Raw genomic sequence first — 72089 nt, 5'->3', positions numbered from 1 at the left:
CCTTAAACTTGTCCAAATGACTTTGAGTCAAGGTCATGACACACCATCAGGTCATGAACATTCTTTGTGTGAAGTAGGAGATACTAATGTTCCTCCGTAAGAAAGACATGGACCGGACACATTTGCAAAGACAGACAGACAGACGGGCGGACAAGGTGATTCCTATATGCTTTCCCAAACTTCGTTTGCGGGGGGTATAAAAAGCAGCCTCACAGATTCCAGGATCAGAAGGTGCTATTAAAATCACACTCTTTGAAGATTCTCTCGCTGGTAAAAACGCAGTTAGAAGGCAATTTCCTCTGAAGCTTGGTTGGGCAGCAATACACAAAGTACAGGGAATGACATGCAATCGTCTAGTTGTTTCGCTTTATAGAGTATTTCAACCAGGAATGGCAATTATCGCACTCAGCAGAGCAACTGCTTTTGAAGGATTGCGTATATAAACCTTGATATGAATAGCATTTTTACCTCTGAAGAAAAAAATGGCATTAGAAAATAGAAAACAGACTTTCTGTCCTAAGACGCCCAAATAAGTGGAAGTGGCTTGTTAAAGATAGCTTTACATAATACAAAAGGCGTTCTCATACACAAAAAGGACGTTGATAACGCACGAAGTCTTAAATATGCACATGTAGTATGTTTAACAGAAACCTGGTTGAAGAACGATGATTACATTCCAATGTCAATATTCCCAAACTCGAAGGTATATTCAGGGCCTCGAAAAGTAGCCTATACATCTGCTGACCAAACATTTAGCGACAATGGAAAGAGGAGGGGTTGCAATAGTTACAAGAGACAAGGAAAGTATTATAAACAATGCTCAGATTGAAAATTTAGAATGCACAGCGATAATGATAAGGAAACCAATCGGTGTAGCAGTGTTTTTTATTTGCCGTCCTCCAATACACCCTTTGGTCAAATTCAAAGAAAGCCTAGAGAGTCTTCTTTCCCGGATTGCCGCAGAGATATCTTCACCAGTTATTATTCTTGGGGATTTTAATGATAATGCATTCAACACAACACCATCTCTGCAGCCTATATTTACAAGATGTGGTTTCCAAAAGCTTGTAAATGAACCGACAACAGTCGGGAACATGTCTCGACCTGGCATTAGTCAAAGGTTCGATCAGCTTCCAAGAGTGACTGTGAAACCAATTTATTACAGTTTTCACGTAATAATCCTTGTTGAATGTGAAATGTAACTGTTTTAACTTTTCTGATACCCTTAATATGCATGCAAGTAAACGTGATAAACTTGTGTTCATTGCAAACCAGAAACGTATAAAACTGTCCGTCCATTGCAATGCTGTAAATACGTATCTACAATATAATAAACAAAACCAATCTATCATTGTAATAGTTAATTTACATATGCACGTTATGTATACTGTAAAAAAATACTAAATCTTGTGTCCATTTAACCAAATATTATAATCGATCATGTATATTTTGATGTAATTGTATATATTTTCAGTAAATAAAAAAAAAAAAAACACTGTAGTGGTCTGTCAGGCGCCCCGATGAGCCCTTACAGGGCGAAACAGTGTTCATTGCATCTTTAGTATATTAATTCTCTCCATTTCTTACTATCCTGTCTTCAGTAAGAAAGACTACATGATTGATTGATTATATATTGTTTTATTTATTTTTATTATCACTAGAAGTGAAAGTCACGGGTCTTCCGGATGAGACCTTAAAAACCGAGGTCCCGTGTCACAGTAGGCGTTGGCACGATAAAGAACCCTAACTGCTCAATGATCCTGAGTGAAGAGTATAGGTCTAAAGTTGAAGCCCTTCACCGGCATATGTTGACGTCTCTTTATGAGTGAAAAATCTCGAATGAGACAAGCAAAGAATAGAAGAGACGATGCGACTATGGTACATGCCTATAATTGTACGAAACATGAATCAACGGAGCAGTCACCTTATTTCTTCATGTTCGGGAAGAGCAAGTGGACATAGCATTTGGTCTAGCAAAAGAAGACAAGAAAGAACCTCAGACCAAGTGCATTCAGGATTTAAGAGAAGGACTATTGGAAGCCAAAAGAATGATGGGTATAACTATATAGCCAAAGTACACCAGTGTTTAGAGTTACTATACTTCAGTTTTTGACAGGTTCTGACTGTTCACATTATCTGAACTTATGTTGTTTCAATACAACTGATACTAATTCTATGTTCTTGTTCTGTTGAATTACATTTGTTTATTTTCATGCCAACACCGTTTTTTTTTAATTTATACTTATTATACTTATTTATACTTGTATTATAAAAATGCAAAATAATGCAGAATATTTGTGCACGAATAATGAGAACATTTATATATATATATGCTATAAAAATGCAAAATTATGCAAAAGATTTGTGCACGAATAATGAGAACATTTTTCTCAAATTTTTTATCTTGGTCATGCTTATTTTTTTAAATAAACCTTCTTATTAAATAAGCATCACCATGTGTATAAGATGTAAAAGCTAGATCACCCTAATGTAAAGTACACTTTTTGCATCACATATCAATTTCTAGTATGTAGAAACTGTAGCATTATATTACCACTTTTTTTAAAATATGTCTTAAAACAGCTCAATAAGAAGCTAGCTATGTCTCCAGGAATGTATACCATAAAACGCGCATTGCTTCTTGCAAAAAAACAAGATGTGTTTGTGAAACACTGATGCCCCCGTATGGCAGCTTATGGCGAAGGTTAAAGTTTCTCAAATGCAATTCAAAATCCAGGCCAAAAGATAAAAAAAATGTTGGTACCCAAAGAAAGGTCTTGTCTCAAGGAATATACCTGTGAAATTTGAAAGCCCTAGCTGCAACTTTAAAAAGTTATGGCGATGGTTAAATTTTTTAAAAGTAAGTAAAACGTCAAGGTTGTTGGATCCAAAGGAAGGTCTTGTCACAAGGATTACATGTGAAGTATGAAAGCCCTAGCACCAACCATTCAGAAGTTATGGCGAAGGTTAAAGTTTTTCGAAATTAGGTCAAACTCTTATGTCAAGGTCAAAGTGGTTGGTATCCAAAGGAAGGTGATGTCACAAGAATTACATATGTGAAGTATGAAAGCCCTAGCTCCAACTGTTTAAAGCTATGGCCAAGGTTAAAGTTTTACAAAAGTAGGTCAAACTCCTAGAACAAGGTCAAAGATGTTGAAATCCAGAGGAAGGTCTTGTCACAAGGAATACACATGTGAAGTTTGAAACCCCGATCACCAACTGTTCAAAAGTTATGGCCAAGGTTAAAGTCTCATAAAATTTTGCAAAAGTGGGTCAAACTCCAAGGTCAAGGTCAAATTTAATGGTACTCAAAGAAAGGTCTTGTCACAAGGCTGTCAACATAACCAGAAAGCTTTTCCCAGAATTTTGTGGTGAAGGCCAGCTCAGATTCGAGTGTAACTGGTACAGTGGAGGAAAGCACACAAAGAGTTGGACCCGGTAAGGAACCAAATAATCAGACGCTGTGTTTCTTTTTCCCGAGTTTAAATCAGAGGATGCTTGGAGAGAAAGAATCGTCACATACATCAACGAGTGCCTTAGAGGAAACGACAAACGTGTGAAAAAGAATTGTCACAGTACTTCCGCATCCATCATTCTTCCAGAAATCAACCAACACTGTCCAAGTGATGTGTTCAACTTTGTAGATAAAAAGTGTTCCCAAGACCTTCGGTGTTTGATTCATGTCTTACCCATGGCCATTCAATATATATACCATGAAATAGTGCCCATCATTTACCAGCTGTTTACATGTGTTATTTAAACATTTTGATAAGAATTACAATACGCCGCATATTTAATATATGCATAGTCATTTCATGCTTTAATTAAAGTTGTTCACGCTTCATGCTTTAATTAAAGTTGTTCACGCTTCACATCTTTTGTAATCATGTTAATTTTCTTTTGTAATCATGTTAATTTTCTTTTATGATCATGGCAATATTTCTGTCTTTATGATATCGGGGGAAAAACTTTAATATAGCCTATAAATATGTAATTTATTATAAAGTTCATCACGTAAAATAGTTTAGTATATTTTTGTTTAAAATCAAAAGATTAAAAAAAAAATGGGGTTTAAACTTATTCTTCCCTCCAGGTGCATGGGTTTGACTTTGAATGTTTTCCCCGCCACCCCAAGATCTGCACTGTAGAAAGCGAAGATGTGGCGACTGATAGCGATTTTGAGTGTATTGTCAAGCGTTAAATGTGAGCTAGATCAATTTTGCCAAGTGCAAGTGCATCAAACTAACAGAAAAAATGACAGGCGAGGATGTTGCGATGAAGCTGAGGTTGGCGGAGAGACTAATTTTGCAAGCCCCTAAAAGCCGTTTGATCAGATCACTCCTAAATGTCTGCCAAAGTTAAGGACAGTTGATGTGCGAGGTACTGACCTGTAAACCTGTGAGGATTTCCCCTAATTATCGTTAACAGGAGGATCTGTGGAGAATCGGTAAGTAGTTTATGATGTTCCACTTTTTTTTTTTTACAGACTACGTTGTCATCCACCACCCAGACCACAAGGAAACCTCCTCGAATTCCGGTGAAAACCAAACTTCCTCCCAGCACCACGAGAGGTACGTTATACATATATATATATATGAAAGGAAATAGATATACATTGTGTGTGTGAATTTTATTTTTATTTTTATATTTTTTCAGTCGCGAAGTCAACGACCAATACATCAAGCACCACAGAGTCACTTAAATCAACAATGAATGCCTCCAGCACCGTGGAGTTCTTGAAAACGACGCTGAAACCAGACTTTGATGCAGTCAAGGAGAAGGGTAAATATATTTTTAGAAATCTATCTTTATTTATTTCGAGGGGGAAAGGTATCTCTAAATATTATAATAAAACTTTTTAAAATTTTTATTTAGAGCACGTCTTAATGATAGCTGTCATCTTTCTCTCCTGCCTGACGTTCTTGATGACGATCCTGATTTGTCTATTCCTAAACAAAGAGAACTAAGGCGGCTAAAACGTAATAGAAAACGTCCGATGGCAGATCTAGGCAGTTCGGGTGTGATTTTCATAAACACGCGTAGGACGGGACGTTATTCAGAGACGAAATTTGAGTGAACTTGTTTTGTTTTATATGTTTCGACAAACGCTTTTCTGATTTAGATGCTACTAGTTGTACATATTTTCGCTCGACAACCTACATTTTTTTTGGTTGCTTTTAGAACACGAAGGTATTGACCTAAATGTGTTGTATATAATTTGTAGCGCGTTTTTTTCTTTTGTATATAATTCTTAATGCTTTGTATTGTATTTGTATTGATCTCATTTGAATATGCTACGTTTGGTAAGAAACTGCTTTTGTATATAACGCTATACTGATCTCATTTGAATATGTTACGTTTTGTACTTCCTCACGCCATGATTCAAATTTCTCCCTTTCCAATTGTCTTCCTCAAAATATTCGTCTTAAGCCTTCTTTGTTGTAGAAAAAAAATTGTTAACACACTGTTTATACAATTTTTTGTAAACTTCCCTAGAATGTGTTGCATTAAAACTTTCTTTTTTTTTTTAATACTTGTACAACTTGTCAGATCAATGATTTCAATTATCTCTGGGTCATCTTCGTCGATCTCGTTTTGTACAATCTTTTATCTTAAAAAAAAAATCTATTTGTAATTATTTAAAAAAAAATCTTATGTTGCATTTATTATTAATAACATTTCCTTTTTTGTGCATAAAGTAAAAAAAAAAATTTATACATTTATAACAACGCCTGGAAAAAAAAAACTTGTATCGCAATGGAAAATAAAGTGCTCGCCACAGCATGATACGCCCGTCAAATATTGTTCAATTATCATAAATTAAACAGTTTAGGGTGCAAGAAAATCATGTCAACCTTAATTCAAAGATTTCAATGATTTTTCCATTCCTTATAGTATTTGATGTTTAAACATTTCCTGTAGTGCAGGCACTAATTATAATAAATTTCTCAACTGGTTGTGTTAGACCTTAACAAATACCTATCTGTAGCCCCCTCCTTCCCCCCATCTTTCAGATTTATTTGATATTTTCAAAAAATTAAATAAAAATGTCATATTAAACAATATCAAAATAGTGTTAACAATTTAATCTATACCAAATTAATTTTAAAAATAAAAGGCTGGCCATCAAATGACATATGCTATAAACAGACAACCAGTTTTTCTAATTCCCAAAGGATACAGATCAGAGCTGCTTGATCAGAGATGCTGTAACAGAAATAATTAAAACAGCTAGCCTTCCTATACATTGAAATCATTAATTATAATCTTTAACTGGATGCATGTCCATTCATTACTCCCAAGGGATGAATGGATCTGCACTATCTGCTTTAATAGTCTGTATTGTAATAAAATGCATATTTATGTCACTCCGTTGAAAACAGAGATTTTTTAAAATTTGTTACAAAGATTTATAAAAAGAAACAAAAACTTGTGTAATCTTGATGCAATATTTTTAATAAGGTTACTGCATGACTCATGGATTTGTAGAATATATCTACCATCAAACATTTAAAAAAAAATACTTGATGATTTTTTAGATTTAATGTCAGACTGGTTTTAAGCTGCAGTTCATATTGACAGAGAAACCGACATGCTGATTTCAATATCCCCTCCCCCCGGGTATAATTAGTTTTAATTATAGTATACAATATCAAATTAGTTTATTATACAATATCAAGATAGTTTTAATTACTTTTCACCAAATTCATTTTAAAAGTTAAAAGGCTAGCCAAATAGATTCATTTATTCCTTTAATCCAACGCTGATTCCTTTCCCCAATTCCCAGGAGATATAGATAACACCTGCTTGATCAGAGATGCTCTACCAGTTAGTTCCTCACACTAAACTCATTATTTTCTCTCTAATTTGACATGTAATTTTCTGTTATCAAAATTCACCTTGACCAGTGCTTGATGATTACACCCATGGGAGAGGTGGAATTTCTCTTATAACATTACATTTGTTATAGATTGCTGTAAAGTACATAATGAAAAAAATATAAGTATTTTCTTGATTTAACATTTTTTTTTAATAAGGATACTGCAACATTCTTGCATTTTGGGGGATTGTGTAATTTAATAGTATAGATACACAGTTTTTCAGAAAAAATTTCACTAAATTAAAGGTCACAGTGACCTTGAAATAGGTCGCAACATACCTTCTACTTAAGATGCATAAATTGGCCAAGTTTGATGATTCTATGTCTAATAGTTTTCTAGTTAAGAGCCGGACAGGATTTTTCCATATTTGGCCATAGCATCTTAATTAAAGGTCATAGTGACCTCCTTTTAATGCGCCACACACCTTCTTCCCAAGACGTATCGGCTGACAAAGTTTGATAATTCTAGGCCTAATAGTATTAAAGTTATGAGCCGGACACGAAAAAGCTAACAGACGGACGGACGGACATGAAGGCTATAACATAATACGTCCCCTCTTAAGACGAGCGTATAAAAATTAAATGACTTAAAAAACTTGATTCTGTTGTTGGTGTTACATTCATATAGAAATCTAGGTTAAAGGAATTTTGACTGGGGGGAGGGGGGGGGGAGGGCTGAAGAATCTCCACTTTTCCCGACAACACCTATTCTCTTATCAGTTTTGATATCTTTGGTCACAACAGCTGATGGTTTAGATTCCTTTAATCGTAGATACTCCTCTTTTGGTACGAGAAAGTATTCAGTGTACATGTTAAGACAATTCCGGAAGTAGTGGTTTTAACAAGACCGGAAGAAATCCGTGTCGTCTCCGTAACAATGATTTCTTATGTTTACCCTTCTTCTTAGCCAGTTGACGAAGAACGTGTCGATATTTGTACAAACTTTTAATCAATGTATCCGAGGGAATGACTGCCCGATTATGAATCACGTTATAAATGACTTCCAGTAACGCTTTCAGTTGCTGCATAGTAATGGTTTCTAGCAGCACTCGTCGCTGTCTGACAGACGCAGTAGCTAATAAGTTTAAGAAAGCCCAGTTTCGTTTATGTCTTGTGCTCATCGTTTCATGTACACTGTCAACAGATCCCCTGAAAATATTCCCGTCCGTAATGCGTAGTCTCTGTTGCAACTGACTGTCGGGTCTCTTAATAAGTAGGGATAAGGTTTTTGCGTCACTTTTTCGTATAATTCGTGGCACTTTGATTCGAGACATGGGGAAACTATGCTGGTTTGCATGTTGACCATCTTGCCCTTTGTCTGATACACATCAAGTATTTAGGGCAAAATGAGCAAATGGGGTAATGAAGACAATGTTTTTCTGCAATTAAATCAGCTGGACCCCGATATTACAACAACAATCTATTTGTCAGTCTTAAGATTTTTCTAGATTACTTCTCATAAAACATTCAAAACAATAACTTGAATAATAAGAAATCAACATGTAAATGTTAGATTAAAAAAAAGTTCTATTGATTTCATTAATTAAATCTTCATCAAAATGAAGCAAAAGTGAAGTACATAACATTAGGGCCATATGCTAACAGTTGCAACTTGTAAGTAAAAATGTTAAATTCAGGAAATTACAAAACATGCAAAGAGATTGGGGGAAATTCAAATTGTCATGAGAAGAATGTTGTTTTCTTTCATTGTTCCTGTGGTGGACACAATTTCTTGCTTAACTTGATCTATATATCTACAACTTCACACCATAAAGCAACTTAGAGGGAGGCCCTCATTAGATTCCGGGTATCTCCAACCTCTTTTGCTGTTAGTTTGAAATGCTGGCTGTCGGCCACATCTTACGCAATGGACTGAAGGATCTTGGAAACTTCTGGAACAGCTACGTTTAAAACAAGAGGCCTAAGGGCCTTAACGGTCACCTGAGTATGATACAATAATTTAAAGGATGCATAGAGTATAAAATGAACTGAAAGGTGAAACTTTGTTGCCCAAAAGAAAAAAAAATAGGGTGATCATGATCAACAAAATATTAGGTTCTAATCTGTTCCCCATTTATCACTATCACCATACAGTATATTAACAAATTATCAATGCTTCTGTACTATTTTAATCCCTTGTGGAAATCTCTTACATTGGCCTCTCTTGGTCTTTGATGAACATTTAATAAGACAAGTTATTTTTGTCTCATTTTTATTTATCTGCTACTTACAAGTCTATCTGATCATTAAAACAATGAAAGTACGTTTTGTATTATACAATAAAAGTTTTTGCATAATTCTCTTATTCTGTTTACCTTTCAAGTACATTATTTACAGTGATAAATTATCAAAAGTAAATGGCAAAGGGATATAACTCCTCTCAGTAGAATACAAACTAATAGAGCCCTGGCCAGGACCAGAACACTTGACCAAATGGTCCAGATGTTAAAAAATCTGGTAAAAATTCCCTTCCTTATAAATTTTTTTACTCTATTTGCCTCAGATATGCCCAGGTGCGGAGAAGATTTTTAAAGAAATAATGCATTTTTACTACAGATTCACTATATTATCAATAGAGCCCCCCCCCCCCCCCCCCACACACACACACACCAGAGCTTCTGACCCTGGGACCATAAGCTTGCTCATCATAACTAATCACTTTGTTTATCTGCTTAACACTTAGGAGCAAACAGGATTATTTAATAGAATTAATGCATTTTCACTATATTATCAAGAGCCCCACCCTCACACCAGCACATCTGACCCAGGGGTCATGAAATTCACTACTCTGAAAGAAGCACTCTTGCTCAACATAACTATACACTTAGCTTCTTTGCTTTTTTAACCAGAAGCAGAAAAGAATATTTTCAAAGAAATTTTGCTTTTCCACTTTATAATCAATAGAAGTCCCCCCCCCCCCCTCTCGTCAGAACCCTAAAACCTGGGGTCATAAAATCACAATTTTGGAAGAGGCATCCTTGCATATCATAACAATGTACTAAGTCTGTCAAAACAATACCCAGGGGCAGAGAAGATTTTCAAAGAAATAATTCACCTTCACTATAGGATCTATATAGCCCCGCCCTAGCACCAGAACTCCTGTCCCTGGGGCCATGAATTTCACAATTTTGGAAGAGGCATCCTTGCTTATCATAACAATGTACTTAGTTTGTTTAAATAATACCCAGGTGCAGAGAAAAAGATTTTTAAAGAATTAAAACATTTTCACTATATAATAAATAGAACCCCACCCTAACACCAGAACACCTGACCCACGGGCCATGAAATTCACAATTTTGAAAGAGGTACTCTTGCTCATCATAACTATGTACTTAAGTTACTGAATTTAATACCCAGGAGCAGAGAAGTAGATTTTCAAAGAATTAATGCATTTTCACTATATAATCAATAGAGCCCCACCCTAACACCAGAACCCCTGCCCCTGGGGCCATGAAATTCACAATATTGGAAGAGGCACTCTTACTCATCAAACCTATATACTTAATTTACTACCCAGGAGCAGAGAAGAAGATTTTCAAAGAATTAGTGCATTTTCACTATATAATCAATAGAGGCCCCACCCTAACACCAGAACCCCTGCCCCTGGGGCCATGAATTTCACAATTTCGGAAGAGGCACTCTTACTCATCATAACTATATACTTAGTTTATTTAATACCCAGGAGCAGAGAAGAAGATTTTCAAAGAATTAATGCATTTTCACTATATAATCAATAAAGGCCCACCCAACACCAGAATCCCAGACCCTGGGCCATGAATTTCACAATTTTGGAAGAGGCACTCTTACTCATTATAACTGTATACTTAGTTCATTTAATACCCAGGAGCAGAGAAGAAGATTTTCAAAGAAATAATGCAGTTTCACTATATGATCCATATAGCCCCGCCCTAGCACCAGAACCCCTGACCCTGGGGCCATGAATTTCACAACTTTGGTAGAGGACTCAATGCTTATTACAATGATGCCAACAGTTTTACTGCATGATGTCCAGGAGTAAAGAAGAAGATTTTTAAAGATTGCATTAATTTTGGTGGTTTTAGCCCCACCCCTCAGGCTCCAGGGGGGCAGGGACCATGATATTCACAATTTTTGTTCCCCTTCACCCATAGATGCTATATGCCAAATTTGGCTGAAATTGGTTGAGTGGTTTCAGAGAAGAAGCTAAAAATGTTCAAATGTTAACGCACGACGCACGCCGACGGACAAAAACGGATAGCAATAGGTCACCTTAGTGACTCAGGTGACCTAAAAATATAAATAAATTACATTACTCAATACTGTCATAAACAGTTAAGATAGAAATTAAGCGTCTCCTGTTTAATCAAGGATGCTTAGACTTCCAGAGGATTTTACTCCTGTTTGTGGTCACTATTAATTTAATGCATTCATTTTTCATGAATACATTTAGCAACATGACTATTGTTCCAACTTTCACTAGGTTCAGTTTGTTGATGTCGTAAAGAACCCCTTTGACAGCCATTGCAGTATCTGCAAAGCCGATCACTGCTGATTAGCGTTGTTCGCCGCTTGCGTTTCTGTAGGCAACTACATGGCCAACTCCACAAATTTTTACTTCCAATGCCCAAGGGTTCCTCTATCTACATCTAAAAATGGAAGCAAAATTTGACTTCAATAATACAGCCTTATTTTCTATCTTTTTACTTGCTGCCTAGATACATACACTAATACATATCCTTAAGTTCAAGGTCACTTAGAATGTGATGTTTTTGATGAATAGTCTGAAAGAATACGTGACTGTGAACTTTTTAAGTCGGGAAAATACAGATGGGGTTTGCTCTTAACCAGCTACAGAGTGTTTAATTGCTTGACGCAAGGCCATTTGGACAAGTTCAAGGTCACTGACAGGGGAGTTTTACATTCCTTTTTTTTTTCATTCACTCCCGCTTTCAATATCCATCAAACTGTTAACTCAATTTTTCAAGTTCAAAATGAATTCAAATAAGGATAAATATCAAAATCATTGAGAAAGTCTCTCTACAAATCTGTAGACGATGTTTAAATGCAAATCTGATACTTAAACTAATATATCTGATACTTAAACTAATATACGCTTTATGGATCTTCATCTTTTTGACTGCCAAGGAAAAAAATAAATGTCCACACACTGTTCATTTTATCTTCACGTTTTTGACTAGATTGGAGGATTCTATTACATAAATGTTGATTCCATTATCAATAAGATAAGTTGAAATCTCGCGTAATGGTACTCGGGGTATTTCCAAGTGAATCAAAACCTCCACAGGATCCGCGAAATTGAATAGAAAAAAAAAAACCAACCCAATGTCATCTTCTCCGCCACGCGAAGAACCCTTAAGACCTAGCTCTCAGTAATGTTCCTGTAAGTGTGGATGACTGTGTCAGCAAATATAATCTTTCATTAAGTGAAATGCTTTTCAAACGTTTTTCATACGGATTGTTATGCCATTAATTATACACTGTATTGTACACGAATTTTAACGTTGACGACAAGGAGCACACGGCGGGTTTGACCGGTCTGCTATCTATATCGGGGGTGCTATCTACACCACAATTTTGAAAGAGGCATTTTTGCTCACCATAACTTTGCATTTAGTATGTTTGCTAAAAACCTAGAAGCAAAGACAAAATTTTTAATGATTTAATGCATTTGCACTATATAATCATTAGACCCCCCAACACCTGGTCTTAGGGCCACATCTTTCACAATTTTGGATGAGGCACGTTTTCCTCATCATAACTATGCATTTAGTTCGTTTGTTTCATACTCAGGAACAGAGAAGGAGATTTATAAAGAATGAATGCATTTTCACTATATAATCTTTAGACCCCCCTTCAAGAGCCCCTAATCCTAGGGTCACATCTTTCACAGTTTTGGAAGAGGCCTCTTTGCTAATCATATAGATTGTATACCTAATAACAAGGAGCAGAGGAGAAGATTTTCAAAGCAACAATTTATTTTCAGTATGTATTAAATAAACCCCCCCCGACACACAAACACAGAACTCCTGACCCTGGGGCCATGAAATTTACTATTTTGCGGAGGAAGAAGGGGGGGGTTAATATTTTTCTAATGTAAAATCGGGTACAGTGCTGCTATCCTACAAGTTGACATTGGTTTTGTTTGGATAGGATGTAGGATTCACGATAGATAGAGGGGGGGGGGGGTTACAAGTATTCTGTCACGTGATTCAATGTGTCCTAAAACAGTAAGATGTATTATGTTTTTATTTTGTTATATTATCATTTACTTACGATGATTTTAAAATATTTTTCACGTTTTTATTTGAGTGCAATTATAATAATTCAAAATAATTTCTTATGCTACTGTTTAAATGGTATAAAAAGCCCACCATGTACATGTTTATCCTATGCTCTTAATTTGTATATGTTTAAATTTGCATGACAAATTCTGAGTATTGGAGTAATAACTTATCATTTATTAAACTTCATTGCAGAGAAATGGTTCCTGATTTTGTCTGCCCATATCACAATAAACAAGATTCTACATTAAAAAAAAAGAAGGTATGTTTAGATTATTTATGCATGTCATTGGGTATCCATACAAGAGGCCTAAGGGCCTTAACGGTCACCTGAGTATAATACAACAATTTAAAAGTTAAATACACTGATAGTTGAAGCTTTGTTGCCCTAAAGCAAGAGAAGTAGGAAGATCAGGATCAACAAAATAATTAGTCTAGTATTCAGTATCAACTCATAAATTAAGTTCTAATCTGTCCCCCACTTAACACTATGCAGACTATTAACAACTATTAGTGCTTCTGTACTATTTTTAAACCCATATTAAGACCTCTAGCATTGACCTCTCTTATGGTCTTTGAAGAACTTTTAATAAGATAAGTTGTTTTTGTCTCATTTTTATTTATCTATTACTTACAGGTCTACCTGTTCATTAAAACTAAGAAAGTACTTTTTTAATTATACGATAAACATTCTTGCATAATTATCTTATTCTATTAACCTTTCAAATACATTATTTACAGTGATTAATTATCAAAGGTGAATGGAAAAGGGGAATAACTTCTCTCAGTAGAATACAAATTAATAGAGCCCTGCCCAGGACCAGAATGCTTAGACCAATGGTCCAGATGTTTAAAAATCTGGTAGAAATACGCTTACTCATATCATTTAAACTTTTACTCAGTTTGCTTCCAATATGCCCAGAAGCAGAGAAGAATTTCACAGGTACAATGCATTTTCACTACAGATTCAACAAAGCCTTACCCTAACACCGGAACCCAAGACCTAGGGTCAAGAAATTCACAAATCTGGAAGAGTTACCCTCATCATCATAACTATGGACTTCAAAGAATTAACACTTTTCCACTATATTATCAAAAGCCCCCCCCCCTCGTTATGCCAGAACCCCTGACCCTAGGACCACAAGATTTAAAAATTCTGTTCGAAGCTCCCATTTTCATCATAGCTAAGCAATTTATTTATCAGCTCAACACTAAGGAGCAGACAGGATTAATTAATGATTAAAAGAATTAATGCTTTTTCACTATATAATTAATAGAGCCCCCCCCCCCTTCCTCAAGAACCCCCAAAACTGAGGCCATATATTTAAAAATTTTGGAAGAGGCATCCTTGTCTATCATAATCATGCACTTAGTTTGTTTATATAATCTCCAGTAGCAGAGAAGAAGATTTTCAAAGAATCAATGCATTTTCACTATATAATCTATAGAGTCCCGCCCTAACACCAGAACCCCTGACCCTGGGGCCATGAAATTCACAATTTTTGAAAAGGCATCCTTATGCATCATAACCATGCACTTAGTTTGTTTAAATAATCTCCAGTAGCAGAGAAGAAGATTCTCGAAGAATCAATGCATTTTCACTATATAATCAATAGAGCCCCGCCCTAACACCAGAACCCCTGACCCTGGGGCCAAGAAATTCACAATTTTTGAAAAGGCATCCTTATGCATCGAAACCATGTACTTAGTTTGTTTAAATAATACCCAGGAGCAGAGAAGAAGATTTTTCACAGAATTAAAGCATTTTCACTATATAATCAATAGAGCCCTGCCCTAACACCAGAACCCCTGTCCCAGGGGCCATGGCTTTCACAATTCTGGAAGAGGCCCACCTCCTCATCTTAACTATGTACTTAGTTTATCACCTTAATGCCCAGGAGCAGAGGAGAAGATTTTCAAAGAATTAATGCTTTTTCACCATATACTTGATAGAGCCCCGCCCTAACATCAGAACCCCTGACCCTGGGGCCATGAAATTCACAATTTTTGAAAAGGCACTTTTGCTCATCATAACTATGTACTTAGTTCCTTTATTTAATACCCAGGAGCAGAGAAGAAGATTTTCAAAGAAATAATGCATTTTCACTATATAATCTATAGGGCCCCGCCCTAACACCAGAACCCCTGACCCTGGGGCCATGAATTTCACAATTTTGGAAGAGGCACTCTTGCTCATCATAACTATGTACTTAGTAACTTTATTTAATACCCAGGAGCAGAGAAGATTTTCAAAGAAATAATGCACTTTCACTATATGATCCATATAGCCCCACCCTGGGGCCAGAACCCCTGACCCAGGGGCCATGAATTTCACAATTTTGGTAGAGGGGCTCCATGCTTATTACAATGATGCCAACAGTTTGACTGCTTGATGTCCAGGAGTAAAGAAGATTTTTAAAGATTGCATTAATTTTGGTGGTTTTAGCCCCACCCCTCAGGCCCCAGGGGGGCAGGGATCATGAAATTCACAATTTATGTTCCCCTTCACCCATAGATGCTATATACCAAATTTCGTTGAAATTGGTTGAGCGGTTTTAGAGAAGAAGTTAAAAATGTTCAAAAGTTAACGCACGACGGACGACGACGGACGAAAACAGATAGCAATAGGTCACCTGAGTGACTCATGTGACCTAAAAATACATACAAAGCATTATCTGAATTAAGATGAAGTTTTTCGCCGATTTTCCAAATAATTGAATTGAGAGTAAAACTGAAAACAATGTGTAATTATTCATGTCATGTTACATGTAAATTCATATTTTTGATATTCAAATTCTATGTGAAAAAGAAAATTAAAAAAAATGTCATTGAATAAAAACAGAAAATAAAGAAGAAAACACACACACACACACACAATACTAATTAACAAGCTGTCGAGGTGAAAGGAATACAATCTACAAGCAAATTATGATTATTTAATTAAGATAAGACTATAAAGTTGCAGTGAAAGTTTTGATTTTGCTTGATTTCTTCGAATGCATTATTTTTGGAGAGGCAATCCTGCATATTTGTAGTTTTACACAATGCAGTACATCTTATCTGCTGCTGGAATAAATAATAAAATCTCTTTTTACCACTTTCCAAGAGCCCCCTTGAGTCTGAAATCCTGGTGTTTATTATTAAGGATATCAGTGTGTGAAGTATTTGTTTTTTGTGCAATGTTGACATTTGTGAAACTGTTCAGTTACTTAATGACCATCTCTTTGACACCCCAGAAGTAAACAATAATTTGAAATCGACGTTGATCGACAGACAAGCATGCAAAATGCCATGTAGTTAAAACGTTATGTAAATGATAAACTTGAATTTAAACCAACTACATGTACATGTATCTATGATCTTGGCATTGAAATACATGTATACTTCACTGAATTTGTCTTATAATGGCAACATTTAGAATCCTCTATACACTGCATACTAAAGAGTTCTGATTCTGTGGTATCTTTATGTAGTTAGAGAAATCTGCCCTTAGATCTAAAATGAAATAAATCGAAATCTACATTTTATTAATCAATTTCTCATCATTTAAAGCATTCTCAACATTTTAATTGAACACCTCATCTGCATTTTCCCCACTTAGCTTAAACAACAATGATTTCTGTTCATCAAAACTTAGTTAACTTTGAAAAATTTTCCCGAGGGTAAAAACCAGGCATCCTATAATGATGATATAAGTAAGCTAAATATTTACACCTTTATACAATATAATTTTCTCAATGTCCAAAAAACATTTACATTTAGGGTGGAGAGGGTCCATGATTTATTATACATCATGTACATGTGAATTGCAGGCCCGTAGGAAGCAATTTCAGTTGGGGGGGGGGGGGGCACAGCCATACATTTTCAGTCAAAAATTTCTTGACAAGCAGAAAGAAAAAAAAAGAAAGAAAAAAAGAAAAAATAGGTCATGAGACGTTTGTATTGCTACGGCCATGAATTGTACATGAGATTTACTTAGTTCAGGAAAAATATATATACTGAAAAAGCAATTACCTTGAATAAGTATTGTGAACTTAATCATTCAAGTTGTATGTTTGTTCCTCATCTGGACCCTGAATAACAATGAAGATCAAATGTCACGGTCAAAAACAAGATTTACTTAAATAGGGGTTCTGAATAACTACTGTGGCTCCTAGTATATGTGTTATCGGATCTAAGGAACGTGTGTCTTTACTCTTGACTGCAATAATTATTGCTGTCGATCTATCTGATCTGACCGTGAAGATTTATGGAATTATTTCTGTTAAGTTTAAACATAACTTGATTAAATTTTCACACATACAAATGGTAACTGAAATATGGCACTCAGACCAACTGTTCCTCAACAATCTCCTGACAACACTAGGACACTCAAATATTTGGATGTCTGGATTCCAGTCATGAACTGTCCCCAGGACCATAACCTGAGTACAAACTGAAGTGAAATTTAGATTTTTAACATGTTGAATAATTTGAATTTGATTTAACAAACATGTTTATTTTAAAGATGTTACATGTTTGTATGATATTCACATACAAACACATGACTGAACTTAACATTTCATATCATAATAACTTTCAGAAAGAAACGAAGATAAAACAATTTTTTATCATACATTTGTAATTAAATATTATATAGACAATCTTTTAAATGCTTAATAAATAATAGTCAAGATATTCCACATCTAAAATTTGAATTTCCTGTGCTCAGTTTATTATCTTGTCATATTTTTGTTAGTTTTACATCAGTACGGAGAAAATCCAATACAGGTGTATATAAAACTCTATCATGATCTTTTTTCAGGGTGCTGAATAAAGGGGAAATTATTTAACCGCAGACGACAGGGAGAGGCTTCTAAAATGAAGGCTGTAGACTATCACAAGAAACACCGTGGAGTTAAGGTTTTGCTGAATTTATAACCGACTTTCAATATTGTTTCGCATTCTCTACTTAAATCGCTTACTCTGATTGGTCAATAGCAGCAGACAATAATGTTCAAAATGTGTGATTTCACTAGACGGCGCGATAGTACATCCCGTCAAACTCAGTTTATTCAGTAAGGGTTTATGTGGACCTGAGTGGATCAGAAAGCCTTGACTTGGGAAGAAGGTTTGTTCGAGAAGCCGTGCGAATTCAGAAATTGAAGGAATCATCTTGGGAGTTAGAAATATTCATTCTAAAAAATGTATGTGCTATTTATTTACATATTAAGATTAAAACAAATTGAATACACCCGGTGAAAGGTAAACTGTTTTGTAAACAGGACACGAGCTCTGTTATTGTTAAGGTTCCACCGGGTGTGTTATTTTTGAAATAAGTTTAAATCAGTATCTGACATTCAAGTTTTAATTTGAACAACTGCAGGGAATACAGGACTTAGAAGCATCTGAAGAAGAGTTCAACGAAATGGTTGACTCCGTGTCTTTTGAAAGGTATATATTTATTAGTGATAGGGAAATAAATTATAGAGGCTATTGTTTTATTGATTAATTACTAAATAGATAAAACTGATTATCTTTTGTTTCAATATTTTAATTAGAATTTACTCAGTTATCATTTTCAATTTATAAATTATTTTATAAACTTTCATAAATATTGATGATATTTAGTTCTCGAAATAATTTCTTTTATTTATTAAAGAGGCTTTTGTTCAGGTAAATTTATTTTGGATATTTAGAGTCTGGTTAATTTTATTACCTTTTTATTTTTTTTTCCCATTTATTTATTGACGAGAAGTATTTACTCATTTTTTTTTATCTGTTCATTCATCTTTAAAAACCGTTCACGGTAGCTCAATCGGTAGAGCGCTCGCTCCGTGATCGGGAGGTCGTGAGTTCGAATCTCGGCCGCGACTGACCTAAGTTGATAAAGAATGGGTAGCAACTGTTCCTTCGCCATGCGCTCGGCACTTTGAAGTGGAAGTTGCGGGTCCTTCGGATTAGACCTTAAAAACCGAGGCCTCGTGTCACGGCAGGCGTTGGGACGATAAAGAACCCTCACTGCTCAATGGCCCTGAGTGCCGAGTAAAGGTCAAAATTTGAAGCCCTTCACCGGTATATGGTGACGTCTCTATATGAGTGAAAAATTCTCGAATGGGACGTAAAACAACTTACAATCAATCAATCAATCATCTTTAAAAAAAATTGATTACTGTTTGTTATTTCTACATTTCAATTAAATTATTTTAAAAATGTTTTGTAGCAATTTTCTTGAGGTCGGCGAAGATGTGTTCTCAGTTTCAGATTCACAGATGGCATACATATTTCCAGACAAGTGTTTCGGAGAGGGGGTAAAGGTTCGCGGGCTGAAAAGAAAATCTGAAGTATAGGAAATGTAAGCAATTTTGAATCAGTAATATATTAAGTTAATCAGTTAATTGATTAAAAAATGCAATTTTTTTAAGATATAGTTACTTGGGTTTTTATCTAGGGTTACTTTGTATAAATAAATTGTTTTATTCTATAACTTCAATTTCTTTTCATTCAATTGAACGTTTTTTTTTTGTTTTTCAGAGAAGTCGAAGACAACAAAGAATGCAAATAAAATGATTAAAAAATGTCCTCGTTGGGTTGTTCATATTTTTTGTAGTTTGGAGTAATATATATTTTTCAACAACTTGAATTGATTTTTGCATGGCCTTAATAACCGGGAAAGGGAACGACAATAGTTTTACTAATATATACTATAGAAAAAAATGGCTACTTTATGCTTGTAACCCCCTCAATAATAACGTCTGAGTACTTTTTTATTGCTTCACGCAACATTGTGCTTGCTAGTGCCACTCCCCTTTCCCTCCAAACTTCAAATGGACCTGAAATCAATTGAACTAGCTTGAAAAGTCTTAATATTGACATTAAACATCAGACCTTCTTTTCACTAATACGTAAATCCGTTTCATATGGTGAATACTGTATACACTGAATACTGTTCGTTATCTCCATATATTTCATTTTAACCACCGAACATGTATCTCTGCTGGTGGACAGTCTGTCCCCGAGGATACTTGTCGTTCGGTACCTATTCATTCCTGAGTACACAGAATAACGAAATGATACTGGCAGACGCGTCGCCCAGTATAAAAAGGCGTCACTCTTTTGAGTCTATAAGGGACACAGACTCGAGGAGTTCATTCGGTGCCCCTCGGATTATCCTCAGAGATATTAAACATACGTCATATGTACAGTCTTCAGATTCCCAGTTTTGGTATAAAACCAATAGTTCATACAAAAAATTGAAAGAATGTAAAGTTTCTATTAGAGATATATTCGAAGACTCCTTTTCCGATCCCATGTCTTCTATTTCAAAATGTTCTGCGAAAACTGTAAAACCTGTGACATTTTGATAACTAACACTTCTTTCACCAGTAATCTTACTGGACAGAGCTTCTGTACCAAAACTTGGGAAAATCTGAACTGCAAATCTTCTAATGTTGTCTACGGAATAGAATGTAATCTTTGTGGACTTGTTTATGTTGGTGAAACTGAAGGATCACTCAATAAAAGAACATCAGGTCATAGATTTCAGATAAATAACGGGGGTCAGCAACTTTTATACAAAGATTTTAATTTACCTGATCACTCTATTTTGTCAATGAAAGTTAGAATTCTAGAAAAGATTTACCACCACACAAACAGTCCATCACTGAGTACACCTTTCCGTAGACAACGAGAAGAATTTTGGATTAGAAAGCTAGGGACAGTCTTTCCCTATGGATGTAATGACAATGTCGATAGTGTTGGAAATCTTTCCAGTCCACAGTGTAACAATGTAAATGTGATGGGACTTTTTAACTATACACAGAGACGTAAGCGTAGTCATGGGCATCGGTCTTACAATAAACCTTTAATACACGATGTCTCTTTTGATTCATTACTACCTTACGTAAATCAACAGTTAGGTCTACATCATATTCGCACCAAACTTTACTCTGTCCCTTTGAAACTTTTAAATAGTCTTCTTGAAAAGGTCAAGGAAAGTCCATTTTTTGATTCCTCGACACCAGAATATAGGCTCGGATCTGTGATTATGGATATTGCTATTCATAGGCTTTTCAAACCCCCGCGGTTTACAGAAGAAAGTGCAGCTAAAACAATCCGTTTTTTCCTTAAACTTCAATATGCCAACAAAGGAATTGACGCGGTTAATATAAGTAATATTCTTAATCACAAAAGGGTCCAGTCTTGTATTCCACCATATTTCAAGTTAAAGACTACACCTTGTATTTCCTACAAATATACATCGACTATTGCTTCCAAACTTTTTAATTACAAGAAAACTTTACAGGGCCTGGATATCGAATATCTGAAACATAATCCTCCATCGTGTTCATGTTCTTCTTCACCCTATAACTATAGTCCTGCTGGACACGTTATTACTGGTGACGTTAATATAGTTAATAATGAGGACCTTATATCACTAATTTTAAAAGGTCCTAAATTTAGGAAACCCCAATCCTTCAACTGGCGTCGGAATTTCATAAATATTATGGATTCTGTAGAGGACTACGCCAGGCGATGGGCCAGACATGAAAAAGAAGACCTTGACACTTTGTCAGAATGGATTAAATGTATCAGATGTATGTTAATATCACGCATTAAAAGATTGATGGGCAATATGAGAACCATCTATCCTTCTGTATTCAATAATCCAGAAGTGAAAAAAGAATTAGATAGATTACATGATCGGTACGTACTGGTCCCTGCTGACAAAGCAGGTAACAACATTGTCTTTGTTTGTAAGGCTCATTATATTAAATGTATTTTAGATGAACTTGGATTTAATTCTACAAGTGGTAATCCAACTTATACTCGTAGTTCCCTTTCCAAGGAAAAAATTCTTCAAAATCATATGTCAGTTTTGAACATTTTTAATATTCCAAATAACCAAAATGAATTTGAATTACCATATTTATATTGGATTCCGAAACTTCATAAAAATCCTTACAAACAAAGATACATAGCGGGTTCCAGTAAATGCTCAACCAAGCCTCTTTCTTACTCTTCACTAGGATATTAACAGTGGTGAAGGAGAAACTTCAAGAGTACTGTGCAACAATATATTCGAGAAGTGGGGTAAATCAGATGTGGATACTTAAAAATTCCAAGGAACTTTTGGAAAATTTGAAATCGCAAGATTTTACCAAAATCAACAGCTTAAAAACTTATGACTTTTCTACTTTATACACAACCATTCCCCACGATAAATTAAAGTCCAGGCTTTTTGATATAATTGACAGCTGCTTTTTCAATAAAAATGGAACTCGTAAATATATTTACCTTGTCATTGGTCATTTGCAAAATTATTTTGTTAAAAAACATTCTGATTGTACACACAAGTACTCTGAAGTTGACATTAAAAAGATGCTTGAATTTCTGATTGACAATATCTATGTTGTTTTTGGAGACCAGGTCTTCCAACAATCTATTGGAATTCCCATGGGTACCAATTGCACCCCGTTATTAGCAGACCTTTTTTTGTATTCATATGAAGCAGAATTTGTCCAAAATCTTGTACGTGATAAGAAGAAAACACTTGCTGTGGCCTTCAACTCGACATTTAGATATATCGACGATGTATTGTCAATTAACAATGGCTATTTTCATTCTTTTGTCGATACGATATATCCTGGTGAGCTTGAGATGAAAGATACCACAGAGTCTGACACATCTGTTTCATATTTGGATATTTTACTTGAAAAAGACGTTAATGGTAATCTAAGAACCAAGCTTTATGATAAACGTGATGACTTTAACTTTTCAATCGTCAACTTCCCTTACTTATGCAGCAATATACCTTCATCACCTGCATACGGGGTATGTATCTCTCAGTTGATTCCATACGCAAGAGCATGCTCTACGTATGAACAATTTCTAAAACGAGGTAAATTATTGACAAACAAGTTGATGAAACAAGAATATCAGCTGTCTCTTTTAAAGTCATCATTTCGTAAGTTCTATGGTCGATACAATGACATTGTCAGCAAATACAATTTATCATTGAGTCAAATGCTGACTGACGTTTTTCATACTAATTGTTAGGCCATTATTTACACACTGAATTGTCGACGGATTTTTCCGTTATTTCCCGATCATGACAAGGAGCACACGGCGGGTGTGACCGGTCGGCAGGGGATGCTCACTCCTCCATGGCACCTGATCCCACCTCTGATGTTTAGAGGTCCGTGTTTGCTCTGCTCCTATTTTGTATTGTTTAATGGACTTTTGAGCTTGAGTACTGTTCGTTATCTCCATATATTTCATGGTACTAGTGAAAAGGACTTTTCTTCTAACATCTTACCCTTTTTTAAAATGAATTCTTAATTGTTTTACTTTCTCCTAAATTTATACGTGTTTGTTAAAACATTATATATATTGAAAGAGAAAAGGGGGTTACGAATTTTATTAGATGGTAAACACTCACCAGTAAGTATATAGGGACTTAGGAAGGATGGAAATATCATCTTCGATGTATGCTGTCTCAAAGATTAACATATTGCGCACACCGAGTCCGATCTTAAAAAAAATAGTACTATCTATTTTTTTGTTCACATTCTCTTAATTTTAAATTAGCCCTACTTTTCTTTGATATAATGAGCGACAGGTCAGTAATGAGTGCATGATTCATTAGTATTGTTCTCAAGTTGATGGATGCTGTAATAAACATCGTAAAACATACTTTATCTATCTCAGTATCTAATAAAGTTCAAAGGTCAAGGCCATTACATTTACAGAAAACAATTTCAGGGTTGGCTTGTGCAAAACACATGATAAAGTGCTATGTATATTTATTTCATGGACACCTCCCTTACGGATAAGAATATGCTTCGTTATACTCACGTATTATGCATCATTTTACGTATGTTGAATGATATTTTGTGAACTTAGCAAATTGGATCGCAATCACGCCGAGAAAACAAACAACATGCATCAGCTTACCAAATGAATATGTGTTAATTTTTATTTGCCCTTTTACGTAAAAACAAAAGACTTTTCGAAAAAAAAAATTAATGACAAATGTGTTTATTTGAACACTTAACATTGAGCCACGATAGAAAATGTTTATCATTTCTCAAACAATAATGCAGCATGGATGCAAAACACACACACATACATCCTCTCACACCCATCCTCTCCCCCCCCTTCCGAAACTAACCCACCCACCCTAACACACACACCCTTCCTCACGCACACACCTATTTAATAACATTATCGCTGACTAATTTATGTTCTTTATGTATTTAGTCTAAAATATCTTTTTATCCTGCACTTCCATTGCTATTGAAGATCTAGGCCATCAAATTGGATTTTTACGATTATTCTCGTTAAAACAAACCTCAAAACAGCAAAAGCTGTTCTATCAGCAGAAAAGAATTATATTTAATTTAAATGTGCTTGACAGTTTTCTTTATAAATGTATTTAAAAGCGTCGATAATATTTAAATTACTGCTTAAATAATGGTTGTCCCTTCCTTTCATTTCACGTATGTTGCATTGGGTCAGATTATGCAATATTTTGTCCAAGATATATAATACTTTATATTTACATGTAAGACCCTCTTTCTAACCCCATTGTTGTATATAGAACTTTTTTGTCATTCAATATTAAAATGGTATTTTTCACTTCTACATGATGTTTTTTTTTTTGCTCAATAAAAAAAAATGGGTTGGACGGTTAGTGGGACCCCCCCCCCCCCCCCCCGAAACATTCAACATCAATAATAAATTTTCGAAATTTGTTGGAATTGTAGGTATTAATACAATTAAATTAGTTGTTGATAGAATGAGAAAATTCCGGAATGAATAACAAAAATTACATAGTTTCCTGAGGTTAACAAGTTTTCAGTCGGGCCATTTTTAGTCAGTCAGTCGGGAGAGGGTAAACACACAATTTTTTAAAGATGGCTTTACTGTAAACGTACGCAATTAAGCACCCTCAAAATTTAGCAAAATCTTCCTCTTAAAGAGGCTGGGGGGCTGTGGCCATTTTTAGACTATATTGATCTCCTTTAGAAGAAGAGCTCCATATGAAGATATAGAAAATGATCAAATTTTAAAACTAAAATTTTTGAAATTTTTCTTTGCCAAATGATAGTTGACAGCTTAAGATATCATATCTAAAAAATTAAGTTAAATCTGGTGGTTAATTTATGGTTAATTTGTTGACCCCCCAGCCTCCTTAAACAATAATAAATCCGTGTACAGGAGACTTAGAAATGACATGCATTGTTCTTATTCTATACTGATTTTATAGTTTACATAAGTTAGTGGATAAGAAGGAGTGCGAAAGTTGCCATTATAGGATTTCTGCTAAATTAAGTACGTTTACAGTACATAAAAAAAATGCATGCATATTTTTTTTTTTGGGGGGGGGGTGCAAAAATTGAGGATATATCATAAGAATTGAACATTAACTGAATCACAATAAGTAATCAAGCCCCCTAACTACATCTACGATGACTACTTTTGTTTTGAAATTTGTAAGTATAAACATGTAAACATGAATAATCATTAATTAAAGAATAATGTATCATTTAAACCTCCAAAATGGCTGTATTTAGAATATTTATGAAATCCATCGGATCCATGAAATTGAGGCCTGGGTTTCCAAGTCTGTAGTATCATATCAAAATTTAAATTAAAAATAATGACAAGAGGAAAGTGTTTGTGTGCATTATGAAAGGATTATTTAAACTGTGCTGCTGTATATGTATACAAGCAATATGAATCAATTCTGTCTACTTTTCTAAAGGTTTGTCAGCATATAGAAAATAAAATTATGATCATGATGATAGCAATGAATACTAGTATACACTATCTCTGATATACGTGATAAAGTTCTGCTTTAGTTTCTTCATCAATATCACTGATTAACAAACATGTAACCATTTCAAATTAAGTGCCCGGCCGCAGCACGATACGCCGTCAAATACTGTTCAATTATCATAAAATGTTCAGAGTGCAAGAAAATCATGTAAGTTTGATACACAGATTTCAATGATGTTTCCATTCCTTATATTGTTTGATGTACATACATCTCCTTTAGTGTAGGCAGTAATTATAACAAATAACGTACATTATTTATTTTTCAACTGGCTGTGATAGAGGTTAAGAAAATAAATACCCATCTGCAGCTTTGTTTATTGCATATTTTATGATTGATTAACGATGCTACAGCCTAATAAATCATCAAAACAAATAATTCTTCACACTATCTTTAGACTATAAAATTCTCATCTTAGTGAGACATGACACTCTGCAATTTGTTGTCAAGATATTAACAATTGACATAAAAATATTATACCATATTTAATTAGTTTTAATAAGTTTTAATCATATTATACAATATCAACTTAGTTTTAATTATATTATACAATATCAAATTAATTTTAAATACTTCACACCAAATTTATCTTGAAAGTTAGACTAGACCAACAAGAACTCTTTAACACAAGCAATTATGAGGCTGCTTCTTTTTGCCCGATTCCCAAGAGATACAGATAACACCTGCTTGATCAGAGATGTACTTACTCACTATCTCCTCACGCTAAACTTATTAATATTGAAATGATTGAATATATATGGCAAGGGTGTAACTATCCAAGTGAATAGTAAATATTAAGCTCTGTCCATGTACATTCACAAATATCAAAATCTACAGATACTTACTCAAAATTGTCATCTTTTGCTTGGGGAAGTATTGGTGTTGAAATTTCTTCTGAAAGATCATCTGCATGTTGTTTTTTGAAAAGAATAAGATAATCATAACTATTTTTAAAATCATTAAAATATGACAGTTATAGCCCAGATAAAACTGTATAACAGAAATAGTGACAAATCCAATACGGCTTCCTCTTAATTTAAAGAAGACAATTTAAGTATACTTACTGAAAAGTCTCATCATCGTCCACAAGAGGGGGAAGTACAGGTATTGTCTCTCACTAGACAAGCTTGAGTCAGACACTATATAAGAAAAATCATAAAATAAACAAATGTAAGATGTTTTAAAAAAAAATACTGCACATCTGTAATATAAATATTTTACTTTTGAAAACTCAAATTTCTGATTACATTGACATGGCACGTCCATCACCACCTCTGGATGCCCTTGGATTTCCCTTTTTTTTCCCTCTTGTACCTCTTCCTCTACCTGGTCTTCCTCTACCTGGTCTTGTTTTCTTCCCTCCTTTTGTATTCTCAGAAGAGAACAGACGCCTTTTCCCTGCAGGTTGTTTTCTAAAAGGAATCAATAAATATTATAACAAAATTTTCTTTTACACATGTATGTACATTAATGATTTCACCTCAGTAAATGCTTTATATTATACGTTATATATGCACAATATTAATTGTAATACAAACACTTACTCATGTTGAACATTTGGGAGGGTCTGAGTTTCATCGGTGCAGATTTTAATATTGCTGAGTTCTTCGGTTTGTCTGACAGAGAGACTCGCTGAGTTTGAGACTCTTTTTGTAAAGCTGAAATTGTACTTCCCCGGAGTAAGAAACTCAATACCTCCCTGTTCATGTTGTTCTTCAAGGGTTTTCTAGACTTCGGACAGTTTTGGTTTTTCCTGTGAGAGTGGTTCACCACTCTCAAATTTCTTCACAATATCTCCAAAACCAAAATACTTGTATAAATTTCTAGAACTTTCTTTGATAACAAACAGAGTTTCAACGGGTTCGGAAACTTGCTTTTGTAATGATTTGACAATTTTTTAAAATTGTTTTATGTTTCTTGATTTTGATTGTCTTAATGCCTGTCTTCTGTTTTTTAGTCTTTCCTCCTTTTTCGTTATTTTTATTTCTGCAGGTCTACGTCTTTTGAACTGTTTTGCCTGTGACTCATTGGTTTCTGAAAAAGAAAGGAAATTGTCAAGTAGACATTTCAAAGGAATAAGAACAGGCAAACCAAAGGGTGATGTAAATTAGGGTTCACAAATGCAGAGAACTGTTATAGTAATTGATGATGTCGGGAGATCTATCATTAAATTGACAAGATGTGATCCAATTAAAATTTAACACAATTGGCTTGGTATAACATATCCTTGTGTACAATCTTACTGTACTGATTTGTTTTTCTTGTGTACACGTGTGTATATAATTTTATCCCATGTTTACCCCTTTATCCCGTGGAAATGACTCATTGGATAATTTTTTTCATAATCCACAGTTAAGTGCAGTTGTGACGTCACAATGGTTTTTGCGTTAGAGTGATGAAGTAAAATAAAGTGGAGTCCTATATAAAACAGTGTAAAACATTGGTTGTGAAGTATTAAACATGGGATAAAAAGAATCTCCCATGATTTATAGTTGGATATGACTTTTATCCAACTCGTTGTGTGTTTTTATCCCATCGCCAAGGCTTGGGGATAAAAAACGCACAACTCGTTGGATATAAATTATATCCAACTACAAATCATTGGAGATCCTATATATCTATTACTTAATACTTCCTGTCTGTGCCCATGTCCTGACGACGGATTTACGGAATTTTAATTCCTCGTACTGTAGAAGATCTAAAAACTAGAGAAAGATACAATGCAGCAAATATTATTTGATGAACTTTATAATAAATTACTTGTATATAAGCAATATTAATGTTTTTTTTTTCATACATCATAAAGACATGAACACTAAAGAAAAATAACATGATTACAAAACATGTGAAGCGTGAACAACTTTAATTAAAGCGTGAAATGACTATGCATATTTCAAAATATCAAGTATTGCTAAAACACAATTCAAAAATAAAAGGGAAAATCAAAATTCCCTTTTTTTGACCCAATTTTTCATATCTGCAGTCATTTTCAGTGCAACAAGCAAAGGATAAGCTTTCAAAAGGCAAGGTTTAAGGAACGTTCCTCAGTCTTTGACTTCTAAAAGCATTACAAAGACACTGAAAATCATAAATTCATACAAAACACTTCTTATTGAATGTGTCTGTTACTCAGAAAATTTCCTATATCAATTTTGATTGAAATTACTTCATAGAAAATTTGAGGAACGTTCCTCTTTTCAGAAAACAGGAAAACTGTCCAAAAGATTTCAGCAAGACTTCAGTATGCTTGAAAGCTGTACAAAGCATTTGAGGAACGTTCCTCTTTTCAATGCATTGAAAGCTATGCAAGGCATCCGAGGAACGTTCCCTTCCCCCTTTCATTTGGCTAAACCTGCATGATAGATCTGAGGAACGATCCTCCTTTTATTCAGACTCCAAGATTTACAAAACATTTGGGGAACGTTCCTCTTTTTTTATTTAGACTCTAAGATTTACAAAACATTTGGGGAACGTTCCTCTCTTTTTATTCAGACTCTAAGACTTGCGAAGCATTTGGGGAACGTTCCTCTTTTGTTATTTAGACTCTAAGATTTACAAAACATTTGGGGAACGTTCCTCTCTTTTTATATAGACTCTAAGAAATACAAAACATTTGGGGAACGTTCCTCTTTTTTTTATTCAGACTCTAAGATTTATAAAACATTTGGGGAACGTTCCTCTTTTTTTTATTCAGACTCTAAGATTTACAAAACATTTGGGGAACGTTCCTCTTTTTTTATTCAGACTCTAAGATTTACAAAACATTTAGGGAACGTTCCTCTCTTTTTATTCAGACTCCAAGATTTACAATACATCTAAGGAACGTTCCTTTTTTCAGTGCCGAGATCTATGAACAGATTTTGAGGAAGTTCCTCCTTTATAGTCTGGCAGACATCTGTAAAATATATTTCATTTTTTGGTCGGACCAAATCTGCGAAAGAATTTGAGTAGTGTTCCCATTTCAATCTGACCGAAATTAAAACATCCAAGGAACTCTTTTTATTCTGACTGAGATCTATACAAAGAATATGAGGAACGTTCCTCTTTTCAGTTGGACTGAAATCTAAGCAAAATAAGCGAGAAGCATCAAATTTCCTCATATCAAAAAGAAAGCTAAGGCCATTCCAAGTTTTCTCTCTGTCTGTGTCCACCTTAAATTCGAAAACCTATCTTTCTATCCGGAAATGACACACAAAATAAAAGGGGAAAAAACACAACACTTTAAGCACAATTCTAGAATTTTTATCACCATATGAGAATTCTCCTTGCATTGTAACTAAGTTAAACTACTAGTTTATTGATACATAAAAATTTTGGTACATCACTTAAAAGAGAGAGTTGCCTATAGCAAAAGAGTAAAGTTGTGTTTAAAATATTTTTCATTGATTTTAATTTGTGTGTTTGTTTTTAATTTCATAAGCACATAATCAATCCATCCACTGACGCTAAACATTGAACAAAAACTTGGAATGGCAAAACCTTGGAATAGCAAAACTAACCGAGAACATATTACCTTTCATTAACTAAGCAATTGAAGAACGTTTTAACTTTCATATTTTAAAGTCGCCTGCATGACGCAGTGGTAGAGCATCTGCTCTAGAGTCGCGAAGTAAGGAGTTGATCCTTAAGTAGTGGGTTCGAATCCCACTACGGAAAGAGGAGACCCGTCCTTCGGATGAGACCGTATAAACCGAGGTCCCTTGTCGCAGTTGGTGCTGGCACGAAAAAGATCCTTCGATGCTCAATGGCCCTGAGTGCCAAGTATAGGTAAAAAATTTGCAGCTCTCCACCAGCAAGTGGTGGCGTCTCCATATGAGTGAAATATTCTCAAGAGGGACGTTAAACAACAAACAAACAAATAAAGATTTTAAATTTGAATCAATCTTTTGATTGATATAAAAGTCATCTGTTTTCGAAAGCATTTCCAGTTTTCATTTCTTTTCATGATAACAGTGTTGTATATTAGGTTCTTATACTTATCAATTTACAGACGAAAAGATACATTAAAGTTCTTGGTTTTTCAAATACTGTATTGGAATTCCTTATTACTCAAATGCCTAAATATACACAGAGAACAAAATGTGCCAGTTTATGACAATAAAGGCACTCCCATTCCTATGTTTAAGGGGGAAAAAAGACAGTTTTCACAGAAAAGGAAAACAAACAAAAGTGACATATACATATACTAGCTCTAAGCAGTAGAAACAAGTTTGAAACACATATAATAGTTGTAAAAAAAAACCTGTTAAAGTAATATTACTTGTACTAAAAAAATAATATTGATAAGTTTTCAATGATACATGTACAATGAGAAAAAGTTATTGCAGGCTTATATTCCTTATTATTATAAATGTACTACACTTTAAGATATATAACTTTATAAAAAAGGAATATAATAACTCCCATAGCTGCAGACAGATAAGCAGAAACACACATTTTTCGTCCACTGTGAGGCAACACACACAGTTACCAATGTGACATTAGTTCTTAAAGATTGCTTTGAGCTTATCTATGATATATTCAGGCAGAACTTTCTCTGCAATGAAATTAAATCTGCAGGCAACACGTGTGTTCTGGACAACATCTGGGTCACATCCAAGAAATTCAGGGTTGAGTTCCCACGTGGAATTGTAACTTCCTGTTAGCCAAGAAACCTTCAATTTAGATTTCGCGACCTCATTGACGAGTGCCAACCAAGGTCCCCATCGATGAAATCCCACTGATCTGGCTTGAGAGCGCTTTTCTTTGGTGGTGGAATGTCCAGATCTTCTGTGGAATCTGTATTATGAAATTGACATTTTAACTCTTAATTGTTAAAATTGAATCTATTACAGTATAACAGTAAGGGTTGAAGGAGGTAAACTGAATCGTTTTCAAAATATCAGACAGTTTCAGAATTGAAATGCAGATCAATCCTGCATAAAGTTTCATTTGCATAATCCAGTTGGTCTTCAACAAAATATTACGCAGGTAGGTTAAGGCTTCCCAAAGAATATGACAGTGCACTCTGTGCCTTCACATCTCTGAACTACCAAAATATGACGTCATAATGGAAAATGACGTCAGGTCACTGCAAACTTGAGGTGTTATGACGGGGAGAGTGTCATGAACTTAACACTTTAATTCAAACTGCATGTAAAATGCTAAATAGCTATTGCAAAATTCACGGGTCGTTAAAGGTTTTTTAAGTCTTATATGTCCGAATATTTTAAAAATACACCGCTTACCTACCCTTGATTGAAATTCATCAAAATGCTTATGAAAAATATACTTTTGAAATGTACTCTGTTTAATACCCGTGGTTGGAGGTAGAATTTATTTTGTGTGTATAAAAGAGTCTGGCGCAGGTGATTAATGAGGATTAATCTGAGAATTTTTGTGGAAATCTGTAAGAAGAGGTTGTTTTCTAACTGAATCTTGCTTGGGAAAAATGTGTGTTGGCTTTGTTTTTAATACAGATTACGATATTGTGTGGAAAATACCCTCAAATTTATAAGAAAGTTGAATTTCTCAGGAAATATTTTGTACCCAAGTAATACTATGACTTTTCCCAAGCACATTTCGGATACACAAGGATACAATGAGTTTATTTATATAACAAAATGTTAATAATTATTGTGTTATTCAGCTGCGTTGAAGCGATTTATATGAAACACTTCAAAAAATTATAAATGACCGTCACGTGATCAACAAAGTCATGTGATATCATGACAAATATGCTAATATATAGCCGAGGAAACCCTTTATATAAATTGGAAGTACTAAAGTTTAATACTTATAAATTAAAACCAAAACCGACCTCGCAATGATATATTATGTTTTGAGCGCATTTTAAAGCTTCGGGAAGCCTTAACATAGCTGCGTAAACTTGTTTTGGTTAAATTGGAGATATGAACCAGAATAATTCCAGAAGAGGTAGGGGGCCAATCTAGACTTGTGAAAATTGTCCTCTTCTCATTTCATATACCATTTCGCTTGATACAGTTGCAATTATTAATCAGCAATACCTTCAAGAAGAATGGATGGTTGTTAAACATATTCAGTATATGCCTAAAAAACATCAAGAGGCCCATGGGTCACAATGCTCACCTGGGTCTATATGGCCCTGCTGTTTTTCATCACCCATTTTTTTTTTTATTATATATGCACTTCCTAAGGATGCATCATTATCAATAAGACTAATAATGGCTTTGCTGTTCTTGTGAATAAGATTTTTAAAGACCTTTTCCTATATATTCCTAGGTAAAACTTGATACCCCATTGTGGCCTAACCCTATTCCCAGGGGTTATGATTTTGAACAAATTTGAATTACATTGTAATATCTGAGGATGCTTCCAAATCAGTATGACTAAACATGGCATTGTTGTTCTAGAGAAGAAATTTTCCTATATATTGTGTAAAGCTTTGACCCCCCAATGTGGTCCCACCTTGAATTGAACAAACTTGAATCTACACTGTCTGAGGATGCTTCCATATCTGTATGACTAAACATCGGGCTTTTTTGTTTTAGCATTTTTTTTTCCAAATTGATGGCTCTAACAAGTAATTTGGTTGATTGCCTATCTAGAGTTCATTTTTCGTAAAGATTTCCTACATATTCGTATGTAAAACTTTGATACACCATTGTAACCCCACTCTATCTTGGGGCCATCATTTGAACAAACAAAGCTACAGTTTGTAAAGAGGAACTTTTTTGGACGGACGGACGGAAGACAGACAAAAAGTGATCAGTTCAGGTGAGCTAAAAGTAGTCTTATAACCTATTAGCAAGATGGAGGGATTTCACAGTTTTGGTTAAATTAAGTTATTTTTCAGATTGTCTATTGAGGTGTCATACCTAAATTATCATATGTGAGTGTACAAGCATATTCTATCTCTCAAATAAAGCCCCCAATGATTCAGTCAGGTCATCATTGTGAAATTAACATGCCTACTCTAGAGATCAGTAGCAACAGTTTGTCTCCAGGCTGCTCAGGAGATGAGTACAAGACATTTAGCATTCTTATGTAGACATTTGGCATTGACATTTTGAAATTACCTCTGTCACTCTTCCTTTTGCTGCAAGATTTTTCTTGCATTTCTTTCAACATTCTGCACTCCTTTGTAGCTTTATTTAATTTTTCCTGTGAAACAAAATACATACACATATAATAAATTGTTTGTTTTTTTTTCAGATTACTTTTGATGCATTAATATTCATATTTTGTTATTTTTTAATCTGGAAAAAAAGAACTTGCCCTCAGTGAAATTATTCCATGTAAATGTTGTTCTGCTTTTGCATTTCTCTCTGAAAGTTCCTCTTTTATTTTATTTTTCTCCACTGAAATCAGTTCTATTTTATCCTCCAGTTTCTTCGATTTCATTTTTAGATCATTGATCTCCTCACAGTGTTTGGCTTCTCTTTCCTATTATGAATACACAATATGCAACACATTTAATTGTCATATCTTACATTGACACTTGAACTTCAAGTTGGCTTATGGTTTTAGAATAATGAAAACAAAAATTGTTACTATAATGATGGTCTAAGCAGATATTGAAATAACAATTATCTGAAAACAATTTTGGACAAATAAAAGATATTTCGTCTGAATTTCACTAGCACTTCATCATGAATATCCAGATGATTTTAGTATATGGACGATTTACCTTCAATGCTATGTACATGATTTTGTAGTTGACCGAGTCTTCATCTTCTTGATTTTTATCAACTTGATCCAGTTCCTGGGTCTGATTCATTGCCTAAAATTGATGAATTTTGCTAAATTAGTTTGAGCACTTGATAATTTCTGTTTGTTTTGCATTGTTTTGAAAGTGGTCCACCTTTCCCTAGTCAAAGGTATTTTAGATATATAAAATTATAATACCTCTTCTTCCACTTGCAAATCAGATGACTTCTCAGGTTCTGTGTTGAAAAAACTATCTTCATCGCAGCTAGAAAAGTAGAGGTTAATAGGTGCATGTATTATGTTTAAAAATTGCAATTCCAATTCATTTCACAATTCAAATATTTTTGACATATATATATATATATATATATATATATATATATATATATACTCAGATACGTACTTTTTTATATATTTACTCATATACCTACTTTTTTGACCTGTTGCAAAGCACAGTCAACTCCTTAAAATTGATTTCACCCTCAATATACTTCTGAAGAAATGTATTTAGGAGAATGGTGTCTTTCACTCAATCCACTGGTTTCAGAAGCCTTCCGCTCACTTTCTCTATCTTCCTATCCCGCTTCAGTTTTTCGACACTTTTAAGAAATGTTTCCCAGACTTCACTTGGAAGCTGAGCCAGCCGCATTTCGAATCCAAATCTGTTGTTTAGAGTTTTCCTCTGTAAATGATTAAAAAAATTAAAATACACACTTTAATTTCTTCAATACAATTAACATTACTTGTTGACTTAAAATGTTTTGTTACTGATAAGTATTAAGAAGTAATAATGGAATAACCTACACTGATTGATCCCATGCATATTTCTAATCCTTTTTTCCATTTTCTAATTACATCTTTAGCTGTTGGTGTTTTAGTGGCGATTGTTTCAGGGGCAGACTTCATTCCTGCTTTTTCGAATAAAGCATACCTAAACAAGGTCGCCCTGTTGACCAAATCCAAATCACTTCCCATTTTTCTAACTTCATTGTGCTGATTGGCAATGTACTTTGCCTCATCAGGGCTAAGATCTTGGTATATAAGGCACATTCTCAATTCAAATTGGGATTTGTTCGTTACGTCATCCCTTCTTAATATGTTTTGGAGTGCTTGTCGAGAGTGGTTGCCTCCAATAACTTCTAGATGGCATTTATCGTAGTTGGTATCAAAATCGCCACAGACGTTGACAACCATCAACTGAAAGTAATTATGTGGTCTTAAAAGAAATTCCTCTTCCAGTTCTTTAATATGCTTTTTGTCTGGCTCTCTAAGTAGGTTGATGAAATCAGGTTGAACTAAGTGCTCCACTGGTAGTTCTTTATAGTCTATAAAATCAAATTTTATTGATTGTTCAAAGTGCTGTCTAAATGATTCCGCAATATGCATATCATAAATCAAAATTCTAAGCAATAAAATTATCTTTGCCATCATACAGAATCAATTTTAGTGATCAATGAAAAATCATTGATGTCATTTTTTACCTTTAAACTTTTCATGAATTCCTTCCATAGCTTCTTTATTGGTAACTTCCGCTGAAGTTTCCTCTGGCAAGACATTTCTTTCTTCATTTGAAGTGTTTTCTTGCAAGACATTTTTGTCTTCATTTGAAATTTTCTCTGTCATAACATTCTGTTCCTCAGATGAAACTTAAACAAACAAAAAATGTTCTGCTTAGTAATTAAAGCTTGTTAAAATATATTGGACCTCAGGATTTGCAGCATTTAGTGTGTTCATGTGTGTGTGTGTGTGTGTGTAAGGGACGGTGTGAGTGTTGTCTTGAAAGGAAAAAATTGAAGGGTTAAAATGAGGAGTAATTTGCACCGATGGTTAACTTCACTTATTTTCATGACATACCAGTGTTGCTGCTTTCATTCATTTCTGTAGAATCTTTTCTCATTGGAGAGGTATCAGTTGGTTTTTTAGGATCTGAAAAAAAGAAGGAAATTTCGATGAATATATTTGAAGATTTAGAGAAGTGCATTTAAATATGTTTTGCATATGTGCTTTTGAAAAAAGTCTGTCACAAAATCATCATTTATTTATTTATTTATTCTTTCTCTCAATTCATTACTTCGTAAATGGTTGTACTAGGAAGTTAAGGGTAAGTTATAACAGAGAGAAGTAAAAGTTATAAAAACAATGAAAATACAACCAGACTAATTGTATCAAACAAGTCTTTATTTTGAACTTTTCCAAACACAAGTAAAATCACCTCATTAAATTTTAATGGTTTAACTAATAAATTATTTAAAAAGGCAAATAATTAAAAAAGGTCTGAAAAATATTTTGTTACTCTATTTTTAATGTAGATAACTTTTCAATGTTCAAGGTCATTTGATTTTGGAATGAGAAGCGGTCACCCATCCAAGTGTTATACAGGCTCGCCGTTGATTAACTTGCCTGAAACCTCACTAGCGAGGCAGTATAAGTTCCCTATACACCATCTGCTACAATATCACTGTATCCGATACAAACGGTTGCATCTGAACATTTAAATATGGTAGTCTCAAAAGGGTTTGAGATCTGACATCATGAATTGCAAAAGTTATATATAGCAAGGAAATATATGACTATAACTGGAAATTCCAAAATCTTAAATGTTTTAAAGACAGACTATGAATAAGACTGAAGTATACATTATAAATTAAGATATTATCCATCTAATTTAAGCTTAAGTGGAAACAAAAGCCAGAAGATTGAAATAATTAACAACAGTTCAATATGAGATAATTCAGATACAATAACATGTACGCACGGGTTGTAGATAAATACTGACTCGTAAGAAAAATGTATTTTTATGAAAGATGGTCAATCTAAAAACATAAAAAATACGAAATCATTGTATATATATATTTTTGTCTATAACAATCACTTCTTATCTGAGTCATGACACCCAGCAATTTGTTTAGAAATATTTTTAAAAAATATGATTTGATAATATATCAAATTAATTTTGATAATTTTGCAACTGATAGACCCGATCTTGAATTCCAAAATACTGTAATAGAGTAACTTTTAAGTGATCCAATTTGATTTCATTACAAATGCTGATTGATAATGAAACATTTTACTTCTGTCATCCCAAACAACAAAGCCTTAAAATCTTGACAGCTTTAATTGATATAATGCCAGTACCTAAAAGTAATGTTCACTCGGTTTTTGCTAAGAATAGTCAATTCCCCGTCAAATGATTCCAAAGAAATGTTCATTCAATTTTGTTTAAAATAGTCAGTTTGTCAATAAATGATAACAAATTATAAATTTTGAGCATTAACAAAGGGAGTTTCTTAAAAATATGATAGTGTTATTAATTGGCCAAAAAAGAATTAAGAAATAATGTAAAAATGTCTTTGAAAGGGAAATTCTTTATGCATTATTATGTGACCCAACAGTGTATATCAAAAAGAAAGGAAACAAATGATGCTGAAAAAATATTTTGAAGCACAATATAAAATCACTATAACAAATTAAAAACTACAGAAACTAAAAAATACTTTAAACACAACAGAAAAACTGTGACTCGATCGTTATATAATACTTTGAAAAGAGAAGTACATCATATGATTTGTCGTTATTAATTAGGGAAAAATACAGATTTATGCAATTTTGGCACTTCTATAGGTGAAATGTTTTGTCAATGTTAAAATATGTAGCTTTCGATACTCTGTATATTTTTATTAATTAACAGATGTATAAAATTATTATTATTTTTTAAATAAATTGTGTATTTTTTGATTATGTTAATAATTACAAAACATTTTGAGGTTATCAGCTGTCCCTTAGCAGTAAGGGAGTTTCAATCCTGAGCTTTTGGGAAGGTTTCTCTCTGAACCTATAAACTGAAAAGTTTGCATCATATATATATAGAGAGAGAGAGATATATTTTGAGACTTCCAGTTTGCAGACAACATAGAATTATTTTATGCAGCTAGATAATTCTTAGTTGATTCTAAATTACATAAAATAGGTTATTTCATAGTGTCATATATTATATATTAACTTTTTTAAAGATATCCCCATACCCCCAAACCCGGGGTTGAACTCTCGATCTACGGAACCTGTTTCCTAGAAGCACATGAACAGCGCGCTAGGACCGCTCGGCCATCTAGGCCAGTCAAAAACGCTTGATGCCGATGGAATTCTAGTGGCATCACCCTACACTACACGGTCATTGAGAAGGAAAGTGAGATACAGTTACTTGGACATTAGTTTTATTAGAGGATCATTACCGATATAATATACATTGTGATAAAATTAATTATTATTTATAAAGCACATTTTACAAAAACTCATAGACCTATAAATATTCTGTATTTTGGACAGTTTGATAACTTTTTAAAGTGAAGACCAACCCTTCCAAGTAAAAATAACTAGATCCGCCCAGAATAGGTTGGCCATTCCATGCAGTTAAATTGGTCTTATAGCACCTCATCAAATCCCAGTGCAATTATTATCTCAGCTAGACGTGTCTGTGAGTAGAGAATGGATGATAGCTCTAAATGATTTGTTCAAGCGAGGCAGTTAATGGGTTTCGACTCGCCAATTTAAAGCAGGGATAATTCACTATGTCCAACAATTATAAAGCAGGGATGAAATATGACCGGGGATTTGAGATTAAAAGAGATATTGTATTTATCTTATCAAGTGAATGTTTCCTCAAAGAAAGATTTAATTAGTGGAGTTTTCTATGACCAAATTCTGAGCTCTTTTTTTTTAATATAAAAATGAAGTGTTTCTTATTTTGAAATAACACTGGATATCCATTAAAAAAACAAAATAAATATTGACTTTAATGAACTCGTTATATAAAAAAAAAAATCTTTATGGTTATCAACATTGGCAAAAGATTTTAGCAATAATTAAGTTACAGATATGTCTGGGAGAATGTATATTTGTTTGATATCATGTAGAAATAAATGATGTCCAGCTCAATTTAATTACAATTTAATAACTAATTGCAAATAAAAACAAAATTTGAAATAAAATGAGTATAAAATTAATTTGAAATTCGTATTATTGATGAAGACATTCAAGACTATAGTGTAAACTTAATTACCACAATAAACATCTGTGAGTGTTTGACCCTGGACCAGTCAAAAGAAGAATATAAATTTACTAGTGCCTTCTCATGATGTGGTGGTGATCTGTTTATTATTTTTATTTTTATCTTTAGATCCTGTTGAAAACCTTATCCATCTGATATATTCACTTGTGAGATTGTTTGTCGGTATTGGTTTCCATTTCTCTTTGATTTGTTAAACCTAATGAAAATACTTTGAAGGAAATCGATTTTTTAAATTGTTTGGAATATTTTAGTCCTTTTTCTTAATAGAGAAATCAATATATAACATTATAAATCAATATAATTTAAATTCAATCTTTGATCTAGCTTTCAATTAAAATTTTGAATTAATGTGTTGGTTTCAGAAAGAACAACTATTAATCTAATCAATTTGACTTCTTATAAATAAAATCTGTTCAATGCAAATAAGGTGAAAAACCATCTGATTACAAAATCCTTATGAAAGCATGAATTAAATAAATATATTTCTAAGTTTTTTAGAATTTTTACCCAGTCCCAGTTGTAAAGTTTATAGACTGTCACAATAAAAATATGCTCAAGTAAATCTTAAACATGTATCAAACTAACCCATTATGAAAAGTATAACAAGACAGATTTAGACAATATGTAAAAAAAAATAACAATTACAGAAATTATCTGTATGTTCATTATTACCTATTTTAGGAAATTTTAGGGGCAACTGAATATACGAACTTATTATGAAACTCATTTTACAGCATCCTGATCTATACATTAGAGCATGGGTATTGTGTGTGTAGTAGGGCTAGGCAATAATTCCAATATTCCGGTATACATGTATTACAGTATGTTGACAAAAAAATATCGTATTGCAATACATTTTTTGTAATACTGAATACCGGCAAAATGCTTGGACTCAGGAATCCTACCATAAAATATAAAGAAAAGTTGTCAGAAAGGTTTGCGATCATGCCAAACAGTAAGACAAAAAGCTGGGTGTATTTAGTTGCATAACTGTAATTCAATCAACAGGGTAACTTTTATTGGTTATTTATAATAGTTATGTACACATTTTACATGTAGAAGGAAGTTGATATAGAAAATTCCATTTAAATTTTTGTTGAAAATATTGCATTATATATCGCAATACAGTAAAAAATATCGCAAAATATCGCAATACAAAAATTCTAGCCAATACCTAGCCCTAGTGTGTATTTAATTTTAATTTTTGTATCAAAATCATTTAAATAATCGTGTACAGATTCCTAAATACTCCTATACATTGCAAAGGAACTGTAAAACCATTGTCAATTTATTTTGATAACATCACTTGAAGGCTTTTTTATCTACATCTGTACCTAAATCGGTTTTGTGGTAAAAGTGTTGCAAAATAAAAAACTAATTATAGTAATTTTCTGTTTGACAGTCATTACATTTTTATTTCTTTAAAGCTGTGGAGCAATTCATCCTTGATTATTATACAGCAATGTCTTCAAATTCCCCTTTTGTAATCCTTTCTATTTATATTTTAACGAAGGGGATGACATTGCTTTATAGCTTTTCTCAGACACAAGTGTAACATGAATGAATGTACTTTAAATCCCTATAACTAAATCTGGTCAAAATTGCAAGAACTTATAAAGTTGAAAATCATTCATTTTAAATCAGATCTGCAATACAAGTAAGCAAATAAAAAAAGCATAACATTTAGAAATTGAAACATATCGGATATAAAACCAACAGTTTTTATGCACGGATCTAGATGGGGGGGGGGGGGCTGTCAGGGGTCCCCCCTCTGGAATTTGCAGAGTTTAAATGTATATACTAATCCAACTAAAATGATCTTGGACCTTCCCACCCCAAAAAAAATGTGAACCCGTGTTAAGTGGATATGAAAAGTCATACATATGATGCTTACGTAGGATTGGATGGCTACCCCCCCCCCCCCCACCCCCACCCGCTAAATAGGATTTTCACATCTGGGGTTTAGGTTTTATCTGTTTTTTGTTTGTCAAGAAATTTCTTGGATTTTTTTCTTTGACTGGGATGGACTCCCTCTACCCATAATACATTCCCGGATCTGTGCCTGGTTTTTGTGGCGAGGACAGATGGCATTATTTTAACAATCAAGTGCATGTATTATTGCACAATATATATTCCAGAATGGGAAATATATTATTTATGAAAAGTAAAACAATTTTTAAAATAGTGGTAATTAATGTCTGAAGCTTCTTGAGATATGATTACATTATCCATTTATAAATGTAGTAAGGGATTAACAAACCTGAATTTTGAAGTGTTTTCCATCTTTGTACAAATGCAGTCCGTCCAGTCACATGCCCAGCAAACAATCTACAAAAATCACTGTCACTCAAATCAAAATCTTCTAGGCGCAGTATTTTATCATGGCCATTCATCATAACCTTTAAAGTTTATTATGATCCATCTTTAATCAATTTGTTTTAGAAGAAGATGTGAAATATTTTCTAGTAATGTTTTAAAACAGATAACTTTTCCTTCAAATTAGCATTAAACATACAAGCAAATCTATCAATTTATCTATTTCATGGAAATCCATGGGAATAAATTCAATAAATAATATTGAACAAATGAATAAAGAAAAAAATATTACCTTGACACATCCCGCATTGTTTGCAACACCTATATCCCAAATTTTTCCTACAATGTTTCCATTCTGTTTCATGAACAATGCATTATTTTTTCCTTTGGAAATGGACCACATTTTGTATCAGTACGAAATCTGTAATATCTTAGTAGAAAGCTGGCTACAGTTACTCTGAGTGTTCACGCCCCTAAAATCTTATCAGCATCCAGTTTGTGATTGACATTTGATGTTTGTAGTATCAGAGATCAGGTTGCTTGTAACACTTGTTACTTAGCTAGAAATGGGTGATTGTCTCATTGAAGCAGAGGAATATGAGTCTTCCTTAGATCATATTAACATTTATACTGACCATGCTGACAAATCATTACAGGAAATATCAAATTTTGAACATTCCTTTAATTCTGTGTCTCAAAATAATGCATCTGGTGATATATTCTCTTTTCGCGACGATACACCACCTGCCATTCGTGCGCCCACCGTTTGCGATGAAGATTTGTATGAATATTTCAGTGAACAAAGCAATAGCATAAGCAAGGAGGTTTCACTTATTTCATCTGATTTGCACACAAGTGGGAGTTCAACAGATTCACAACCGTTTGGAAATGTGCACTTTACTGAAACCTTGATGACCAGTACTCCGAAGAAATCAAAAAGTAAGTCATTCTTTTCAAAAACTTTCTTTTGTTTAATATATATAAGTATCAATGTGAAAGAATGTACATTGTGGCATTAATCTTGCTCTTGTTAGAACTATATATACCACATCTTTCAGTCAAAGAGCTGGTTTCATAGAGAAATGCAATTTTTAATTAAATCAATGTGTTGGATAAATTTTGTATTTTAGAAATTGTGTTCTGGTGATAAAAGTAACCTATTAATTAAAGTTATAATGATTAATAATTGAGATTTTTGTTCCCCCAAAATACAGTTTGGACAGCATTCCTCCTAGAATATGTGAATAATTTTAGGGAGCAGTCACACACCCTGTCCATAATTTCCAAAAAAAATTTAGTCATGCATGGATATGAAGGGAAAAATTTGTAAAATGTGAATAGCACCAGATGAATTTACAGTTATTATTTAATACAAGTTTTGGGAATTTTGTACAATCAAATTTTCACGATTGTACTTGATTTCAAGCAATCTATATCACAAGAGAAATGTTTTCCTATAAATTGTCATATTCTACAATGCAGACCTCTCACGGTTAGATTAATACCAAAACCATTTTAAGACAATTTCTCTCAGACATTAGGTGGTTCTAGCTCTCTGGTATAAAGCTGGTTGACAGACTTGGGGGCTATACATGTACCTGTACATTTTTGCAGAAAACCCTGTATTTAATAAAAAAGAGGCAATTTATTGTAATCTATATATGCATGGCTTTTGAACAAATTTTTCTAATCAGGCCTGTGGTATGCTGGGGTGCCATTTTATTTCTGAGAACTGACTTGCTGTTATAGCAATGTCAGTTTAGAATTATATTTTCAAAGAAAGGTTGCCCCACCACCTTAATCCTTTGTATCTCTACCCAAATAGTTAAGTTATTTTCCCTATACTCCCCTTTACCATTTAAGTTTTTTTTTTCTTTGTCACCAAGTTATTTATTTTTGCCTGCCCCCCCCCCCCCCAAACAACCATCTTCCTCGCCCACTGTGAAAAAAAGATGCAATAAATTATCTGCTGTTTTTATTTTACAAAAATAGCCTTTCAAGAAAATTTTATACTTAAGACTAAAATGTCTATATATGGAGGTTAATTAAAAGATAACAATGACTTAAATTCAAAATTTAGAAGCATCTTGGACCTTTAAGAGACCTCAAGGCAGCCCCAGACCTTCTGCCTGGCAGTGCCTATGAAAATACTTTGTATAGAACACCCCCACATCCTCCAAGGAAATACCTTGAGCCATCCATAAAACTTCAAGAGTACAGTTGACCTAAATATATTATAATAAATGTATAACGGGATGGCACTCAAAATAACGCTAAGATGTATAGACGGTACTGTGAACAATTAACCTAAAATTTACTGAACTTTAAACCAACTGATTTTAAATTAAATGATAGATTCCAGTATATTAAAATACGTTTTAAATAACTTGAGATGGTGGTTTATTTTGTATTAATCTCTAATTAACAAATTAAATGAAATTTCATCAGTGATAAAATTCAGCCAATAAAAATACAATACTGCAGTCGACTTAACTCTTAATTCCCCCAAAATATTTAACTTCATACTTCCCTAATTTATTAAAGACTCTAATAGATAACTATAGGCTTTAGCTTTCTTCAAGTTACTGTGTGGTAGTATAAAGAAAAAAAATCCCCGTAGTTCTTAAAATTTTACCTACATCTTATCCCTGGAACAACCCAAAAATTTGGAATCCCTGTAGAATGCTTGCTCACTTATATACCCCTGGGGAACCATCCAAAGAAATTCTGCGCATTTTCTCCGATTTAGATTTAGACAGAACATAACCAAAGCGGAATTAACCCTTAGGCTAATCTTTGATATTCCCATGAGCGCGGTGCGAGGCTATCTATATCTGCAGTTTTGAGGAAGGGATCCTAAATTTAAAACGTTTAAACTTAACAGCAGGAACTGAACAATCTGAGGCTTTCAATCTCTGTTCTGCTTTTTTTTGGGGGGGGGGGGTGTTCTTTATATTTTGTACTCTGAAATAAAAATCGATTAAAAAAAAAGAAATAAAAAATTGAAATTAAACAAATATGAAAATAGCAGGCTAATTGATCACTGAATATTTAGAGGCCTTTCTACTTTCTAGAATGTTTCCATATAATTTGAATTGAAAAAAAAGAAGAAACTGCAAGAAAATTAAATCTATAAAAAACAAGAATTCTCTTTTAATAAATATCGGGTACAGTGGACATTTTTTTTTTTTTGGTGTGGCAAAGTGCCGAGTAGAAAATAGCTTGTGTTATTTGATTGATGTAAAATAAAAATGCCGATTTTCTGATAAACTTCTTATTTGGGTTTTCTCATATTTTAAATGAATCAAGATAATCAGTTTAGAGCATATGAAACAGATAAGACCTACAGTGGCGAGACGGTGTACATATGGGAAAAAGAAGGTCGGGTTCGGGACTGCTTGAAATAATAGGCATAAAGTTCAAATAAGTATTTGTGTGGGTTGAATTGAATACGACTAGCATTAATTAAATTCCATTCCAAATATGCATTTTAAAAAGAAAAAAAAACTTACAATGATATTTAATAACATTTAGAAGTTTTGACTTCAACAAGGGAAGCTGAAGAACTCTAGATCCACCTCTCAAAGCTGTTGCCATCAGTTGTCTCGAATCACTCTCATCATGGGTATTTGAGTGATCAGCGTTAATTGCACTTTTATTGAGTTCAAGCCAAAGCTTTACCGGACGAGTTTTCTTGCCATGGGTATCCGCCAAAACAACATGGAACACCGGAAAATCGTTTCCGTCTATAAAAGAATACTTTAACAAGTTTAAAATACCAATAAATTATAACTCTTATTCATTAATATGTTATTCAATATAATTAATTACCTTACAGCCGTTACATCTCGTTTTTCTAATTAATAGAAAAATTTGTCTGCGTATACATAAGAGGCGCGGATCAAAGAAGTAAATGATCGCGAAAATTCACCTTTATTGCATTGTTATGTAAATAGAACGCAACAACACGTGTCTGCACAATACAGATACATGTGAAATACCAGTAAAAACGTAATTTGATTAAAACTTCTAGTAGATTATACACGTGCCAACATGTTGGTATGTTATTTGTTAGCTTGGATTTGAATGAAACTCCACCCATTTACACAGGCAGATTAGACACAGCTCACTGGGGGTTCCAAATATATTGTAAAAATCATACTGGAGGATTGATCATCTGTTCAACAGCTTATAAGTTTAATTTAGTTTGATCTTAATATTAGTATTTTATCTCTACGACATAGAAAAAAAAACTTGTTTAAACATTATTTATGATATTTTTATTAATTTCACTTTTTCTGTTCTTTCAATTTGGAATTTGGATGTCAATGCCAAATACGGTTTGGCAGATATATCCAGGCGCGGATCCAGGAATTGAAGTAAGAGGGGGTGCAAAAAAGTAGTCAGGGGGTCTGGGGCTGCCTTGAGGCCCCCAGTGGGTCCAGGGGGTGAAGCCCCCTTAAGCTCCTGGATTCTAGAGATTTTGTAGATTTTGTACATTTTTACATTTTCTCGAAGAAACTATGATTTACGCTAACTTTGACAATTTTAAGGCGGGATATTTTTGTAAGAGTTTCAGTGTTGAGTTTATGGTGCAAGAATGACCAAATTGTTCTCTTGACCTGCATTTTCATGTATTTCGAATTGTTTTGCATTTATTTATATTATTAATAATGGTCTTTGATTTTTATTAAGTAATGACTATTTTTTTCAGGCAAACTATAAGAGTGTGTATTATTTCTTCTTTGAACTTGTTTCATAAATTATTCTTATTTCATTCATGTGAAAATTACTGGCTATAAAATAGTCTATGTATATTTTTGTTGGCACTGGAAACCTTTATAATATATTTCAGGTGAATGGTCTTTAAAGCTTCAAAAGAAAAAACATCGAAAGCTACACTGAAAAAGGCCACTGCAGAGCAGTGTGATTGTCCAAAGAGATGCACAGGTAGGACATTTTACTCTAAAGAGATGATAGAGGACTCAGCTATGTTAAGGAAGGAAATGAAAAATGCGATCTAAGTACCTTCTTAAAATGTATTATTTTTAAAAATCTTTATAACAAAGTAACTGTTTACATGTAGGAAAGGTAATATAGATATCCATAATGGATAGGTTTGGGTCCGCACACAGTACCATTTATATCGCATGTATCAGCTGTGTGTCACGTGACTGGTATAAAAATAGAATTGATAAGCTGAATGTAGAAAATGACACTAGTGCAAGGGCATACGCATGTTTTTGGAGAGAAAAATTGTTACACATTAAAAAAGATTTACATCTGCTACCCGAAAAGTGCTGGGAGCTAGTTTGAACTGCTTCGGAAATGCTCGTAATTTTGCTGAAAATGCGTACACGCAGCTAGGTTAAGGACGCCCATGAGATATACGCCTTAATATATTCAGGGAAAATGAATATAATTTTAATATTTTTTTTTAACAGCATTACTTTTGATAAATGTAAATTGTGGTGTTTGCACGTGTATATATATCGAGTCTCTGCTGAGTTCGGCCAAAGCGACATCGCTTACATCAGCTGTTTGTCACGTGACAGGTTTAAAATTAGAAGATATATGTACCACTACAAAGATCGTAAAAGTTCAACGATATACGGGTATCTTTCCGCTATGAAATTGATTGTGTTTTCTTTGAGACAAATTCCTTAACACGAAAAGTGCTGGGAGCAACTTCCTCATGCTCGAGAATTGTTTAAAATTTAGCTGTCTTTCTATAAACTCCAGACAAAAATGTAATACGCATTGAAATGATGTTACATTACAGAATAAATAAACAATGCACAACCAGCTCCCAGCACCTTTCAGAATAGTAGGTATAATAGCTACACATGTTTAAAAATTCGGAATTTATAGTGAAGCGGATATCGTTGAACTTTTGATATTTTCGAGGGGCTGGACCTGTCATTCTAGCATGTTACTGTACAAATGTGCTCCCTACGGCTTTATATAAAGTCTACACATTATCAATTTAGTTTGACAGTAAAATGTGGACTAATATATTTCAGGATATGTCTTTCTTTTGGTCCGACTACGCGTGTTTCGTATCTATTTTTATTTTTACAAGCTACGATAAAAGCTTGATCCACGCCTCAAGTACAGAGAAACTGCGTGTCAAACTAAGAAATGACGTCATCTTAGTAAGTACAGCGAAATCAAGCTGGCTTTCATTCTACTTACGCTAAGCGCTATTATGGCAAGATAAATTGCACACCCATTTATCTTTATAATATTTATAAGAAACGAAAGTATTTAGTGGGTTTTAAAAAGAACATACAGCATTTATTCATCGAGATTCATTTGTATTGATTTAACGTGACGTCATAATAGCTTTCCCGAACCTCTGCATATACTGACGTATATATGGGAGTCCTTAACCTAGCTGCGCAATAGCTAAAAATTCCTACTTTGCTTTAATTCTGTCATGAATAAATATAATGCTACACCGACCATAATCAGCTCCCAGCACTTTTTAAAATATACATGATATATGCAATTGATATTCCGTATTTCAGCACAAACAGTGTAGTCTATGCCCTTGCACTTTTGAGGTTAATTAGGAATATAATTATCGTGTTAGCAATATTCTTGACATTCTCTGTCGTTGTGCGGCTCCATAGCACCTAGATAAAATAATAATCTACATATGTGTTTCAAATAAATTATTGACTTTCAATTTTATTGATTAGATTTAAACATTTGCGATGGTTTTATATTTATTTAAGCATTTTTGTAATTATTAAACCAATGGATCCACTCCTCTGGATCACTTGTACTGCGTCAAGTCAAGGTTAGTGACGTCATTTCTGACATAAGATTTGCTTCTAATTACTCGGCAGTATTGTTATCAAATGTTCTGATTTTACATTCTTTTATAAATAATTGATAAAATAAATGAATGCAAGTTTTCATTTATGCATTATCATGTAGTTAAATAGATTTTTGTTGCTTGTGAAATTTTTAATGACGTCACAATGAAACTTCCCATACAGTGCATCACAAATGTGAACTCAGGCCTTCCTTAACGAGGTTCGCTCCTGAGCTTTTGAGCAGATTTATATCTTAACCTATATTTCAAACATTCTGCATAAAGTTTTAATTCTTACAATATTTTTGGATTCTACAATGCCAATTAAACTATATTCAGTTAAAACTCCATGATTAAATTCCATACCAAAAGAATAAAGTGAGGAACTATATTTTGTGGCGGAAGGTTTTTAAGAAGAAAATGATCATTTTTTCTCTTTCCAAGTATTTAAAGTATGTTAAGTTTGAATTCCTATTTTTCCATGCAGTCTGCACACAGAGTTATTTTGTGCAGTGAACTGTTTTATACTGGTCCTAAATTATATACTAAATAAACTGTCATGAATTCTATCATCATATTTGATAAATATAGCAAATATATTGTGAAAGTCAAGAAAAAAATATCCCTTTTTTCAGCTTAAAATTAGCACTATTTTAGAAATATCTAAAAATTAACATCATAGACCCCCACTTTTAATTTTCTTTTCTGAATATATAAGATACTTTAAACTATTCTTCTTAAATTCAGTAAAATGTCATTACTTTCAAATGACATTTTTGCTTGTTAAATTTTTAATGCCAGAAAAATGAAATTTTCTGAGTGCAAAAAGGTCAAATTATTGAACATGCGGAGTAATTTGAAAATTTTTTTCATTGTCACAAATTTTAATGTGTCTATTCAAGATGACATAAGACTGTGTTTGTTCCCATAATTTATTTGAATAAAAAATATTGGAGGAAAAACTTTTAAAATTGGTTTATATGTAAGACGTATTTAGGGTGCAAAAAGGTCAAACTAAATGCTCTGTAGCGCCAAAAGAAGCGCATTGACCTCCGTTTTTTGTTTTGATTTTTAAATAAGCTATGTGTCTAAATTCTAAAAATATACTTGATAAAAAATGCTCATTACTTTTGATGGCAGGATCCAACCTCCTTAACGTAGCTGAGGAGTGCCATTATGCATTATGGAGTTTAAATCCAAAGGACACGACACATTGGTTCAGAAAAAATTTTGAAGTTTTCCAAAGTTTAAGGAGAGGAAAATTTGTCTTCAAGTTAAGGGGTCATTCTGTCTGCCTCAGGAGCTGGTTAATTGCCCATGGTCTTTCAAAATCCGTCTTCTATAGACAAAGGAGGATATGGATGAAAAAAGAAGTTCCACGTCATCGACAAGCATCACTGGGAGAGAAAAAAATGGAAGCACTGAATTGGTTTGGAGAGAATGTAGCATCAAGGGGAGAGAATCCTCCGCATGTTCAAGAGATCTGGCTTCCTTTTGGACTTCGTAAGAATGAAATATATCAAGCATATAAAATGGAAATGGAGCTGGATGATAAAGAGTGTGTATCACACCAAACCTTTTTGAACATCTGGAATGATCATTACTCGCATGTAAGAATAAAACTGGTAAGAGAAACAAATCTGGTCTCCGTATAGAAATTACATATGTAATTTTTATTGGCTCACACTTAAAACATGATGCAGCTTTAATGATATTGATAAGACTGCATTCTTAGACTATTTTTAAACACAATTCAAATTTGAGAAGTGCAATATTAACAGAACTCAGTGCTAAATATGATATATTACATACAGATGTATCTTTAATTTAGTTTAGTTGAATAATTGCATTGATTTATGCACACCAAAGTCAATTTCACAACATATTATAATATTCAACATGTTCAATATCATAGGAATTTGTGAAATAATTAACCAAATTTATATTGAAGTTAATGAGGTTAAATTTTTTAGCATTTAAAGAAAACAAACCAATTATTATTGTTCGACGGGTGACCTATATTTTAAATGTACGTGAACTACTAGAAAAAATGTAACATATCAAGTACTTTATTATATACTAGTAGTTTATGCTTACTTTTTTTTTAAATTTATGGTTCAGTTACTTTTGAGCACCCCCTCCCCCCCCCCCTTAAATTAACAATGTGCTTTCATTATTGTAAATGTACCTGTATACTTATTTTATTGGTGTGTCAATAAGCTTAGAAATTCATTTGTTAATTTTCAGAGTAGCTTATTCACAAGATGTACAACATGTGATAAACTTGACAGGGAGTTGCATAAACAATTGAATCCAGAGAAAAAAAGAAGCATATTGACTAAGAAACAAGATCATCTTCACAGGCAAATGTAAGTATATATATTTCTTTCGAAAAATGTGAACAGCATCAATAGAATTTAATGGTACATGTACATTCATTATACCTCCACCCTTTTAACAAAGTTTGGAGGTGCATGTATTTAGGAATCACCTTGCCATCTGCCTGTCTGTCTGTCTGTCTAGCTGTCTGTCTAAGCAATCTTGTCTGGATTATTAACTTATATTATAGAATCATTGGAAGCTTATACCTGGTACAGAGATTGACCAAAAGTCATTCTGGCAAGTTCAAGGTCATTGTATTAAAAGTTGTAAAATTCATAACAGTTCTGTAACCAAATTGATAACTAAATAGATAGTGATTACAGGGATAGAAAACTTGAAAAAATGGGTATTTTTTTTACTCATTAGATGCCTGCCTAGTATTAGGTATTCCCGTTGTTTGAAGAATGGTTTAAACAGTATTAAAAATGCACTTTTTTTTCTAAACCCAAAAGAATCTTCATTTGAAGGTTTGTAGGCCTTAACTGATACGGACATTTAATTAAATACTACTCATTTGACATCACATATATAATATATAAAGAATTTATCTCTTTAAATCCAGTAGTAAGATTAGCTAAAAATAGAGATTGTTGTGATTATAAACAGAAATATCCTGAATTTGATTGCAACATTTAAATGTTGAAGCTATGAAACTTTCATGAATTAATATTTATATCCACTTAATATATGTACTACTAATATCTTATGAAATTTCTAATGAAATGATAATAGTTGGCCAAATCGATCTATACATGTACAAACAATTTCACCAAACATTTAAATTGCCATCTTGTTACGCAGTGTCATAAAAAGTATAAGCATCGAAGCATAAAGCCACCTTAATAAGGTTAACATGCTAGTTATGCCCCTTGAACTTGGAAAAAAAAATGAGCAAATTATTAAAAACTAAATATGGCATTTCAAATTTTGGCTGCCTGCGGGGGGATTAATGGCGTTACGACACATCTAGTTCTGCAATTTAGCTGCAATATTTATTCCCATGATCCATACTTACAACCAAAGAAAGCATTTCATTGTTTAAATAATTTTAGGCCATTGCTTGTCATAACATAGTGATATGAGAAGTTGATCTTGTAATATTTCTATTAAAGTATTATTTATATAAGTAAGAAATAAAGAGGTTAACAAGGACACAGAAAAGTGGAGCATCCCCTTCAAAATTAGCACATCAATCCCCAAATATGTATCTGTGTATTATGCATGCACTCATTCACTCTCTCACACACCAGTGCATTACTATATCCCCTTCAACTTTGTTGAGAGGGGACTAAATGTTCACAGGGAAATGACATTGGTTGATATGTGATCAAGTTTACCGGGAAGCCCTTCAGGCTTCTGTGACCAACCAAGTTCATTTCCCTGTGAACTTTTGAAACTTATTATTTATTTCTTAAATAAATGCTATTATTTACCAGACTTACTTTTTATTCAAATCCAGTGCTTAAAATACATTAAAAATAATTAAGAACCTTTATATTTATATGCTTATACTGTATGCAGTCTTGTATTGGTATATGCATGTATCTGTTTTTTGTTGATTTGATTGTGAGAATTTTTATGTTTTAATCTAGGAAGGAAAAGACAGCATATTATAGGAGAAAGGTTGTAAGCAGACGCAGGCCAGACAAGTACCTTAGCTTAATCATTGATGGAATGGATCAATCTAAAACAAACATTCCCCATTTCAAGGGAAGACAAAGTAAGGTATGTATTACTATAAATATCAAGAAACTTTTAAACTACATGTTAATGCCAATATGGTACAGCAAATCCTCTTTAAAACTCCTCTAACTATAGAGATTACTTCTAAGAGTTTTGTTAAACATATACACTCGCATCAACTAGTGTCAGCACTAAAGGTCATATCAACTATAAACCAGTATAACTCAAAATTTTTAACCAATATTTTTTTTTCTTGTTCAACTTTCATTAATTTCTTTTACAATGTTTCTAGCAATTACCAGTGTTCTATGTTTGATACCTGTAAAGCAAAGGGTTCTCAAAATTATAAGGAGGCAGCAGTTGGGTCTACTTAATGGTTCAAAGGTACAAATCACTGGGGGTGGGGTTAATTACATATCCCAATGTAAGTTATAAGTTCAGTTACATGTACACATAAATCCCCCCCCTTTCAAATTTAATATCAAAAACCAAAGGCCTAACCATTGGTATGACACACAATCAGCCAAAATACGACCCAATGATAGGTCATAGGTCATGACCTGTCCCCAGATACAAAATTAACTATTTCCTTCTTTATTGAAAAAGCAGTTGTCTGTAATATAAAAAAGCTACTTTTTTATTTATTGTGAGGAATGGTTCTACAAAGTTGAGGAAATATGATTGTTTTGATCTTACCGACTTAAGAAAAAAATTGGTGAATTTAAATTTTCTAAAAGTTCTTTATAATTTTTGAGAAAGATCAATCCACATGTGATTTACAGCACTTCTTTATTATACTGTAGAACAGTACATCTTAAGTTTCTCCTTTACAGAGGTCAATATTTTTGTAAGGATTTAGCTAGTATTGTTTTTACAATTATTAATTTCAAATCAAATACTTCTTGTAACTTATTACTGTGAATTGATAAAGTATATCGTAAATTCTTATATCGTATTGGAATTTTTTTTTATATTTTGCAACTGTAGGAATTCGCAGCTACAAGACAAATGTTCACGTGACTGGGGTCCTAAGCCATAGCCGCAATAAGAAGATTCTGTACACAGATTTCCACCAGTATAAGCATGATTCCAATCTAACACTGAATGTTCTTCTTAAAGTTCTTTGGAATCATTCAAAGGTATTGAAATATATTATAATTTAGTATGACAATCTATGTTTCTACATACAACTGCTTTGATTAAATTGTTCAACTTCTTATAAATTTAAAAAACCTTCTTTAATAGGGAAAACCATTGCCACCTGTTCTGCATCTTCAAGCAGACAACTGCTTTAGGGAGAACAAAAACAAGTATGTACTCTCTTTCTTGGAACTGTTAGTCAGAAGACGGATTTTTTACGAGGTAATTTCATTAACTATACACAATACATAAGCAGATTTTAATGCACTGAATGTAAAGTTTTTTAGCTCACCTGAGCTGAAAGCTCAAGTGGGCTTTTCTGATCACCTGGTGTCTGGTGTTCATCCTTCTGCCAATCTGTAGACTTTGACATTTTAAACTTCTTCTCAAGAACCACTGGATTAATTTTAACCAAAGTTTGTACAACGCATCACTATTTGAAGGGAATACCTAATTGTTAAAATGAAGGGCCAAGCCTACTTTCAAGTGGAGATAATCAACAAACGGCAAAAATAGAGTGCAGTCATTAAAAAATCTTCTCAAGAAACAGTTGTCCAAAAGAGCTGAAACTTATTTGGAAGGTTTCTTAGTTAGTATAGATTCTAAATTGTTCAAATCAAGCCTTGGGGGGTAGGCTGGAGCCAAGATACGGAATCATAGTTTCAAAGTTTAGATTGAAATACATGTATTAATAAAAAATCTATAAAAATCTTCTTGGAGGAGGGGGGGGGGGGGATCTGATGCAGGTCAGCAGGGCCAAAGTAACTCGGGTGAGCGTTGTTGCCCATGGACCTCTTGTATTGACATATCTTTACAACAAGCAAAGTATCTGATGGACTAGAAATATTAAATGCTGATATAAACTTTTCACAGGTTCAGTTATCTTTTCTACATGTGGGCCATACACAAGAAGATATAGACCAAATGTTTAGTGTTATCGCAGACCATTTGAGGCATAAGGATGCTACAACTTTACCAGTACTTAGCAACATTCTCTATGATGCAGAAGAGCTCGGAAGTTGTTTTGATATCTCGGGTTGGTTAAGTCCTCATCTAAGAGGTGTTAAACATCACACAAGGACAAATACATTCAGGTATTTAATTATTGTATTGTCTAAGAATCAATCTTAATCTGCAGTTGTTGATATGTTTGAATGTTTGTTGCTCAACGTCCCTTTGAGAATTTTCACTCATTATGAGATGCCACCACTTGCCGGTGGAGGGCAGCAAATATGGATCTGTACTTGGCACTTAAGAGCTTTGAGCAGTGAGGGGTCTTTTGTCGTACCAGCACCTACTGAGACACGATACTTCAGTTTATATAATCTCCTCCAAAGGCCTGATTCCACGTCCCACAGTGGGATTCAAACTCACATAATATGTTACAGAGGGTCTGAGGTCACATATGGGAAGTTTAATTGTGATGTAATAAAAACATTAACAAACAACAACATTCAATTTAACCACATGATGATGCATATATATATATATATATATATATATATATATATATATATATATATATATATATATATATATATATATATTAGGGATGTCAAAATATTTATTTTCCTTAGTCGATTATTCGATTCCATTATTCGAACGATAGTCGATTATTCGGAACATTTTCTGAAAATAAAATTTTATTTCAAACTTCACTGGTACTTGACGTATTTATAACTCAAAAACCCCTTTACTTAAATATGTTTAAAAAGTAACATAAGAATTAATGCAACGTAACGTTTGATAGCATGATTATTTGAAAAAAAAAATTAGAAATCTAATTCTCCAAAATTTATGATTTCCCCATCAATCGAATTCATAAATTGGTCTGTACATGCAGAGTGAGCATTCAAAAATTGCTAGCCGATATTTTTTAAAGCTTATTATGAAATAAATTGGGGGGGGGGGTAATTTCACACTTTCCAAACGCCAGGTGGTTGTTAAATTATTAAACAGTTAGTAACTGCTTATTCATTAATTGATTGCTCTGGCTATCAGAATGTCCTTAATTATTAACAGTTTAAAAATGCAAGCGAATTGTTTTAATAATTAGCGTCAAAACATATCACAGCTATGGTTTGTTCCTTGCATTTGAGCAATCTTAAAATAAAAGATAATTGGTACAACGTATAAAATCAAGTCCAATTAATTATTTTACAAACAAAGCCCAGTAAATATATTGATGGCTGATTTATTACAAAAACAACACAAGCAGTAACTGATAGATAATTCTCGCGGTAATGAAGCATTTATAATTACTCTACTTTCTATACACACACGGAAAATCAAGTTTTTTATAGAGGAAAATTATCTTATCAATTGTCTTCGAGGAAAGACGGTTTCTCAATTTTGTAATGAAAATTCCATATCGTTATCACTCTTTAATTGCATTTTTTAAATTATAATATTCTAATGTCGTTTCATTATTCGATCGTCGGTCCATTCGACTGACAGTCGAATAGTCGACTATTCGTTGACATCCCTAATATATATATATATATATATAAAACAAATTGCATTGATTTATTTTATTGATTATTTATAAAATCCTGAAAAATCACAATATTTGATAACAATACTGCCAAGTAATAAGACCTTACTCTTGTGCCATAAATGACGTCACTAGCCTTGGTATGACGCGGCACAAGTGATCCAGAGGAGTAGATTCACTGGTTTAATAATTACAAAAATCCTTAAATAAATATGTAACCATTGTCAATTTATAAATTTAATCAATAAAACAAACGGATTTTTTAAAAACAATTATATAGATACATGTATATCAATTTATCTAGTTGCTATGAGGCTGCATAGCAACAGGGAATATAAAGAATATTGCTTTCATGATGAGAATATTCCTAATGAGCCCCAAAAGTGCAAGGGCATAGACTAGTCTGTTTGAGCTGAATTATGGATTATCAATTGCTTATATAATGTTTATTTTAAAAAGTGCATGGAGCTGATGATTTCATAACTTTATTCATAACAAAAATAAAGCGAAGTAGGGATTCTTAGCTATTGTACACATTTTTGGCAGATTTGCTAGTACTTCCCAAATAGCACTAACTACCTCCCAGCACTTTTCGGAGACGATGTAAACCTTTCTTAATGTGCATCTTTTTTTTTCCTTTAAAACATGCATATGACCTTGCACTAGCATCATTTAAAAATTCAGCTGAACAATTCTATTTTAGTATGAGTCACTTGACACACAGATTATAATTGGTACTGAGTATGGCACAGTCGTATCTAGTAAGGATTTCTATATTACCTTTCCTACATGTATACAGTAACTTTGTTAACAAATGAAGATTTTAAACATATAAAGAAGGTAATAAGATTGCATTTTCAATTTCCATCCAGAACCTGCAATGCAAGAATCAACTCCTTTCTCTGCGACTCCGGAGCAAATGCTTTAACCACTGTGCCATTCTTGGAACATTTAACATAGTTGACATCTAAACTCTTACTTTTTCGAAAGGAAAACAAATTAAAATTTCTATATTTATATTCATTTCAGATACAGACTGAATGAGGAAACTGGGGATATCAACATTTATTATCGCAAAAATGTTGACCATTGTTGGAAAGCACTGCATGGAAGCTTTTTTAATCAAAAATCAGATGGCTCTGTCAGCATGCCAACAAGACAACCCGCCGTGTTAAATGCAACATTTGAAAAAATTGACATCCCTAATCTCAGAAAGAACATGAAGATTTGGAAAAATATGATGTCAGAAGAAGATATTGCGTGGTGGGAGAATTTTCTCAAAACCTTAGATGAGACATCAAACAACCCACGAAACTACTCAAGAACAGGAGCTGTTTGGGGCCTCTCAAAGATTCCGAAGTATGCTCAAGAGTCACTTGAAAATGATGACGACCTTTCTGCAGTGCCAGAGCATCTTCAGCGGATTCTAACAGAGGAAGAGGAAAACCCAGATGTATATTTTAGTTAATTTTGAAAAAATGGTACATTTAAATTTTTAGCTCACCTAAGCCGAAGGCTCAAGTGAGCTTTTCTGATCGAATTTGTCTGTCGCTGTTGTTCTTGTAAACTTTTCAGATTTTCATCTTCTCAAAAACCACTGGGCCAATTTCAACCAAACTTGCCATAAAGTATTCTTGGGTAAAGGGGGTTCAAGTCTATTCAAATGAAGGGCTACATAGGGAAAATCTTTAAAAATCTTGTTCTCAAGAACAGCAATGCCATGATTGGGCATAATTATATGGAAGCATCCTCAAGTAGTGTAAATTCAAGTTTGTTCAAATCATGACCCTAGGGGGTAAAGTTAGGCCACAATGGGGATCAAAGTTTTACAAGGAATACATTGGAAAATCTTTAAAAATCTTTTTTCTTGAAAACAGCAAAGCTGCGATTGGTCATATTTATACTTCTGAACTTTTCAATACTGAAATGATATTTTTTTTTGCTTTTTCCTAGCCAAAGTACTCAAGAGAGCGATGTGGGCCCTGGGCCTCTTGTTGAAATATTTCAGATGCAATCTTGTAAATGAGATCCTAAAATTTATTAAAGGGGGGGGGAACTTATTATGTTGTCCTTCTGACTTAATATTTTATCTATCCGTGTGTCTATTTCTTTGCCTTCAGCTTAAAATAACCATTGCCATATGTTTTCGATTCTACATGTATTTGGTCAAATGGGGTCAAAAGTTTTTCTTGGTAATGCAACAGGATAATTGATAACGGAACTTTTTTAATGTAGGACAAAGTCTTTTAAAAGCACAGGTTTCATCTGTGTTTAAAAAAAACAAAAACATAAATTAAGCCTCATAATATTTAGAGAACAAGCACAGCTTTGCACTTTCAGGATAAGAAGCATTACATATCCTTTGAGCATTTTTATCTCACATGAACAATTGATTCAGTGTGAGCTTTTCTGATTACGATTCGTCCATTGTCTATTTGTATAGCTGTTCATCTGTCTGTCTGTTTAATTTTACATTTTTGTACTAATTGCAACCAAACTTATCACAAAACATCTTTGTGTGAAGGGGATTCAATTCTAGTACATAGTACAAGCCGTTTACTTTAAATTCAGAATTGTTAATTACATTTTAAATTTATATACATATGATGTTAGATATGAGAAATGAGAGAGCTAAACTCCTTTATGTAAACTCTAGAAATAGATTTACCATTTATGTGAATGTGAATCTACTTGTGTATATATTGTAATATAGAGCTCTCTTTTGATGATGTTTGTTCAACTGACTTGTATAGTTTTCATGTCTTTCCTTTTCACTTGTGATAATGTTAAACATTCTTTGAGTAATTTTAAACAAGTGGTACATAAATGGATCAAAGACGATAAGGGGGTAAAGCTCTGGAATAAATATTTGACAATGTACAGTGAGTTCACATTTTTCAATGTATAAACATTTTTCAATCTGGTGAAAAGCAGACATACCAGTACATGTATTGTTTTTATACTGAAATAGAGGATTTAATTACAAATTTAATGTTATGAGGTCTATCATAAAGATACATGAATGAGTGTTTTGAAATACTTATATTTCCTAAACCTGTGTATATGACTGCGTTTATTACTGATGGAGATAATGGTTCTGATTAAAATTGTTTTTTATATTACAATTGATCAATTAATTTAATTAGACTGTAAAAATGTTAGAGTCATATAATGCAATGAGGACTTTTTTGCAAAGATTTTGTCATAAAAGAGATTATCATATTTTTCTTGTAATGAGCCCGGATACCCTGTAAAAAAGAATGTTCTTAAAAAAATTAAATTATTATGTGATGAGTAAAGAAAATAGCGTTCTTCAGATTGACACCTTCCTCAAATTCGGATGCTAATAATCAGAGACAGATTTGAAACCTTTGTAAAATAGAAGAGGAACATTCCCAAAATCTCCGAAAGATTTGAAAACTGCATAAAGTAAAAGAGGAACGTTCCTAAAAAAACTTGGACAGATTTCAAACCTTTGTACAGTAAAAGGGGAACGTTCTTCAATTCTCACAAAGATTTAAAACCTTTCGAAAGTAAGAGAGGGACGTTCCTCAAATGCCAGAAAGATTTGAAACTTTCAGAAAGTAAAAGAGGAACGTTCCCCAAATTCCAGAAAGATTTGAAACCTTTAGAAATTAAGAGAGGAACGTTCCTCAAATGCCAGAAAGATTTGAAACCTTTAGAAAGTAAAAGAGGAACGTTCCCCAAATGCCAGATAGATTTGAAACTTTTAGAGAGTAAAAGAGGAACGTTCCCGGATTGTCAGAAAGATTTGAAACCTTTAGAAATCTAAGAGAGGAACGTTCCTCAAATGCCAGAAAGATTTGAAACCTTTAGAAAGTAAAAGAGGAACATTCCCCAAATTCCAGAAAGATTTGAAACCTTCAGAAAGTAAAAGAGGAACGTTCCCCAAATGCCAGAAAGATTTGAAACCGTTAGAAATTAAGAGAGGAACATTCCTCAAATGCCAGAAAGATTTGAAACTTTAGAAAGTAAAAGAGGAACGTTCCCCAAATTCCAGAAAGATTTGAAACCTTTAGAAAGTAAAAGAGGAAAGTTCCCCAAATGCCAGAAAGATTTGAAACCTTTAGAAAGTAAAAGAGGAACGTTCCCCAAATCTCAGACGAATTTGAAAAGGTTGTAAAGAAGAGGAACATTCCTCTAATCTAGGTAATAAAATGTTTCAGGCAGATTTGAAATGATTTCAAAGTAAAAGAGGAACATACCAGCAAATATTAGAGAACAAGAATTGAGACGTATTTGAAATCTTTGTAAACAAAATAATAGGTATGTTCCCCAAATGCTTTTTTTTTGAATTGAAAGAGGAACGTTCCTCGTGAAAAGTGCCCAAAATTAAATGTGGAAGGTTCCACAAATCTTGGATGTTAAATATAAGCTTTGAAAGAGGAACGTTCCTTAAGCATCTTCTTTCTAAACACTTTCCAATATCAAGAACCTTCAAAGGTAAAAAAAAGAGGAACGTTCCTCAAAGTTTTACTTCTGAAGGCTCATTATTAGTCTTTTTTGCTCAAATTGACCGCATATATGAAAAAGGAGTCAAAAAAGGGAATGTTGATTTTCCCTTTTATTTTTGGATTGTGTTTGTAATTCTAATCAAAATGTTTAACCAACATGTAATCAGCTGGTAAATGATGCACACTATTTCATGACATATATATTGCACGGTCATGGGTAAAACATAAATCAAACACCGAGGGTTTTAGGAACACTTTTGTCTACAAAGTCGAACACATCACTTGGACAGTGTTGGTTGATTTCTGAAAGAATGAAGGATGCGGAAATACTGTGACAGTCATTTTTCACACGTTTGTCGTTTCTCCTAAGGCACTCTTTGATTTTTTTGTGACGATTCTTTCTCTCCACGCACCCTCTGATGTAAACTCGGGGAAAAAAGAAACACATATAGCGTCAGATTATCACCTTCCTTACCGGGTCCAACTCTTTCTTTGCGTGCTTTACACCAACATACCAGTTATACTCAAATCTGACCTGACCCTAATCAAATAATTGGTTAAGTTGACAGCAGAATGTTGTGTTTTTTTTTTTACTTCAAATAAAGTAGATACAGATTGATTTGAGGTTAACCTGATTCTGTTTATCTTTAGAAACTACATTTTTAAGGAATGAATTTAATAGCTACCCATTTTATACAGTAAAAACTAGGTTGGGACAGTTTACGCTTTAGAAACCGCGAAGCGGTTTATAAAAAAAACGTAAATTGTTCCAACCCAGTTTATACCGTATAAATTGGGTAGCTATTAAATTCATTCCTTATAATTTAATTTTCATTTATTTGGTGTAAGAAAAAAAAGATGATTGTCCTTAAAAAATGACTTCAATTTGTACAAAATTTGAATGTAACGTCAGACGGATCGATACGTTTTTGACGCAAGTCATTGTGACGTAGGCAACCCATTTGACACAATGTAAAGTAAATTTTTTATCCAATCAAATAAAGCGTTACAACCAGAATTAAATTATTTCCAAATGAAGTCAAATTTTGCATCATGGAATGAAGACGTACTTCTTAAACGTAACATATTCAAATGAGATCAATACAAAGTATTAAGAATAATATACAAAAACAACTTCTCACAAAACGTAGCATATTCAAATGAGATCACAAATTATATACAACACTTTTAGGTCAATACCATCACGTTATAAAAGCAACAAAAAATGTAGGTTGTCGAGCAATAAAATGTACAACTAGTTGCATCTAATTCCAAATAGCGTTTGTCGAAACATATTAAATTAGTTTTCTAGCCGCCTCAGTTTCTTCTTGTTCAGGATCGTCATCAAGAACGCGAGACAGGAAAGGAAGATGACAGCTATCATTAAGGCGTGCTCTAAAAATTTTTAAAAAGTTTAATTATAATATTTAGAGATATTTTTCCCCTCGAAATAAATAAACATAGATTTCTAAAAAATATATTTACCCTTCTCCTTGACTGCATCAAAGTCTGGTTTCAGCGTGGTTTTCAAGAACTCAACGGTGCTGGAGGCATTTATTGTTGATTTAAGTGACTCTGTGGTGCTTGATGTATTTAGTCGTTGAAGTCGCGATTGAGAAATTAAAAAAACAAACGCAATATATGTATTTCTTTTCATATATATATTGTCGTGGTGCTGGGGGGAAGTCTGGTTTTCACCGGAATTTGAGGTTTCCTTGTGGACTGGGTGGCGGATGACAACGTAGTCTGTTAAAAGAATGAGTGGAACATCATAAACTACATGAACAATTCCATTCAAATAGCTGAGAAATAAAAAATAAAAACCACTTACCGATTCTCCACAGATCCTCCTGTTAATGATCACTAGGGGAAACCCCTTGAAATCGTCACAGGTTAACAGGTCAGTACCCCGCACATCAACTTTGGCAGACATTTAGGGGTGATCTTGATAAAACGGCTTCTAGGGGCTTGCAAGTTAGTCTCTTCGCCGACCTCAGCTTCATCCCAACATCCTCGCATGTCATTCTTTCTGTTAGTTTGTTGCAAAGGACAATGTTTTCCTGCACTTTGCTAACTTGATCTAGCCCACATCTTTGCAATCTACAGTGCAGATCTTGGGGTTGCGGGGAAAACATTCAAAGTCAAACCCATGCACCCGGAGGGAAGAATTATTTTTAAACCCATTTTGTTTTTTAAATCTTTTCATTTTAAACAAAACTATACTAAACTCTTTTACAAATACAAATATTTTATTGGCACAAACACAATTACAGTAATTGGTAAAGGCCCGTAGATTGATTGATTGATTCATTGTATGTTGTTTTACGTCCCATTCGAGAATTTTTCACTCATATAGAGACGTCACCATATACCGGTGAAGGGCTTCAAATTTTGACCCTTACTCGGCAATCAGGGCCATTGAGCAGTGAGGGATCTTTATCGTGCCAACGCCTGCCGTGACACGGGGCCTCGGTTTTTAAGGTCTCGTCCGAAGGACCCGCAACTTTCACTTCAAAGTGCCGAGCGCATGGCGAAGGAACAGTTGCTACCTATTTTTTATCGACTTGGGTCTGTCGCGGCCGAGATTCGAACTCACGACCTCCCGATCACGGAGCGAGCGCTCTACCGACTGAGCTACCGTGAACGGTAAAGGCCCGTAGAGAACATATTAATAACCAGCTTCTCAGTTTTGTAAGGATATGATTCTGTGTAGAAAACCCTCTTTCTCACCCAGTTGTATGAGTAGTAAGGGAGGACATTTACCTCCCCTAACAATGGGGGTCGATTGTGCTGGAGAACAATAGGAGAACAATGGGGGAGAATAAAGGTGGGAGAACAATGGGGAAGGAGAACAATGAAGTGACCCTGACCGAGATCTAGTTACGAAATGACCCTGACCGAGATCTAGTTACACTGAAAATGAGGAGAGGTATTAAATGACATAACGAGGATTTATACCACCCCCTAACAATGGAAGGAGAACAATGATAGAGAACAATAGAGTGACTCTATAGGTCAGATCCCTATTTATATAGAAGTGAACCTTTCGCGAGAAATTACATTCAGATATGATTTAAGTTGAAGTTTCTCGGATGCAACAATCGTTTGGGGGAAAACAATTCTGACTCCTGTGTACCCGATGACGATCATTCTAAATTTTAAAAATAAAGCCCCAACTCAGATGTAACACAGAGTGCCGTTCTTAATTTAAAAAAAAAAAAACCCTCAATCTGGCGTACTGTATGAGAACCAAGTTTGATTGTATGTTGTTTAACGTCCCATTGGAGATTTTTTAATTCATATAGAGAGACGTCACCATATGCCGGTGAAGAGCTTCAAATTTAGACCTATACTCGGCACTCAGGGTCACTGAGCAGTGAGGGTTCTTTATCGTGCCAACGCCTACCGTGACCTTGGTTTTTAAGGTCTCATCCGAAATACCCGTGAGTTTCACTTCTAGTGCCGGGCGCTTGACGAAGGAACAGTCACTTCCTATGTCTACGTCTTACGCGCGGCGAACGCGAGTCGAACCCGGGCTTCCCGATCAGGAGGCGAGCGCCCTACCACTAGGCTACCGTGATTGGTGTATGTTTGTTTGTTTGTATGTTGTTTAACGTCCATCTCGAGAATTTTTCACTCATATGGAGACGCCACCACTTGCCGGTGAAGAGCTGCAAATTTTGTCCTATACTCGGCACTTACGGCCATTGAGCAGTGAGAGATCTTTTTCGTTCCAGCACCTACTGCGACACGGACCTCGGTTTATACGGTCTCATCCGAAGGACCGGTCTCCACGTCCCACAGTGGGATTCAAACCCGCGACGTAAGGATCAACTCCTTACTTCGCGACTCTAAAGCAGACGCTCTATCCACTGCGCCACGCGGGCGACACCGGTGTATGAGAACCATTCTAAATTTTCAAAAAATGATCTGAAATAAAAAATACAACGTGGTGTACCAAGTGAGAGCTATTTTAGATAAATAAAAAAACATCATTCCAGCGTACACGGCGAGAGCCATTTTAGAAAATAAAAAGGCCCTCACTCCAGCGTACAGGGTGAGACCCGTTCTGGATTTGTATTGTCTTTAGTCTATCTTCAGTTTGTTTATATATTGTAATTTTTTTATTTAACAACAGTTGCACAGGTCAGTGAAGTTTACAAACAAACACAGATACACGTAACTGCAATAAAATGTAAACAAAGGTCATGTAAGATGACTTGCACGAACATGTGTCGCCATTGCCGATACCCGTGACAATAACGCAGTCAGGTGTAACGAATGCGATGGGTATACCCCGGTGCTGATTTACGAGTCGTGTTCAGTTTTAATAAATAAAACAATTGTTCCACATTTCCTCTAAAGCTTCATGATTTGAAATATTCACAGTCTTACTTGGACAACTTCAACTTGATACAAGAGGCTCAAGGGACTTAACGGTCACTTAAGTATAATACAACACTGTAAAGGATCCACAGACGTATAAAACAAAATTAGCTGATAGACAAAGCAATTTTGCCCAAGAATTTCAAAAATCTGGTAAAAAAAAAAAAATCTGCTTATTGTAGCTAGACCCGAGTGATCTCCTTGGGATCATACTTGGTTTTCCCAATGGATCTACACCATGGATCGACATAAGTAAGTTCTTTTGAATTACATATAATGTGCATTTCCGAGTTCTGTTGGAAAGGCCCAAGATGAGATTGTATTCGGCGTGTCTCACCGATTTACTCCTCCAGTACCGCCCTCTGACGTGCTCAGAGGTCCGGGATTATTCCGCATATAATAAATAAACTCCTAAACATGATTCCTATCGGGATCTATGAAGACAAAACCGCCGGTCACAACAATTACCTTAAATGCTAGGAAAGGCACTCCTACCTGTCTTCTCTCTGGTTCTAAAACATTTGATTGTAACAATGTGCATTTTGACAATAATGTTTTCAATTTCTTTGATATGTGAAACCTTTTGTTTTGAAATTGCCTTTGAAGATTCTTTCAAGTGATCTATTTTGTCCTGTGTCCTTTTCAGTTTTCGCTTCACAAGAATATTTTCATATTTAATGTTTGCAATAGTCTCTTTTGCTTTTTCTCTTCCATTGGTAAACCTTTTCCCCCGATTCTTTTCCAGCTATGGCATTGGGAATAAAAAAAAATGGCATGCCAAGAAATCCCGTCCATTTTTCCACAGCGATGGAGTCAATAAGTGTAATTGATGCAAATCACCCATATTCCCCTAACGCTGGCGAGACAATTAACGGCAGCAGATTTGAGGGGGTGGATCCTAAGTTTTCCGTTTTCTTAGTCAAAGAAAAATAAACTTCTACCCCAGGAAGTAGCCTCCTATGCCCTGAAAAAAAATAGTTCCTGTTAAAAACCTTTATTTATTTACAAAATATGTAAAATGCACTAGACAAAGGTACCAAAATTGTAAAAATAGACTGGAAGGAAATTAAAAAAAATTTCAAAAGGAAAAAATAATAATTTTATATGTATGGAACTACAATTGACTAAGTTCATTTTCATTGGTCAATTACCGCTATGATACCTTAATAAGGCGCGAGACTTCCACAACAACCAAGTTCATCGTGCCCGATGTTAATTTATACTAGGAAAAAAATATTTTGATATATAAACACTGAAAAATTTGAAAGGCGTCTAATTTTTACTGAACAATTAATTAGTTCACTACGATTTATTTCACTTTCTTTTTCTTGTTTTTTTTTTTTACTTTTTTAACCGCATATGATTTGCATGGAAAATCGCCCCCCCCCCCTCTTTAAAAAAACACCAACAGGAAAAAAGGTGCAAAGGCTTCTAAATAGTAAGTATTCTAGCTTTAATTTCAAACCAGTAAAATTTAAGATCCTTCCCTCAAAACTGCTGACATTAATTGCCTCGCACACATCTCCCTGGGGAAAAATCACAGATTAACGCTAATTCCGCTTTTATTGAGTTCGCTCTAAAACTAGAATGCGTACCTTTTCTTGGCATGCTCATCCATAAAGAGCTTGGTACCATTCCCACCCAATGTCTTTTTCTTCGCAACAAAATGATAAAGTTTAGTTTTCAGTGTTTCCTTGGAGATAGTTTCGGGATTAAAGTTAAATAGATTTGCAAACGATTCTGTACACCTGTCAACTGGATTTTCGAATTTTGATTGTGCAAACAAGAAAAGTTCTATAGCTATATATTAATTGGTAGTATTTTATGCCTGGTAAATTGTTAAATTTCATTAAAGGTCTAGATGTTGATCCACCTCACCAAGCCAAGGGGGAGAAGATATCATTGAGGAGGATTGCTCACAGATCGACGACGTTCAACAATACTACATGAAGTCTAGGATCTCGTCATTTGAACAATCTGATACTAGCATCAAGATCCCTTCCTCTACCGTTACATATATAAGTAATAGTACTAAAGGTCAATCTTCCAATAGTACATAGCATGATATGAGGATTGGTCGTTTGACATCCTCCAACTTTTATTCTATTCATACAAAAGTTGGTTCTATCAATAATAAACCTACTGTTGTCCATGATGTTAAACCACTTGTGAAACATATTATGGGTTATACAAAAGTGAATCCTAACATCAAGTCCCTAAAATATGGTAGGGAAATGGAACCAGTTGCAAAGGGTATTTATTTGAAAGAATTTTGTACTGCACATAAGAATGTCAAATCAGATGAATGTGGTATTTTTCTTGATTCTGTACACGCTTATATTGCAGCTAGTCCAGATTTGTTGGTTTCATGTTCGTGCTGTGGCGATGGCTGTGTTGAAATCAAGTGTCCTTTGATAACAAAATGTAGTTCATGTTTGTCATTTTGTACATGCAAAATATCAGTTTATCTTATTAACAAGTCAGGGAAATTGTCATTAAAAAGTAATCATTCTTATTTTGCTCAAGTTCAAGGACAGATGTTTGTTACTAGAAGAAAATGGTGTGATTTTTTTGTTTATACTTGTAATGGTACTTTCACAGAGAGAATAGAGTACAATGAAACCTATTTTACAGATATTCTCCAAAGCCTTCAGTACTTTTTCTTTTCTTTTGTGTTACCAGAGTTAAAATCCCACAGTATAGGAAAATCACTACTGGAGGAAGCAATGGAAGTAGATGAAAATGCAAATAATGTTGAAGGAGAGACATATGTTTGTCCATGTTGTAATCAAGTCATTGTTAACAATGTCACTGCTTTAAAAGATAGAAGTATTTGTTGTGATTTATGTGGTCTTTGGTACCACTTTAAATGTGTTAATCTAACAGATGCAAAACTAAAGAAAACACTATCTTGGTACTGTAGCGAGTGTTCTATGTGAATAGCAGAAGCTATATGTACTTTTGTATACAGCTGTTAAGTGTTAAGGTAGTACAAAACACTCATGAAATCTGTTTTAAGTCATTTCTTATTAAGTACACCAGAAAAAGCAAATAATGTCACTATATTGTCAATTGTCAAGGATCTTTGTAAGAAAAATAATAAGCTGTGACATATTTTTGCCGCATTTTATATAAAATTAAAGACATTGGATCCTATATATTGGTCATTCGGAAGCCTACATATTGGATTGTGTTTATGCATATTTACCTGTGAATTTTCCATTTCTGGATTATGTATGTTTTATTTTTACATCACATTTGTCTCAGATATACTGGTATTAATATATTATACTGAATTTTAGTAACAAAAACAACATCACACAAGTTTGTAATAGATTGACTGGTAATTTTTAAAAAATACACATTCTCAGGTCGAATGTCTGATTTCACAATCTTCTTACAGGGGTCTGATGGGCCATATTTCAAACTATAGGGGAAAAAATTATTGTTGAATTTCTTCCATATTATATATAAAGAGAGATTTATATCTATTGTGTACTACCTTAGGGCATAAGTACCATAAAATGTGAACTTTCTGAGAATGACAAAAACAATGTCAAGAATGTATTGACAAATGTGTAATTTATATTAGTTAAAGGATTGTCATCTACTGATTTCATGTTTGTTATTGCAAAATTTTAAAATATAACAGTTTCTAAGAGAAACAAACTCTTTATATCTTAGTTTTGTATCATTTCAATCATACCTAGGAAGTTGTGGATAAAGATTGCATATTCCACAAACAATTTTGAGTATGTCGTCTAAATGTTGACAAATTGTAACAGGAACTTCAAATTTCAGTAAGCGAAAGAATTTAATACGTCTTATGGCTTGTTCTACATATATTCTCCTATTTGCTATTTCTTTTGTTTTCTGTACATCACATGCAGTCATCTGTGCAATACCATGCCTTCCTGGAGGAACAAGCAAGTTTGCATGAGAAAGCGTCAGCTCTTCAATAAGATTACTGAACCCTTTGTCAGCCATGACACTATCGTGAGGTTCTATCAAATCAAGGAAGCCAGAGTTCATTGCTATACATTTGTCACTAGCTCTACCTCCCCAACAGTTTGACACAAAATTGATCATTCCTGCTGGAGTGATACTTACAAGGAATTTTGCAGTATAGTGATGTTTGTAATCACTCCAGCACTGGTTTGAAACCATCATACTCTGAGGTTTCTCAATGAAGACCTCGGAACAATCAATAATGTGTCGAACTGAGGAGTATCTCTGTGTTTTGAATTTTGGGGGAAGATTTGCACGAACAACTTCTTTTGGAGGATTGAAAACTAGCTTACTAAGATATTTGCTAAGAATCTTCAACCAAGTGGTAAAGATTCTTGATACATACGACACAGAAATAGAAAACCTGTCAGCTAAATCTTCATCCAGTAACCCAAGACGGATTTTCATTAAGGTTTAAAGTAACTCATCTTTTGTAGACAACTTTCTAGAGGCTCTAGATTTCTTGAAAATCTTATGTTTCAGTGTATTGCAATGGAAGGATGGACCCTTCTAGTACCTTACACTTTTCAGCTTAGGTTCAAGAGCATTATGTAGATTATTGAATGAACTCAGTGAAGGAAAACCTGTATAAAACCTCACTTTTTTGTCAGATTTTAAAATGTCAGTAGGTCTTACATTGAATGTTTTTCTCTTCAGCTTGTGATTCTCTTCCCTTGACTTGGCAAGTTCGTATTCAAGAACTTCGATTTTTGATTTAAGATTTAAAATTTCAAAACTTTTGTACGTGCAAGGATCACAAACTTCAACATAATCATGATCAAAAGAAACACTTTACTTTATATCATCTTTGTCCAATTGATGATCATTCTCTCTCACTTCATCTTGAAATTTTCTTTTTTTGATTGCATGAGAGAAATAATTTCTTTCTTTTGGGGGAGCTCTTCCTTGCTTTACTGGATTAGAGTGACCCATGTGTAGAGTAAGGTAGGGGTTAGGTGTGGCTGGTTTCCCATCTACAAAATGGTATGAGCACACCTTCGAGTAGTAGGAATCTGGCTCCCAGTTGCGATTCCCTGAGGAACGGTTTACATTTGTTACCCAGACAGCTCTTGCATGAGGGTCTTTTGCCACAGTTGGGAATGGAATGAGGATAAATGGAGGTTCACAAATACATTTTCCTGTTCCATAATTTGTATTATGAATCGAACAAAACTGTTGTCTCCATTTTTGTAATGTATACCAGCTGTTTGTGCATCCTTTCACACAACAGCTTCTTTTAGACATAATAAGATTAAAACAGAGTTTGTGATTATTAGCACAAAGCTTTTGGAAGTTGTATAAAACTGTCAACAACGTAAGTAAAACACAACACAAAAAAAAGCACATTTACCGACATTGATTAGTGCTGAATATCTGAAAATATGCATTAGTATTCCCGTCACCAAAAAACTCTTTAAAAAATTATGCTTGTGGTTTATTAATCAAATTTCTAACTAGTGTGACAGAAAACAAAGCGAAGTGAAAGTAAAGAGCAGACAATTTCATAGGTTCCACTCACCTATTTTACAAGCTCAAATTTAAGAAAAATGAATGAAGCTTTATAATCTTGAACTCTCGATAGTAACCTTAGAACATTTTTTTCTCACTACTGTATTTTTTTTTCAACTTGCGTGCTTAATAAATGTGTTATAAGCGGTTATAAACATGATGATCAGTGTCTTCGTTCGATGGTTTACAGACATGAAGAACCCGGATGTAATTTTTTCCCCCTATGACCTCTGACCTGACGTGACGTTTTAGTGTGCAATAGAACTATGGTGAGGAATACATAACATAAATATTTAATTATTTTATATTTCAGTCTGTGTTGCATGTAAACTAACGGCTGTGTTTCTTTTATTTCAGTGTGTATGACAATGTACACATAGTTTACCAAATAATTAAGTAAGAAAATATTGACAAAATCAGCACCACAGCCCAGGTGTAAATCAACACTGGCACATTATATCAAAATGCAGGCGAGGTTTAAAACATAATGTTATAACAGGTACTTATCGTAAATATATTTTTTTAGCCTCCCAATAAGATGTAAATAACTGGACTTCAAAAACAGATTCTAAGTTTTACCAGCATTATGGTAATACTCTTAAAAAAGAAGTAAGGTTTTCTGATCCCATTGCTTTTAGACTTGCAATTACATATCATGTAATGATGTGCATTATACATTTCAATCAAGAGAAGAAAATGTTAAATGTTATCGGTAAAATAAGTAATTTTTCATCTTGTTGGTTTTGCTTTACAAGTCTGAAATGCAAGTTTTTTTTTAACATATATTTTTTTTTTTTACCTCTAGGACAAAAAGTATATATTTCGAACAGACACAAAAACAAATAGGTCTATGCCAAGCTTTGAAAGATTTATGCTGAGGGTAAGTTTTATTATATAGAATTGTCAGACACATGGTTAACGTCTAAAATTTAACTGTTGTCATTTATATCAGTGATAAGCAATATTTTGTATTAGCTCACCTGAGCTGACATAATCACAAAAAAAAGTTTTAACTTGAGTCAGTCATGACCTATTGCTATCTGTTTTTGTCTATCATCAGTCACTGTGCGTTGTCTTGTAACATTTGAACATTTTCAGTTTCTCTAAAAGTGTTGAACTCATTTTGACCAATTTTGGCATAAATTAATGCAGCATAT

At 33.8% G+C, this 72089-nt stretch overlaps 2 pseudogenes; one reads left to right on the top strand and one right to left on the bottom strand.

The window, feature by feature from the left end:
* Window positions 1-27878: 27878 nt before the first annotated feature.
* LOC133179875 (repetitive organellar protein-like) lies at window positions 27879-42334 on the bottom strand (annotated as a pseudogene).
* Window positions 42335-42598: 264 nt separating this feature from the next.
* On the top strand, window positions 42599-58028 carry LOC133179874 (uncharacterized; annotated as a pseudogene).
* The last annotated feature ends 14061 nt before the right edge of the window (window positions 58029-72089 follow it).

Source organism: Saccostrea echinata, unplaced genomic scaffold, assembly GCF_033153115.1.
Source record: "Saccostrea echinata isolate AGI-Se365-2 ecotype Australia unplaced genomic scaffold, CSIRO_AGI_Sech_v1 ptg000005l, whole genome shotgun sequence".
NCBI lineage: Eukaryota > Metazoa > Mollusca > Bivalvia > Ostreida > Ostreidae > Saccostrea > Saccostrea echinata.
Note: the sequence above shows the minus strand (reverse complement) of the source record. Positions and strands in the feature narration are given on the sequence as shown.